The sequence below is a fragment of the Cydia fagiglandana genome, chromosome 12 (assembly GCF_963556715.1).
Source record: "Cydia fagiglandana chromosome 12, ilCydFagi1.1, whole genome shotgun sequence".
NCBI classification, from domain to species: Eukaryota; Metazoa; Arthropoda; class Insecta; order Lepidoptera; family Tortricidae; genus Cydia; species Cydia fagiglandana.
The window spans coordinates 4,100,345-4,172,433 of NC_085943.1; the positions used below are offsets into that span (position 1 = coordinate 4,100,345).

Below are 72,089 nucleotides of genomic sequence, written 5' to 3' on the forward strand. Positions count from 1 at the left end.
AATATTTTAGCTGCCCGGTTAATAATAAGCCAAAAAAATATATGATGTAAGTACATTACTATGCAAACTTCCACCAAAAATTGGTTTGAACGAGATCTAGTAAGTACTTTTTTTTTAATCGTCATAATTCGTGAACCGCAATTTTATTATGTTACTTGCTGCTACGGAACACTTCATGGGCGAGTCCGATTCGCACTTGGCCGCTTTTTGTATTATGGGGCGTTTTCACTCGCAGTAGCCACACGCGCCACATTTAATTTTGCAATTCGTAAGTTGCTGAGGTACAATATTGTATACTAAACTTATCAGGTTTATTTGAAATGACAAGGAAATAAAATATGTCAAAAAATATAATTATATACTTAGGCCACCTGATATCTTTGAAGAACAGAGTGATAAAGACATAAAACGTAGAATTGTCCTGTTTTGGGGAAAGTAGTGGAGTCTACGAGAAATTATGAAAAATAAGGACATATCTATTAATACATAAATAAAATTATATGAAACTGCAATTCTGCCTTGTCTAACATATTAGGCTCTATGACAAGAACATGAAACAAAACTAGCTATGGAACAGAGAAAGATGGAACGTAGTATGTTAGGAATAAGAATATCAGACCGAATAAGAAACGATTATATAAGAAAGAAAACTAAACTAATTGACATCATCTATAAGAATAGAATAAGAATAATTTATTGAGAAAACCTTATTGCTAATGTTACATTATGCGTGAACTTTTACATTTTACGTAGGTACATTGTTACGTGCGCCTGAACTAGGAATATAATCCTGTATCTCAGGCAGAGAGATAATATTCTAGTTTAAAGAACAATAAACAATAAATAAATTAAAATCATGAACATAGAGACATAAATATGTAGGTATTGAATTATCATACACTTAGTAACCAAGTTTTGCTGTGTCAGTGTCTATAATATCTATAAAGTAGGTCGATCGTGTTTATTTCATTAACCGACTTCCAAATCTCAAAGAAGGAGGTTATCAATTCGGTTGTATGTTTTTTTTTATTTTTTTTATTTTTTTTTTATGTTTGTTACTCCATAACTCCGTCATTACTGGACCGATTTTGAAAATTATTTTTTTGATTGAATGTATATGCATACAAATTGGTCCCGTTTTTGTCAAAACCCAGTTCTGATGATTAGATCCATGAGGAATCGAGGGAACTCCTCAAATCTTAAAGGCACACACATAGTGATTTTTGGTTTTTTATCAACGAATCAAGCATATACATCCAAAAAAGTGACATTTGATGAAGTGGAAGTGCTGATGATGATCAGAACGGAACTCTTCAACGACGCATAGTTCACGGTTGGCGATTTGTCCTCTTCGTTATGTTTGTTAAGCAAGTTAAGTTTTTAAGCCACATTTTTGTCAAGCTCGAGTTCTGATGATGGGATCCATGAGGAATCAAGGGAACTCCTCAAATCTTAAAGGCATGCGTATAGAGATTTTTGTATTTACATCAGAAAATCAAGCATTTTCATTAAAAACTGTCGCATTTGATGAAGTGGAACTGCTGATGATGATCAGAACAGAACTCTTCAACGACGCATAGTTCACGTTTGGCGATTTTTCCTCTTCGTTATGTTCGTTAAGCAAGTTAAGTTTTTAAGCCACACTTTTGTCAAGCTCGAGTTCTGATGATGGGATCCATAAGGAATCGAGGGAACTCCTCAAATCTTAAAGGCATACGTATAGAATTTTGTGTATTTTCATCATAAAATCAAGCATTTACATTAAAAACTGTCGCATTTGATGAAGTGGAACTGCTGATGATGACCAAAACAGAACTCTTCAACGACGCATGGTACACGTCTGGTGATTACGAATTTCGATTTTGACTTGGACTGGGACCCGGACTCGGACTCATACCCGGACCCGGACCTGGACTCGGATCCAGATTCGGATCCGGACTCGGACCCGGACTCGGATCCTGACTCGGACCCGGACTCGGACCCGGACTCGGACTCGGACTCGGACTCGGACCCGGACTCGGACCCGGACCTTGGCCCGGAAAACCACTATGATACCTTAACTAAATAAACCACTATGATTACCTACCATAAAATGTAGGTATAAAGTATGATGATGCCAATCTTACTAACCCCTCCCGCTTAAACCCCCGTACACCGCACCGCATGCGCCATTAAGTGGGTTAGGTTAGGTTTGAACTGCGATCCTCACAGAACCGAACAAGGGTTAGGTTAGGTTGAAACTGCGAGCCTTACAGAAACGGAATGCTACTTGAAAAGTGGGTTTAATTAGGTTCGAACTGCGATCCTCACAGAACCGAACTGCTATCTGAGAAGTGGGTTAGGTTAGGCTAGAACTACGACCCTTATGGCTCCTCTACACGATGGGCCAACGCCGGCCACTCCAAGGGACGCATTTATGCGTTAGAGGGAGCAAGTAATATTGCTATCTCTTTCTACCGCATGGCTGCGTCCCTTGGAGTGGCCGGCGTTGGCCCATCCTGTAGAGGAGCCATTACAGAAGCGAAATGCTAGTAGAAAAATGGGTGGTTTTACCTCCTTTTCTACATAGTGTACTATCTACTATAATCTTTCACTGGCCCCCAAAGAAGTCGTTTTTTTTTCTTAAAAATTATTTCATTATAACGTTGTTAACCGACTTCCAAATCTCAAAGAAGGAGGTTATCAATTCGGTTGTATGTTTTTTTAATTTTTTTTTTTATGGTTGTTACTCCATATCTCCGTCATTACTAGATCGATTTTGAAAATTCTTTTTTTGATTGAATGTATATGTATACAGATTGGTCCCGTTTTTGTCAAAACCCAGTTCTGATGATGAGATCCATGAGAAATCGAGGGAACTCCTCAAATCTTAAAGGCATACATGTAGTGATTTTTTGGTTTTTATCAACAAATTAAGCATATACACCCAAAAAAGTGACATTTGATGAAGTGGAACTGCTGATGATGATCAGAACGGAACTCTTTAACGACGCATAGTTCACGGTTGGCGATTTATCCTCTTCGTTATGTTTGTTAAGCAAGTTAAGTTTTTAAGCCACATTTTTATCAAGCTCGAGTTCTGATGATGGGATCCATGAGGAATCAAGGGAACTCCTCAAATCTTAAAGGCATGCGTATAGAGATTTTTGTATTTACATCAGAAAATCAAGCATTTTCATTAAAAACTGTTGCATTTGATGAAGTGGAACTGCTGATGATGATCAGAACAGAACTCTTAAACGACGCATAGTTCATGTTTGGCGATTTTTCCTTTTCGTTATGTTCGTTAAGCAAGTTAAGTTTTTAAGCCACATTTTTGTCAAGCTCGAGTTCTGATGATGGGATCCATAAGGAATCGAGGGAACTCCTCAAGTATTAAAGGCATACGTATAGATTTTTTTGTATTTTCATCATAAAATCAAGTATTTACATTAAAAACTGTCGCATTTGATGAAGTGGAACTGCTGATGATGACCAGAACAGAACTCTTCAATGACGCATGGTACACGTTTGGTGATTACGAATTTCGATTTTGACTTGGACTGGGACCCGGACTCGGACTCATACCCGGATCTGGTTCGGACCCGGATCCGGTTCGAACCCGGACCTGGACTCGGATCCGGACTCGGACCCGGAACCGGACTCGGACCCGGACTCGGATCCGGACTCGGACCCGGTCTCAGATCCGGACTCGGACCTGGACTCGGACCCGGACCCGGACTCGGACCCGGACTCGGACCCGGACTCGGACCCGGACTCGGACCCGGACCTTGACCCAGAAAACCACTATGATACCTTAACTAAATAAACAACTATGATTACCTACCATAAAATTAATGTAGGTATAAAGTACGATGATGCCAATCTTACTAGCCCCTCCCGCTTAAACCCCCGTACACCGCACGGCATGCGCCATTAAGTGGGTTAGGTTAGGTTTGAACTGCGATCCTCACAGAACCGAACAAGGATTAGGTTAGGTTAGAACTGCGAGCCTTACAGAAACGAAATGCTACTTGAAAAGTGGGTTTGATTAGGTTCGAACTGCGATCCGCACAGAACCGAACTGCTATCTGAGGAGTGGGTTAGGTTAGGCTAGAACTACGACCCTCATGGCTCCTCTTCACGATGGGCCAATTCCGGCCACTCCAAGGGACGCATTTATGCGTTAGAGGCAAGTGATATTGCTATCTCATTCTACCGCATGGCTGCATCCCTTGGAGTGGCCGGCGTTGGCCCATCCTGTAGAGGAGCCATTATACAGAAGCAAATCCTAGTAGAAAAGTGGGTGGTTTTACCTCCTTTTCTACATAGTGTACCATCTACAATAATCTTTCATCGGCCCCCATGGAAGTCGGTTTTTTTTTCTTAAAAATTATTATTAGTTCACCTTGAATTGCATTTTGAGAGGATTACGGTCAGTAGGGCAAATTAAACATAAGGTAAATAAAGCACTTATATTGATGACAATTCTATACAAACATTAAATACTTAAGAATGAAAAACCTTATCGATCTAGACGTCGATAAAAAAGATAATAACTACAAACCAACTAGTTAGGTATATTTAACCAAACAATTTTATTAAAATTAACAGATAATCTTTTAAGAGCATGTATTTATTAGCCGTCCCCGTAATCAATCGAGTTTATGTACCGCTGATGCCATTTTCCTGACGGGACAGTCAGGGTCCCCAGTTGTATGACCATTGGGTTTTTTAAAGTGACTGCATGATGCGCATTTGGGATTTTCTGCTTTAAATGGGCAATCCTTGTCCGAGTGCCCTAGATTACTGCAATGTCCACAGGTGGGCTCTGATTGCTTGCATGTTTTGGCAGCATGGCCGTAAAAATGGCACTTGAAACACTTTGTAACACTTGTGAAATCTTTGACAGGACATGATGACCAGTTGATGAAAACTCAGTTCTGAGATATGAGAGCTCGTCGTATATAGGCTGGAATTTCTATCACGTAGTTACAGGACTCTGCATCTTTCTTACCCGACTTATGGCTTAATTTGATAGACTCGGGGATGTGTTTTTAAATGTCAATTTCAATTTTTCTATGTCGTCCTTAGTATCAGTGCTGATGATAACACCGCCATTTTTAACTTTACGCAGCGCTCTTACGTGCAGTTTCATTTCTTCAGGATTAATACATTTTTGTACTAGGTTTTTCGTTTCCTCGCTTGACTTCGACTGATCTTTAGGATACATTGCGACTGAGCTCAAATTATTAGGACGAATTTCGTTTTTGTTACTGGTTTTCACCATATCGGCAAAAGAAAGTGCGTGTGTAGCCGGTCTGTTAGTGTTATCGATACTGTCCTTGAGGGCTCGTAAACTGTCTGATAGGTCTTGTTTTTCTTGAAGCGTCTGGAGAGTGCAGTGGTTAACGAGTGCCTTTGCTTTAAGGCCTTGGTAAAGAACTGCCAAGTTTGCGGAACCGTGGGAAACCTTTCGGCAAAGATTGTGGATCCTGAGTTTTTGGTCGGAGTTCAATTTGCCTTCCGTCGATATGCTGCAGATTTCACTAAGAGATTTATGGTGCTCATCCAGTTCTGAATTTGTGATATTGGTACCGGGTCTAGACTGGTCTGGTCTTTTGCGCTCGTTGGTTGTGCATTTTCATTTCCGGTATTCGGTGGTACTGGTGTTGATGGCGGGGAACGCTGAATCTTGGAACTTCTGCCAAACGGGCTGTTATTAGCACTCATTCATATGTTTACGTTACACGTTACATGTCCGTCTTTGAGCCACAAACTTACATATATGTACCAAATTTCAACTTAATAGCCTGCTAACAGTCAGTGTGCGTACCCGCGACACCGCCGTTGCAGTTTGGACGTGAGGCCTGCTTGTTCACTTCGCCTGCTAACAGTGAGTGCTCGTACCCGCGACGCCGCCGATGCAGTTTGGAAGTGAGGCCTGCTTGTTCACTTCGCCTGCTAACAGTCAGTGTACGTACCCGCGATGCCGCCGAGGCAGTTTGGACGTGATGGAAACCCGCTTGTTCACTTCGCCTGCTAACAGTGAGTGAACGTACCCGCGACGCCGCCGAGGCATTTTGGACGTGAGGCCTGCTTGTTCACTTCGCCTGCTAACAGTCAGTGTACGTACCCGCGACGCCGCCGAGGCAATTCATTTTTTCCATAATACATCTATCCATCTCTTGATAAACATTGTCTTTATCTCGTGTGCATACTAAGCCGACCCTTTAAAAGAAATACACTGTTATTCTAAATATTAATCAGCATATTACATTTCTAACGTAGCTATGTGCCAAAGAGAATTTTCTAAACTGCAAAGTTCCCATGAAAATGTTGTCGATATTTTCTTCTGAATGTTTATTGCCAAACCTTCGTATCTAGACACGTGGCAGCGTGTCAAGCCAAGTTCAAGCAAAGGAACTGGCTAGCCATCGCCGAGTGTAATATTACACGAACCACTTGGTGCCACTTTTGACCCTTCTATAACTCAAAACCTCTTTAACGTTAACACATAAAACTACGTGTGTTTAATTATATCCATAAGGACATTTAGAAGCCCAAATTTCATGAGACTAGATCAAACGGTTATTTATAAAGATATGAAGGTCAAAAAGTCGTAAATTTTAGCACTGACTGACTGACTGACATATACCTAACCTACTTCCAGATGACCTATAAGGATCAAATTTGATATCCAGCTCGGTAATTGTGTGTAAGCATAGTAAAAAATCTAAAAATAAAAAAAGTTAGAAAATAGGGGGGATCTCCATACAATTTTTTTTTAATTGGAGCGTTGGAACCGTTACAAGCAGATATTTGAAACTATCCCAATATAATAATATGTATTATTATATTTGCTAGGTATATAATAGAAATATAAAAATAAAGTTAAGTCACAAAATAAGTGGTGTCCCCACACAAAAAACTTGTAATACGCGCTAAAAAACCGGCCAACGGTGTTACCTGGTTTGTTAGTGCACAACACCTTGCGCTTTGTGACTATGCGCTGAAACTTGGCACAGTTGATTGTTAGCTGGTCTTGAGCAGAAACAGACCGGTAGACATCGAGAACCACGTCTCATTTAGTGGGGGGAGGGGGGGAAGTTCGACGCCGCCGCGCTTTACTTGGAGCAAGCCACCACCTTAATAATATTTTGTATTGAGATCACTCTGACCCACGCTTAATATTATTTTTTATCTCCCATTTATCAATAGTTTTGTATACTACCTATATATTTTCTGAAACGTAATAAGTGTAGCTTTACGAGTGTATTTTTTGTTTTAGATTCCTGTTACACTTAAAAAAAACGGGCAAGTGCGAGTCGGACTCGCGCACGAAGAGTTCCGTACCATAATGCAAAAAAAAAAACGGTCACCCATCCAAGTACTGACCACTCCCGACGTTGCTTAACTTTGGTAAAAAATCACGTTTGTTGTATGGGAGCCCCATTTAAATCTTTATTTTATTCTGTTTTTAGTATTTGTTGTTATAGCGGCAACAGAAACACATCATCTGTGAAATTTGCAACTGTCTAGCTATCACGGTTCGTGAGATACAGCCTGGTGACAGACAGACGGACAGACGGACGGACGGACGGACGGACGGACGGACAGCGAAGTCTTAGTAATAGGGTCCCGTTTTACCCTTTGGGTACGGAACCCTAAAAAATGGTAATTATGAAAAAATCAAAAATACGTTTTTTAGTCTTTTCTACTTTATGCTTTTTTTTGTTAGAAAGTGCATTGTTTTTGTTCCAAAACTAGATTCTTCATCCTTAATTTATCCGAAAATGATATATTACATGCCATAATAGGTATAGTTTTAGAGGAATATTGCTCCAAGTGAAGCGTAGCCGCGTCGAACTTCCCCCTTCCCCCCTCACTAAATGAGAGGTGGCTCTCGACGGCTCCCGGTCTGTTTCTGTTGCTTGGCACAATCAACTGTGCCAAGTTTCAGCGCATAGTCTCAAAGTGCAAGGTCCCCATACAACGGTGTGCATTAACAAACCAGCTATGTGTCGTAACATTAAATCTCAATACCTGCCTAGTTTTCTTTACAAAAAGTAATGATATCCCACCAAAAACATAAATGTAAAAAAGGAGAGCCAAGTTCAATACAAAATTATGCTTGGCTGTGGGCTTCGCCGTAAAAAGAATGGAGATCTAAATGAGTGCCAAGTTCTATGCAAAATCCAAATATGTAATTGTAGGAACAAAATAACATTATGAACAAGTATTGAACTCTATGTCTTTGCTTTATTGGATACCTATAACAATTGCTGTTATTTAAAAAAATGTGAGATCTTAAAGTAAGTTTATTTAGGTAGGTAGATTTGACTTGGCCAGTGATAGATATGAAATGGGAGGGCGCACAAGTGACACACAACGTAGCTGTTAGCGAACTGATTTATTTAACCCGTTACCTGGTTTATATCGCGGTGGGCGCAGCCACCATGCGTACTTACATCTACCTATGCATGCATACACAACAATCCCTTCCCCATAGTTCCTTACTCTAACTTAAAACTAGCACAGTCCAACCAGCTTAGAAGTACTGTTTATAATCAAAACGCGGGCGAGCCCGCTTGAGCCGTGAGGACGCGGCCGGTGGGTCCGTGGACTCGGGAGGCGCGTCGTCCGCTGCGGCGACGGCGGCGGCCGGCAGCGGCGGCGTGCGGCTGGCGGCGGTTGGCGGCGCAGGCGCAGGGGCCGGGCTTGCAGGCGCGGCCACAGACGGCGTGTCGAGGGGCCTCGCATGTTCCTCCTCCCCCATTGTTGGTTCCTCTTCGTTATTCAGGCCTGCAGGCTCGTGTGACGGGGATTGCCTAGTCATTGCCTCCGGTCCACCAGCTAATATGTTAGGCACCCCAGTAGATGGTACGGTGAGCTGTGGCCCGACATCAAAAATGGGCGGTACGTCAGGAGGTGAAGACTCGCTGAAGACTTCCGGTGTTTTGTTTGGCTCGGGGTGACTCACGGTTGTCGGTGTGACTCGGCCCTTATATTTAACAACTTGGTTAACATGTCTTTTCACTATTTTGTTTGTTTTATTGTCCTTTATAAGATAAAGCACACGACCTAAGTTTTTACTATTGTTCCCAGGGTCCAAGTGAAATGATTTTTATTTGTAAAGTTTTTATATAAAACTAACTCGTCCGTAATGAATGGACATCTGTTTACTCCGCCGTAATATTTAATCTGCGAGCACTGTTTATTTTTAACAAAAGAATCGAGTACGGTGAGCGAGGTTGATGACCCTTGTGACGTAACACGCAGTAAATCTAATCGTGATCTTAATTGTCTACCGAATACCAGCTGGGCTGGTGATTTCCCGGTAGTAGTGTGTTTTGAATTTCGATAATGGAATAAATATTTCAGTAATTGGTTATTAACACTTTTACTTTTGGAGTTTGACAAGAGCGCGGCCTTTAGGCCCTTTTTTATAACTTTAACATACGACTCCGCCATACCATTACTGGACGGATGATACACCGGTGATGTTAAATGTTGTATGCCATTTAAAGCGCAAAATTCCTCGAAGTACTGACTAACAAAAGAAGTGCCATTATCGCTGACTATCGCATAAGGAATACCGTACCTAGACATGAAATCGTACAATTTATCAACCACGTTAATTGATGACGAATTTGTTTTCATATCGTAGCATTCTACCTAGGGTTTGCACGACGGATCCGAAATGTATGGGAAGATCCGCGGATCCGGATCCAGATCCGGATAATTTCATACATTTCGGATCCGGATTGCAAACCCTAATTCTACCCATTTACTAAAGGCGTCGACTATGACTAAGTACCAGTGTTCGTTTATAGGCCCGAGAAAATCCAAGTGTATCCTTTGGAATACATGTGTTGGTATTTTCCATGGTGCGAGCGGAACGCGCGGAGGTGTTGGTCGCAACCGAGTACAAATCTCACAGGGAGCTCACAGGCCCCTATCAGGTTCTCAATGGCGGCATCAATGCCCGGGAACCAAACCCGCGAACGCGCCTCAGCTTTACTCTTCACAATGCCTAAATGTGAGTCGTGTAGCTCTGAAAGAACCTGACTTTGTAACGCCAAGGGAATAATGACCTTATGGCCTCTCATTAAAACCCCTTTTTCAACCGATAGCTGTAATCTACATTGATGGTAGGGTTTCATGTCGATATCATTAGTTTTGCGAGGCCAACCATTTTCAACGAAATAAACAACCTTTTTTAGAGTCGCATCATTACGCGTCTCCTGCTGCAACCGATCGATAGTAATTGGTAAACTACTGCCCTCTAAAACAAAATGTACATATGCAGCGGTGTCCTCCGCTCCCGCGCCCCCCTCGCGCGTCACCGGCTCGTCCGGCAACGACGCGCGAGATAAGAAATCGGCGCAGTTATTTGCACTACGTACATCCCATATAACCATTCCAGTCGCAGAATCATCAAAGTGGTAACTAAATGTCAGATGTGTCGTAACAGAGTCCACACAATGTGTCTAGAATTGTTTCGAAACAAAGTGTCGTCGCCGTGTCTACACTTTTCCGTAACAAGGTGTCGACACATTTGTGTGCACTTTGCGTGCGGTTTGCGACTAAATCTGACAGCAAATTTGTGACAGCAAATGTCAATATAAAATACCTCTCGAAAACCAAGGTTTGTCAAACTACTATTAGTGTCTCGTGTGCTCGTAAGTAATTCTAGTAAGTCATCATGGGCGATGCGAATGATAAAAATAGACCAAAACCATATAAACATCCAACACCCGTCAACCTTTTACAGAAAAGTTTTTAAAGAAATGCAATTAGCTACTTAGGTCAGCCAACGAATGCTCAAAAAAGTTGTAGAGGGAAATGCTCGGAACACAATTTTTGACTCTGTAACTTGGTTTGGACAAGTTAGGAGGTGAACATATCAAAAGTCCCCGGCCGTAGCCCTTGAGCGGGGGGAAGAGAGGGGGCTTTGAATGTCCCATTTTCCGGTTTTTCGATTATATCTCGGAAACTATGCATCTTAGCGACATGGCCACTTATACAAAATGAAAGTTAATTTAATTTGTTACAAGTTTATTCAGTCAATTTTTTCGATATGTTGAATAGTTTTTGAGATATCCGCTCTTGAAAGTTTATTTAGGGCTCTCAATTTTATCTTGATATATCTACATCAGTGAAGGTGCTAGGTCGTGTATGGTATCGTTTTCGTATAAATCTGGGTTGCTGAATCCATTTAAGGTATCACATAGAAACCATTCCACAAAATTTAAAAAATCTTTTTAGGGTTCCGTACCTCAAAAGTAAAAAACGGAATCCTTATAGGATCACTCGTGCGTCTGTATGTCTGTCTGTTTGAATACACAAAATAGTTCTTTACCTATAGATGACAGGAAAACCTATTAGAAATGTGCAGTCAAGCGCGAGTCGGACTTAATGTACGGAACCCTTAATACGCGAGTCCGTCTCGCACTTGGTCGGTTTTTTTTAACTCCTCTTGACGCTTAACCGCTGAACCGATTTCGTTGAAATTTGGTATAGAAATAGTTTGCGTCCCGGAACAGGACATAGGATAGATCTTATAACCAAAATCATCTTTTGAAGGTGTGAAAAGTGGCGTGGAAATTTGTACGGGAAATCAATAACCGCTGAACCGATTTATATTAAATTTGGGATGGTCTACATCTTTGATTTAGTTAAAAATGATAAAAAAAACATGACTTCAAACCTAAACTTAACCAGTATTAACTTCAAGAAGTCAATTCTGAATTCCTCCCTACACCTCATTTCACACCTTTGAAGGATGATTTTTGAGATAACTTATTATGTCCTGTCTCGGGACTCAAAATATATGTGTACTAAATTTAAATTAAAACTGTTCAGCAGTTTAAGCGCGAAGAGGAGTTTAAAAGAAAGTAAGTTTATATGTTTTTACTTTGGAATGGTGTCAATGTGATACCATAACTAAATTTGGTACTGCGAATTTATACGAAAACGATACCAAACATGGCCTCGTTTTACTGTTGTAGAAGTCAAAATAAAATTGAGAGCCCTAAATTCTTATTACTTGACCAAACTTGTGTAGAAGGAAAAGGAAAAATAAAAGTCTTCGGCAGGAATATAAGACACAATTTTTTTTTTATTGCGTTACTTTTTCAATCATCAAATATAAACATACCTTGATTATATTATTCTAGTGAGATCCTCACAGATAAACAAAAACATTTACTTAAAAAATTACAAGGTCGAAATGTCATGGAACTTGTGAGAGTAATACGTGAAAAATAAAAACTTTTATGACAAAAAAATCTGGACACAATTTAAGAAGCATCCTATTGCGTCGAGGAATCATCTGTATTTTTGCTTGTTTCATTACCTCCTCGCTTCTTTTTTTGTCCTTTGTATTCTGTAGCAATTTGTTAGATCTGAAAATAAAGATAACTTGCGTCGTCACGGATGTCGATTTATAGGTTTTAGGGAGTGCAGAATTCGAAAACGATGATCATTTTATAATCCAAGATGGCCGCTACGTATTTTGTCATAAAAGTCGTCATGAATATCATTTTATAGGTTTTAGGAAGTGCCAATTTCGAAAATGATGACCAGTTTGGAATCCAAGATGTGTGCCGTGCACTTTATCATAAAAGTCGTCATGGATATCGTTTTATAGGTTTTAGGGAGTGCAGAATTCGAAAATGATGACCATTTTGGATTCCAAGATGTCTGCAGTGCACTTTGTCATATAAGCCGTCATAGATGTTGATTTATAGGTGTTAGGAAGAGCAGATTTCGAAAATGATGACCATGACCAACAAAACGACATCCATGTCGACTTTTAACATAGTGCATGGCCGCCATCTTGGATTCCAAAATAGTTATTATTTTCGAAATCTGCGCTGCCTAAAACCTATAAAACGGCAGCCATGACGACTTTAATGACATACTGCATGGCCGCCATTTTGGATTCCAAAATGGTCATCATTTTCGAAATCAGGGCCCCCTAAAACCTATAAAACGACACCCATGACAACTTTTATGACATAGTGCGTGGCCGCCATTTTGGATTCCAAAATGGCCATCATTTTCGAAATCTGCGTCCCCTAAAACCTATAAAACGACATCCATGACGACTTTTATGACATAGTGCATGGCCGCCATCTTGGAATCCAAAATGGTCATCGTTTTTGAAATCTGCGCCCCCTAAAACCTATAAAACGACACCCATGACGACTTTTATGACATAGTGCATGGCCGCCATTTTGGAATCGAAAATGGTTATCGTTTTCGAAATCTGCGCCCCCCAAAACCTATAAAACGACACCCATGACGACTTTTATGACATAGTGCATGGCCGCCATTCTGGATTCCAAAATGGTCATCATTTTCGAAAGCGGGGCCCCCTAAAACCTATAAAACGACATCCATGACGACTTTTATGACATAGTGCATGGCCGCCATCTTGGAATCCAAATTGGTCATCGTTTTCGAAATCTGCGCCCCTTAAAACCTATAAAACGACACCCATGACGACTTTTATGACATAGTGCGTGGCCACCATTTTGGAATCCAAAATGGTCATCATTTTCTAAATCTGCGCCCCCCAAAACCTATAAAACGACACCCATGACGACTTTTATTACATAGTGCATGGCCGCCATTTTGGATTTCAAAATGGTCATCATTTTCTAAATCGGGGCCCCCTAAAACCTATAAAACGACACCCATGACGACTTTTATGACATAGTGCATGGCCGCCATCTTGGAATCCAAAATGGTAATCATTTTTGAAATCTGCGCCTCCTAAAACCTATAAAACGACACCCCTGACGACTTTTATGGCATAGTGCATGGCCGCCATTTTGGATTCCAAAATGGTCATCATTTTCAAAATTGGGGCCCCCTAATACGTATAAAACGACATCCATGACGACTTTTATGACACAGTGCATGGCCGCCATTTTGGATTCCAAAATGGTCATCATTTTCGAAATCGGCACTCCCTAAAACCTATAAATCGACACCCATCTCGACTTTTATGACAAAGTGTTTGGCTACCATCTGCATGCAAGACATTTCTATTATTTTTACGTACAAAAATGGCCCCCTGTCAACTTCCAACCGAGATTTAATCGATAATTTATTCGATTAATGTTCAGATTAATTCAATTTCAATATATGTTAGGTCGACTAATCGTGATTAAAATTTGAGGATTAACTTTTTTTATTCCATTAATTAGTCGAATAAACAGTTAATCTATTAAATCCCATCTCTGACCACGTCATTTTTACACTTTGAGAATATCTGAAAACAAATGAACACAAGGAGCCATTTTGCAAATCCAGTAACTTTGTTATTACTTTTGACAGCGCGTGTCATGTGTCTACACAGAGTCGACACAAAGTCGAAACATTTGCGACTACTTTGTGACTGCAATATTTCTCAGCCTTAAACCATATTTATACATCATAATTAACAAGTTTCGTAGTATGTAAAGCGTTATTTCTGTTATTTAAGTATAGTATACGCATCGAAGTACTAAAAATGCATCAAATAATATATTTATGAACACAAGCACTGAGAAGTAAACAATTTCATTTCCGGCTAAACTAAAACAATGTGGTGGCGCGTTGATTATATTACACTTAGTTTATCAAATCACTCGAGCAGTTTAATTCCCCATAATAATTTAAGTCCTATTGTAATATAAATGCAAACAATATATAATTACGTCTTGTAATCCGTTTTAGAGATGGCGTATTAATGTCACTTACTTTTATTTAACTATTTTTCCATCTGACAGTTTCCATTTGACAGGAACAAAATGAACGAATGAACGAATGATTTTGGCATAAAGTAGTCGCAAACCCGAAACAATGTGTGCACACGGCGACCACACTTTATGTCACTTTGTGTCATGTGTCGACCCTTCCCCATTTCTGGTAACTGTGTCGACACGGCGACGACTCTGCGACTGGAATTGTGACCGAAACAGACGGTGTCGACACAAGATGTGTCTACACCGCGTCGTAACGGCGACTGGAAATGGTTGTATGGGATATTCTATAATGTAATTGTATGCAGATAAAAATATCGCATACCGTTGCAGCCTATTTGCTGTTATCTCCGGTATTCCTCGGTGCGGACCGAAGATAGATAACAGCGGTTGGTGATCTGTGCGCAAAATAAAAGGTTCCGCACGTGCATATAAATATTGATGATATTTTTTTATGCCGAAAATTAAACTTGTTGCTTCCTTTTGTATTTGTGCATATTTCTTTTCTGCGGCATTTAGAGTCCGAGAAGCAAAAGAAATGGGACGTTCGGACCCGTCTGGCTGAATTTGCGATAAAATCGCACCGAGACCTTGGGGTGACGCATCACAAGTCAAAATTAATTTAGCATCTGGATTATAATGCGCAAGGACTTGGTCTGATGCTAACCTGGTCTTAATCTCTGTGAATGCCTTTTCGTGCTCTGTTTTCCACTCCCACTTTACGTCCTTTTTTAAGAGGTCGTACAGTGGACTTAAGATGGCAGAAGCCCTTGGCACAAAGTTCCTATAATAATTGATCAACCCCAGGAATGACTGTAGTTGATTTATATTTTTAGGAACTGGTGCCTCGACTATTGCTTTGACTTTAGATTTAGATTTGCTTATACCATCTTTATTAATAACGTGGCCTAGGTACGTTATTTCATTCTGGAAAAAAGAGCACTTTTCCTTCTGAAGCGTCAGCCCCGCGTCTCTAAAACGCTGTAATACCTGGTGCAGGCGCGCGACGTGCTCCTCCCTACTCCGGCCCGTGATGAGTACGTCATCCAGGAAGCACAATACTCCCTCTAAATCGGCAAGAATATTATTTAGAGCACGTTGGAAGACCGCTGGGGCACTTGACAACCCGAAAATTAACCGCCTATATTTGAACAACCCCCGATTGGTATTAATACAGGTAATATTATCAGTGTTAAGGGTGTATATGTAAATAGGTTTTGATACGTTTACACTATTATCTATGTCTAGTCTTAAGTTCTTTTTTAATTCCATATTTAAATTCTAATGTTATTTTGACTGTTTATATTTTTGTACGTCAGTTCGCAAAATAAATCCATCACAACTAGTCGACTTGCTTGGTTATTGATTATTTTCCACTTTAGCTATCGAAATTCCCTCTTCTTTACTTGTCTGTCTTCTTTATTTTGGTCCTTCTTCCTCACTCATGATCTTGCGATCTAAAACCAAGCAGTCGGCTAAAAGCGCAAAAATGACGCGCTCGGAAACGGGTACCCCTGCCACGGGTAGGCTCGGCCAGTCCAAAAATTTGGATCACGGTGCGGCCGACGCCACCGTACCACCCGCGGCTTCCGACCCGCAAATCCCCGGGACGTCTCGCGAGTGCCTCACAACCGGCACCAGCGCCGAACAAGTTAATGTTCCCCTCAGTTGCAGGTCTCGCGCTTCGGGCTCTACGCGATCATCGGCCACGATCAGGGCACGACGATTGACCGCGGAGGCCCACTTGGCCCGCAAAAGCATAGAAAGGGAACAGGAGCTCTTTCAACGCGAGCTCGACAACCAACGGAAACTCCTTGAGCAGGTTAAACAGGTAGAACAGCTTGAACTTGAAGCGAAAATAGCCGCCTTAGAAGCCGAGGAGCGATCCAATCATACGGTTAGTAATGCATATTCTCGTACAGCATCTTGGGTTCGTGACGTAAATCAGGAAAGGCAACCCGTAGACACACGGGCCGAAGTGGGTGTAACTATTCCGCCCCATATAGCGGTAGTTACCTCCATGACTGCCGATCCCCCTATAAATTTACGGCCAGAACCTACTGTAGAGTGTAATGTAGTAAATAACCGTATTAATTCACCTTTATTGCGTGAAAACGTCAAACGTCAAAACGGCCACGATAATGCAGTGATTGATTTTAATAATGATCATGTGAATGAAGAGTGCCGCCGTCAAGACCAAACCGAGCCAATAACCGGCTCTGTTACGCTTTTACAAGCTATTGCCGATACGGCTGCCGCAGCTAAAGCGCTCGCCGCACGAGATGTGCCAAGAAAAGCTAAAATTGAGCTTCCAACTTTCTATGGCAACTCGTCACAATGGCTTCAATTTAAATACTTATTTGATAGTACTAAAACTTCTTATTCCACCGCAGAAAATACGGCGCGTCTACATAACGCACTCCGCGGGCCCGCCCGGGAGGCCGTCGCCTCTTTACTCAACACCGCGGCAGCTTCCGAAGATATAATGGCAGCGGTCGAACGTACATTTGCTTGCCCCGAAATGATTGTCTTCGGCGAAGTACAGATTTTGAAAACGCTGCCTCGGCTCGGGCCTGACCTAAAGGAGATAGGTATTTTCGCTAATAAGGTACGCAATTCTTTGTCTACTATGAAATTACTCGGCCTACGAGAATATTTACAATCGCCGGAGCTGTTTCATAATATTCTAGGAAAATTTAACCCTTTAATGAAAATGAGATGGTCTGATTATGCGTCAGATTTGTCAGAAACGTCAAACCATCTCAAGTCAAAGTTAGAACTTTTATCTGACTTTCTAACACGCGAACACGAACGCTATATTAAATTCGCTTTATCGCCAGAAGTAGGGCTTTCTATGTCAATACCGCAAACGCAACAATCACGAGTACATTTTCCAATGAATAAACCATTTAAACGTGAAACTATACATTCCGTCACTCATGACAAAAATAAAGCGATTGGTAAGATAGTGTGTTTATTGTAAAAAATCCCATAATATAAAAAAATGTACTGAATTTACGTCGTTATCTGTTGACGATAGGTGGCGTTGGTTGCGTGAACACAAAGTTTGTTATAGATGTCTAAAAGACAACTCACACCTATGGAAATTATGCAAAAGCAACCCTTGCGGGGTCGATGGTTGTACTTTTCGACACAACCCTCTTTTGCACGGCAGGCAGGAAACGTTTACATCACCGCCTCCACCCGATACACGGATTAATAACATCATTTGCGTTCCTGCGGCTGAAAGTGGTACCCAGCATTCGTCGAGTTCCTCGCCAGCCGATAATAAGGTGTCAGACAATAATGTGACTGTGTCTAATATAGGTATATCGTGTAACCAACATAAAACGTCTAATGAAATATGTTCAAATATTACAATGTTGAAGGTTTTACCAGTGACACTGTCAGGGCCAAATGGCAGCTATGAAACCTTCGCGTTTCTCGATGATGGTAGTACTGCGACTATGATTGATTGTAAAGTGGCTGCTCGCCTAGGTTTGATAGGACCTGAAGAGTTCATAACTGTCAATGGTATCATGGGTTTACAAAAAACTACAAAGGTAAGATACGTTGACTTTTACATAAGAGGTAAATATGAATCTGACATCCATTTGGTAAATCGTGCTAAGGCTGTACAATCGTTAGGCTTGAACGAACAAACTCTATCTAGAGAGACTATTGAATCTTATGCTCACTTAAAAGACCTAGCCGAATACTTGACATAATATGCTGACGCTACACCAACCGTACTTATTGGTGCTGAGCATTGGCATCTGTCAATATGTCGCGAGGTTTGTGAAGGCAGACGTAACGAGCCCGCCGCTTGTCGCACTTTGCTTGGGTGGACTTTGTATGGACCAACGAGTAGCAAAACCAAGCCAGTCGAGTTCGTCAACCATTGTCAGTTAGACCGCACTGAACCTTCTGAAAATGAACGCCTGGAGTCACTGATAAAGGAGCAATACAAACTCGACTCGCTCGGTATCTCTAAGCGCGAGACTCTATTTAGCAAGCTAGACTCCCGTGCCGTCGAGATTCTTGATGCTACCACCACACGCTTACCGACCGGTAGATATGAAGTAGGTCTTCCGTGGCGTGACAACATACAGTGTGTTCCCGATAGCTACCCACAAGCTTTATCAAGATTTCTAAGCCTGGAAAGGCGAATGATTCGTGAGCCCGCCTTCGCTGACGCGTATAAAAAGTTTATTGATAACATGATTGCTAAAAATTATGCTGAGGAGTGCGATTCCGGCACTTATTATAATCATCTTATCACTAAAAGCGTCAACACCAGCATTGATCTCAAACACGATACCAATTTAGGCGATTATCCTAATAAAATTCACACCTTATCTGATAACTTACAACCTAGTACAGTCAGTCCGAATAAAGCAGAAACAAATTTTGACATTGAGCTGTCAAGTGTGAATAACAATAAAAATAAATTAAAAACCGAATCTGAACCTAATAAAAGTGACATTAACGCAAGAATAAGGTGGTATTTGCCTCATTTTGGCGTGTACCATCCACAAAAACGTAAACTTCGTGTTGTCCACGACGCAGCCGCGACTAATCAGGGTGTTTCATTAAACTCGTTGCTGCTTCAAGGACCTGATATTTTAGAAAATTTATTAGGTATTTTATTTCGGTTCAGAGAGGGCGCTGTTGCCATAACAGCTGATATTAAGGAAATGTTTCCTCAAATAAAAATCCGTGAACAAGATCGTGACGCACTACGTTTTTTATGGCGCGACGTTCAGTCAAGGGAAACAACGCCTCTAAAAGAATATCGGATGACAGCTGTCATTTTTGGAGCATCGTCCAGTCCTTTTACTGCGTTGTACATTAAACATAAAAACGCTATGTCTCACCAAGATTCGTATCCAGCGGCAGCCAACGCAAGTATCCATAGTTCCTACATGGACGATTTCCTGGATAGCCTGGACGATGTGGACGAAGCTGCACAGATGGCATCCGATGTTGTGACTATTCATCGTAACGCATGTTTCGAAATGTGTGGCTGGATTTCTAACGATTAAGGAGCATTGCGTCTTGTACCGACTGAACTGCGCGCCGCCCAGCCTAGTGAGATGTCACTTGGTAGTGAGTCAAGTAGCGTCAGAGCCTTAGGTGTTTCATGGGATCCTATATCAGACACTATCGGATTTAGGACCGGTTTAGAAGGTCTCATACTACAGGGCAGTTTTAATAAACGCAAAGTGTTGTCCCACCTCATGAAAGTATACGACCCACTAGGTTTGTTGGGCCCAATAGTGGTCAAAGGGCGTATACTGCTTCAGGAGGCGTGGAGATCCAATATTGACTGGGACACACCATTTCCACCATCACAGATTTTAAAGTGGAACGAGTGGTTTAAGGAACTGTCTGACGTATCTACAATTAGGATCCCACGATGGTACGCCAAGCTCAATGGAGAACCTCTACACAGGGAGCTACACATTTTCGCGGACGCGAGCGAGCTTGCCTTTGCCACCGTCGCTTATTGGCGCTTATTGTATACAGATGGTACAGTCAAGCTCGCACTCATCACCAGTAAGACGAGAGTCTCACCTTTGAAGCCCACTTCAATTCCTCGTCTAGAATTGCAGGGCGCTTTGATAGCTTCTCGCCTTGCTGTCACTATTAAAGAGTTTCATAAGAAAAAACCTTTACGAACTTTCTTGTGGACAGATTCAAGAACTGTCCTCGGTTGGCTCAGAAGTGACGCACGAACGTACAAACCCTTTGTGGCCCATCGCGTAGGAGAAATTACAGAAAATACGCGCGTGCAAGATTGGAAATGGGTCCCAACTGATTTGAACGTTGCGGACGATGCCACTAGGATTAAGCCGCTTCATCTTAATCCAAACCACCGATGGTTTACAGGTCCCTCGTTCCTCCTCGATCCTCCGGAGAATTGGCCTGTTGAACCAGCTGGTCAGCCTATAGTCCAGGAAGAGCGGAAGCAGACTTCTGGACTTGTGGTTGGTCATCTGACAATTACCGCGGATTTCAGTCGTTTTAGTGACTGGCTACGATTACTTCGTGCTACTGCTCGCGTTTTGCAAGCTGCGTCCAAATTTCGCTCGGCTTTAGATCGCGTAGGTCGCGTTGCTCCTAGCACCGATGTTAGGCTTCGTCAACGTACGAATACACCTACGTCCACCACTCTAATCCCCCTGACAGCGGAACTTATGGAAGCCGCAGAAAGGCACGTCCTGAAGAAAGTACAGTCTGAATCATTTAGTGACGAAATCCCAATAATAGAACGTGGAGAATTGATACCAAAGAGTAGTCGCCTGGCGAAGCTTTCTCCCAGAATGGGGCCAGACAACTTGTTGCACCTAGCTGGCAGAATCGTTGCCGTACAAGACGTCGGTTCTGAGATCAAGTTTCCAATCATTCTAGATGGACGACACCCAGTAGTGCGCTTATTGGTCAATTTCTACCATCGCAAGGCTGGACATGCAAACAATGAAATGGTGGTCAATGAGGTTCGACAAAAATATTGGCTTCTTCATCTGCGCAGTACTGTTCGAAGCGTCACCAGCAAATGTTTGTTCTGTCGCATCAAAAGAGCAAAGCCAATGAATCCGATGACCGGTAACCTTCCTCCTCAGCGGCTTGCCCACCACCGCCGCCCATTCACGTACACTGGCTTGGATTATTTCGGCCCAATAAATACCAAGATCGGTCGAAGACAAGAGAAACGTTATGTGGCCCTGTACACCTGCATGACATCCAGAGCCGTTCACCTGGAGCTTGTACATTCCCTTTCTGCTGACTCCGCAATAATGAGCCTGCGACGGTTTATTGCTAGAAGAGGAACTCCCAATACTGTATATTCTGACAACGGTACATGTTTTATTGGTGCAGACCGAATTTTACGAGAATTTTATCAGCACGAGGTCTACGATTTTGCTGCCAATAGAGGAATAAAATGGAGCTTTATTCCTGCCGCTGCTCCTTTTTTCGGCGGATGCTGGGAGAGACTGATTCGCACCATCAAAGTCGCGCTGAACGCCACATTACGTGAAAGAGAACCTAATCCCGAAGTCCTAGTAACTCTCCTTCTAGAAGCGGAGGCAATTGTAAATTCTCGACCTCTGACCCATGTCCCTATTGGCCCTGAAGACCAGGAAACCCTAACGCCCTTCCACTTTCTAATTGGCTCATCTTCTAACCAGGTTCTGCCTGCAACCCTTGACGACCGAGACCTTTTAAGACGTGCTGACTGGAGGAAGGCGTTGAGATTGGCCGACCACTTTTGGAACCGATGGGTAAAAGAAATTCTGCCAACCATGCAACCTCGCCAGATAGCGGAGAACAGAGAGCACGACTTGACTGTTGGCGACTTAGTCATCATTGTAGACCAAAACCTACCCCGAGGAACCTGGCCACGCGGCCGCGTCGTTGCTACATTCCCTGGCAGAGACGGAGTGGTCAGGGTGGTGGACGTAGCCACATCAGGTGGAATTCTTCGTCGACCTTCTAAAAAATTGGTCAGATTAGAGGCATAAAGTCTCAGTTGATATCTAGTCTGGCTAGTTTTGTGTGCTTTCGCACACAAGGGGGTGGGATGTTAAGGGTGTATATGTAAATAGGTTTTGATACGTTTACACTATTATCTATGTCTAGTCTTAAGTTCTTTTTTAATTCCATATTTAAATTCTAATGTTATTTTGACTGTTTATATTTTTGTACGTCAGTTCGCAAAATAAATCCATCACAACTAGTCGACTTGCTTGGTTATTGATTATTTTCCACTTTAGCTATCGAAATTCCCTCTTCTTTACTTGTCTGTCTTCTTTAATCAGGGTCGTCAATTTCAAATTGATTATACGCCATGGACATATCCAGTTTTGTAAACTCAACCCCTCCGTGTAATTTAGAGAAAAGTTCTTCGATAGTCGGCAGGGGATATTTCTCAATCAATAATTGTTTATTTATTGTTTGAGAGTAATCGGCACAGATCCTAACTGACCCGTCGCGTTTAAGCACTGGCACAATGGGCGACGCGTAGTCAGAATATTCGATCTGCTCGAGAATACCTAACCGTACTAAACGTTTAATTTCACTATCGACCTTATCCTTCAGAGAAAATGCCACGGGCCGGGCTTTGTAAAAAACTGGTTTGGCGTCGGGCTTAAGCGTTAATTTTATTTTATATTTTTTGAACCGACCTAGTTTATCCGAAAATAATTCTGGATAACGAGTCATTAAATCGCTGACATCGTCGGTTTCGGATTCCGTTTTCGAGCAATAGAGGATAGGCGCGAGCTCCAATTTGAATTTGGACACGAAGTTCCTCCCTAGGATAATCGGGCCCCCTTCAGGAATGACGTGTACATCGAGAATAATAGTCTTGCCCAAATACGCGACCGGCAATTTGACGAAACCCGTACTTATAATCGGAATACTATTATAACCGGTAAACCTCTTGTTACTAGGGAGTAACGGCACTTCTTTAAACAGAGACTCGTAAGTTTTTTGTGAAATGGCGGTAATGGCGGACCCCGTATCTATCTCACATTGTAACGATAACCCGTTAATAATTACTGTTTCGATCATGGGTTCACCCTTTACCGAACGGATATTAAAAAACTTACCATCATCATCCTCGCTCACCTCCTCTGACTCAACGTACTTCAGGTTACACAATACATCTTACGTAAGTGACCCTTCTTTTTGCACTTTTTGCACTTGTAATTTACGTAACGACAGTTCTCCGTTTTATGACTACTTAGACCGCACACAGAACACTTATTCCCGCGACCCGCTGTAGTCTCGCCGATCTTTAACACGCTCTCAGCGCCGGGCACCGCCGCCGTCACGGTGGAAGCCAAGGTCGCGCTGGCTGCGGCGCGAGCGCACCGCACACTTTCAGCTATGTCAATTGCTTTCGCTAGGGTGAGTTCGCCAAGCTCCTTCGAAAACAATTTTTCGCGCTCTTTACCAGACTGCATGCCCATGATAAATCTGTCCAGAAGCGCCTCCTCAATGTTCTTGAACTGGCAATGCGCCGCAAGCCCGCGCAGTCGCGCGGCCCATTGCGCCGATGTTTCGCCTACCTTCTGCACCGCAGAATGGAAGTGATAACGCTCCGCAAATACGCAGCGCTTTGGAGTAAAATGCGCATCCAATAACAGTACCACTTCACTGTAACTTTTGTTTTCAAGAACACCGGGCAGTGCAAGGTTACTTGCTAATTGATAGGTGCTTTCGGTAAGTGCACTTAACAAGATGGCGCGCCTTCTTACACCCGCTTTGTCGCTTGCATCGTCGATGTTGTTTGCGATGAACCACTGTTCAAGCCTATTTTTGTAAGTAAGCCACTCTTGTTGTTGATGGTTAAAACTTGAAAATAAGCCGACCGAGTTCGAAGTTGCCATGATACACGGCAGTTAACACGCGAGGTAATTAACGAATCGTCGCCACTGATAGATATGAAATGGGAGGGCGCACAAGTGACACACAACGTAGCTGTTAGCGAACTGATTTATTTAACCCGTTACCTGGTTTATATCGCGGTGGGCGCAGCCACCATGCGTACTTACATCTACCTATGCATGCATACACAACAGCCAGTTTTTATCAGAATTAAAAAAAAATATGATATCTTTATGTTGATTAACTTTATAAAATGACTGATGTAATGAAAACTGGCTAAGTCAAATCTAACCTACTTTAAGATCTCACATTTTTTTTAAATAACAGCAATTGTTATATGTAGAACTCCGATTAGTATAATAATTTTTATTTTCTTGTTTTTGGTACACTTTCTGATTAAAATAAAAACGTTTAACTTAAAACTTTTTTACATTAATTTTATTTTATTTGTATTGAACTTGGCTCTCCTTTTTTGCATTTATGTTTTTGGTGGGATATTTAGTTACGATTTGCAAGCATGACTGAATATTGAGTATAATAAACATACCTCGCAATCGAGGTAGCAAAACCGTAGCAGTTGCACATTAAGGTTGACGCATATATACGTATTTACTAAGTCAAATACAAAAACTATGTTTTAAATTAATTATTTAAGATCTGTTTGCGTGTGATTACGCTAAATAAGGTATTTACATCCTTGTGCTATACACACATCATTACGTTATAAGTAGGTAGAATTTATTTTGTATTTCAAATTAAGAGTAAACAAATTGTGATCAAATAAACAAAAAATTTAAGAAGTAATTTAATAATTTACTTTCCTGAAACACAAATTTAACTTTGAAATTTTAAAAAATAGTGGCTATGTTATCATGAGTCATGATGATGATTCATGACATATGAACGCTAACCTTTACATTCAACTGTCATTTCCTACGGTTTTGCTAACTCGATTGCGAGGTATGATAATAAATAATCCCTAATCTGAACGGGAACTTTCTATGTCGAAATTTTGGAAATTTTGAGAATATACTGCAAATCGCACATTGCTAATCTCGGCGTTAGAGTACAAATGTAGATCGAAAGGATTGCCTTTCGAGATAAGTAGGTGTAGGTGTAGGTGATTAGCAGGAACTCACTGTCTGTTTGTCGAGTTGCATGTTTCGCAGTTTTTCGTTTTTTCTATGAGCTCCCACAGTAAGTGCCCTGGGATGACGGAGGCGGCCAGGCCCAGTTGGCACCTGGGGCCCAAGTTGACGTAGCAGCTTCGATTCGTCCAGGGCTGCTCGTGGCTCCAAACCTGTTTTATTGTTGTAGTAGTAAAACATTTTATTGTACAAAAATCAAAACAAAACAGGAAAAATAACATTCGTCATTAGTACAAAGGCGAACTTATCCCTTTAAGGGATCTCTCCCAGTTAACCTTTGAGCAATTGAGGGAGAATTGAAACGGTAGACATCCGTACTGTACCAACAACGGCGTAAATAAAAGAAAATATGTGTTTATATGTATTTTTTATTGTTTTGTAAGTGTTTTTATATTTTACTTTTATATTCATATTATAAAAATAACTACTTACTAACTTAAGACCAAAAATAAATAAAGAGAATAATAATTAACAACTGGTGTCACCTGCCTGCTCTATAAGTCCGGTAGTACCACGGAAGCGAAGAATTACAGACCCATTACATGCTTGCCTACACTCTACAAGCTCCTTACATCCATTTTGAGAGCAAAAATCAACGCGCACATTGTCGCAAACAATATTCTGGCTTCCGCTCAAAATGGATGTAGGGTTGGGTCCCGTGGTACTATAGAGCTCCTCCTCATAGACATGATCATCTGCCAACAAATCCGGCGGAACAGGGGTGTCCTCTCGGCCGCTTGGATTGACTACAAGAAGGCCTATGATTCGGTGCCTCATTCATGGTCGGGGAGGGTCTTAGAGTTGTATAAAGTTGATGCAGCTTTGAGAGCCTTCCTAAGCGCGTGTATGGGACAGTGGACCACAGTCCTTCGTCAACCAGGAGGCAGGGATGACCGTCCTGGCCCGCAGGATTTTATAAGGATTGAGCGAGGAATTTCAGGGCGACAGTCTGAGTCCCCTGTGGTTCTGCCTAGCTTTAAATCCCCTCAGCACCCTGCTGAAGGATTTGGGACTAGGTTGCCGGCTTCGGAGAGAGGGTGAAGTCATTTTTCACCTTCTGTACATGGATGACCTCAAATTATTTGCACCAAACAACCAAGACCTGTCGGAGCTACTGAAAACCACGGAAGTCTTCAGTAGTGCCATCAACATGGAGTTTGGTGTCGATAAATGTGCAGTTATACATGTACAGCGGGGGAGGGTTGTTAATTCAACAAATTTACAACTGTCTGAGACAATGTCTTTCAGATCTATCTCTGAATCAGAAACCTATAAATACCTTGGTATGTCACAGTCGTTGGGTATTGAGGACGAGGGTATTAGACGGTCGGTGAAGGAGCGCTTTTTCAGTCGGCTCTCAAAAGTCCTTAACAGTCTTTTGTTAGGTGGCAACAAAGTGCGCGCCTTCAACGCCTGGGTAATGCCTCAACTCACATACTCCTTTGGCATACTAAGGTGGACTCAGACCGAGCTGGACGCCCTGGATCGGAGGGTCCGATCACTGCTCACCACACATCGCATGCTACACCCACGCTCGTCAGTTATGAGATTGTACATCCCACGGAAGTGTGGAGGCCGAGGCTTCCTAAACGCCAAGGATCGCCACAACCGCGAGGTGTACAGTCTCAGGAACTATTTCCTTAACAACGAGTGTGGGATGCATCGTGATGTGGTGGCAGTAGATAGGAACCTCACGCCGCTCTCCTTAGCAAACGAGAATGTAGTATTATCCAGCAATGTGCCCACAGTTGTGGATGGTAGTGTCTGTAACCACAGACCCGACTCCCATTCCGCAGTGGCAAGAAGACGAGCGCGATCTGTCGGACTAAGTGCCGAATCTAGGAGACGGTTCCTAGTTAGACGGCAGAGATACTTGTCCCACTGCCTCTGCGAACATGGGTTGACAGGCGAGTCTGCGTTAAGACATGTTAAATGCCATACGTTCTTGGCCTCGGTACAGTGCGAAGCCTCCAGGGCCCCAAGGGAAGGGGCTAAAATTTTCCTAATGAGGTTTTGAGCACCGTGTACCGAAGCCAAGAAAGCGAATATATTTCAGGAATTTTAGTAAATCGCCCCCCAATCATACAATCAGTTATTTGTCACACAAAAGGGCAGAGCGGCAATTCTGTTGCTATACATAATTGTAGATTTAGTTTTTTTAATACTAATATTTTTATGTTATTTCTACTTATAGTGTAGTAAACGAAGCAAGTTGTTGTATGGAGACCCATGCATTAATTTCTCAGTCGATGAAATTTTGCTTGGTTGTTGTATAGTATGAACCGAAACTAACATTATAAATATCAAAAAAAAACCGGCCAAGTGCGAGTCTGACTCGCGTTTCTAGGGTTCCGTACATAATTCCGACTCACGCTTGATTGCACATTTCTAATAGGTTTTTCTGTCATCTATAGGTAAAGAACTATTTTGTGTATTTTTTTCAAAATTTTAGACCCAGTAGTTTCGGAGATACAGGGGGAATAATATTTTTTTGGCTATTTGTATTTTCTTAAATAACTTCGAACCTATGTATTATAAAACTATAAAAAAAATATGTCCATCTTTGGGTTACTAATTTACATATGTGTACCAAATTTCAACTTAATTGGTTCAGTAGTTTCCGAGAAAATAGGCTGGGACAAACAGGCAGACAGACGCACGAGTGATTCTATAAGGGTTCCGTATTTTCGTTTTGAGGTACGGAACCCTAAAAACACTTCTAAGTTAGGTATTTATACGTAAAAATACGAATCTGTTTATATATTTAACCGAGTAATTCCTCCGTCCAAATTTTTTTTACCAAATATGTTATTGGTATTTCTGCTGGGATATTTTTTTTAATATTTCATATATTGTTGCAATACGTTACATGAATATTTCCGGTGAAGACGAAAGTTTGAAAGGAGCATTATTTTGTAAAAAGATATTAACGACTTAAGACTTTAGGTATTTATTTTAATTCTATTATTATTATTCTTTGGATATTTATACAATACATATTATTTATTGATACTTTATCATACTGTAAAGTTTTTTCTGGCTGAGGAATTACTGCGGGGTCCACTACCTTTATTTACTACACTATTAGAATCAAGAGCTCGTTTGATCTTCATAGATGAAAATATTTTAAGATGTTTATTTCAAATCCGTTACCTGGGTATCCTGTTCCTTGTCTTCGCGTTTATCCACATGTAATATCTAATAACAAAAAACATATTTACGCGTGATATTTACAAAATATAAATAACTGGATGTTAAGACGAAAAGGGACGAGTGCCTCGAAACTAGTTTTCCAAACTAAATATTTCCCATTTTCCTCTCTGAATATTAACATTATTAAAAAAAAAACAACGGGTTGCACTCCGGGAGTGCCGACAGAAGTGAAAACTTAATGACTAGTCCAAAATGTCTGTAGTAGCACTATGTATAATTGACCCATCCACCTTTCTATTGAAAAACTTTAGTTCCGAAATTGCTGGCCAGTGAGCTAAAATTGTGGCGTTAATTGTTTAAAACTCAAATTGAAATTGTAAAGTTACCTTGCAGACCTCGCATTTAAATATATTTGGTCATGATATTTTGAGTTTTATTTACCAGTACTAGAATTAACTTTTATTAGTCCATGGGCCAGCTGGTAAAATTTTTGAAAATGGTATAAATTGGGGGTACCAAGTTTCCTTTTCACAGTAGTTAGATAGGCTTATTATGATGTTAAAAAACCATGATTGCCATCTCAAAATGGTAGCTAACAAAAATGGCCGCCAATCCAAGATGGCGGATATTGAGTTTAAAAAATCAACCGTAACTCGAGAAGTATTCGTCCGATTTCATTGCATTTTTTTTTAAACAAAAGCTCTAAATGTGAGCTTAAAATCATGTTCATATATTATATCGATAAAGTCAACCGTTAATTAGTAATTAAAGAAATATTGTAAATTTTCTTATTTTTTTGTGATACTTTTTTTTTAAATTGAGTTTTTACAAAATATCTTGTACATTACAAAAAAGTTTTAAATGAGGCAAAATAGTGTATTAAATTAACTTTAATTTGACGCACAATTTGTATGGGACTGATGACTGAAACACATGGAAACATGAATTTAATTTTACTTCTGTTTAAATTCACCGTTGACTAAATAACTGCGTACAGAACAACAAGCGTCAGATGAAGTTGTAGAGTACAAAAATGATATTTTTAGTATAATTTAATAATTTATAATAATAGTAGCAGGGCTCGGAAACCGTTTTATTTTTCAAACCGGTTTCGTTCATAAACCCGGGAACGAAAAGGATTTCGTTTCGGTTACCAGTTAAAAAACTGTTCTATTGAGATACCGTTGATATGCGTTCGCCTTTCGTTTTTGTGGAACTAAATTAACCGATTAAATTGAAAATGTCGAAGTAAGATAGGTAGAAAATCTCTTTCACAACATGACAACGAGGTTAACTGAGAGTCTCCGAAAGCCGACAGTAACCGTAACCGGTGTTATATCGTTCCCCGCGAACCATAAAATTCCGTTCCCCTTCTTACCAGTTAGAAGTAATTTTGTAGTTTGCGTTCCCTGATGAATGATATAATGAGGTTTTAAAACGATATTAACAGGTATTTTGATACCGCCTACGGAACCTGAATAGTAGTATGATAGTAATATTGGTTTTGATTTGTTCCAAGTAAAAACTGGTATTCGGTATAAATAGAAATGTCTTCAGTGAAAATGTGTTCGGCTATAAATAAAGTGAACTAGATATGTGTAAAATATGTGGCGAGATAGGCCCTAAATGACGGACAATCTTGGGCATTGTTATTTAATGCAGCATTAATAAGGAGTTTTGAGGATATTACTAACCGACGTGATATACCGGATGAATTGTTAGGTATACACTGTGAAATATCACTGCCAATATAGAGTCCATTTCACCAATATCATGTCTTTAATAAAATTACAGACAAAAAGACTCCCTACGCTCGTGGTTCGAAAAATGGAATCTTGAGCATAGCGAGGTTTTCACCACACCAACACGAGGAAAATACTAACTGTAAAATATCAAACAAAATCAAAGCGATTCGATTCAAAATGAATGTTATAAAATCTTTATCATTCAAAATCATCATTTAAAAGTCAATTTTACCAGCAAACATAAGAAAACAACTCAAAATTTGCATTTGATTATTTTGTCTCACATGTGAATAAAATGCAACTATCTTATCAGCTTTGGAACAATCAAGAGAGTCTTTATCAGCTAGTGTGGTGATGATATTGTAACTGAAGAAACATGTTATCATAAACCCAAGAGTCTTCTTCTTCCTCGCGTTATCCCGGCATTTTGCCACGGCTCATAGGGGCCTGGGGTCCGCTTGACAACTAATAAACCCAAGAGTAAAATCTCAAAATTCTGTATTTACTTGCGAAACGTATTTCTTACTTAATAGAGGATGTCGTTAGCGTAACAGATTCTTCAAAGATATTTTCTTAAATATAACTTAAGTAAAGAGTTTTCATCCGGTACCTACCTATATCACGTCGATTAGTAATAGACTCTAGTGGACTCTAGACTGGTATACAATGGTGTCCAAGCTCTGAACCAGTTTGGAAGGCAAAACAGAGTGCAACTGGTATGGATGCCAGGGCACGAGGGATTCATAGGCAATGAAAATGCAGATGAACTTGCCAGAGCTGGATCTGTAAGTAACCTTATAGGTCCGGAACGATTTGTGGGGCTCTCACAGGGAACCATCATAACGCTAAAGACCATCTAAGATCAAACATCGGGAAGAATGGGACAGTCTGACGGGTCTAAAGCACGCAAAGCTCTTTATGCAAGGAGTAGACTCCGGTTGGAGCAAAAAGCTTTGGAAGCTTAGCAAAAGACAACTCCAAATCATAACAAGGGTGTTTACAGGCCATTACGGGGTCAAAGGAATTCTGGCCAAGATGGGACACTCTGACAACACCGATTGGCGTATGTGTGGCGAAGAGAGACAGTAAAACACCTAATTTGTGAATGTTACGCCCTCGCCAGACAAAGAATGAAGGACTTTGGAGCAGGATATCTTGAACCAAAGGACTTTAAAACGCTAACCAGGAGCTCCATCGTCCGGCACATGGATATGGTGGGAAAAGCTCTTGAATAGTTGACGGATCTTTTCTAGGGGGTAATTACGCAAAAGATCCCTATGGATCGAAGTGTATCCAAACAAGGGCCCCCGAAAACAATAAGATAAGAATAGACTCAAAATTCCTTATTAATGCTGCATTAAAATTGAATAATGCCTACTGTCCACCTTTTTGGGGGTGTACTTTACAAAATCGTCCTATTTCGCTACATATTATACAAATATCTAGTTAACTTAATAATAGCCGAAAAGATTTTCACTGAATAACTAGTTTTTAGCTAATTAATGTTACTAACGGTTAAACGCGATTAAATTTTTATTTTTTATCTTTTTCCGACGTTTCAATGAATAATGAAATTTAATCGCGTTAGATCTGTTAGTAACATTAATTATGTGTACAAAACGCAAGATTTTAACATAATTTTTACTTGTAACAAATAAAACTAATAATACTATCATTCTAATATTATTATAATCAATTGCTAAAGTTATTAAAATATACTAAAAACATGATTTCTGTACAATACAACATCTATCCGAAGCTTTTTGTTTTGTACGTAGTGATTTAGTCAACGGTGAATTTCAACGGAAGTAAAACCAAATTCATTTTTCCATGTGTTTTCAGTCATCAGTCCCATACAAATTGTACGTCAAATTAAAGTTAATTTAATACACTATTTTGCCTCATTTAAAACTTTTTTGTAATGTACGAGATGTTTTGTAAAAACTTAATTCAAAAAAAAGTATCACAAAAAAATGAGTTTTTTTCAATATTTCTTTAATTACTACTTAATGGTTGACTTTATCGATATAATATATAAACATAATTTTAAGCTCACTTATAGAGCTTTGATAAAAAAAAACAGCAACGAAATCGGACGTATATTTCTCGAATTATGGTTGATTTCTTAAAACTCAATATCCGCCATCTTGGATTGGCGGCCATTTTTGTTAGCTACCATTTTGAGATGGCAATCATGGTTTTTTAACATCATAATAAGCCTATCTAACTGCTGTGTAAAGGAAACTTAGTACCCCCAAATTATACCGAAATCTTGCCTGGCCCATGGACTATATTTGCGATTTCATCAAGATGTAGCTTTATTGAATTATATTTGAGTGATGTAAAGAATGTAACTGTGAGATCCTCGTCTTTCAGCCCGTACAAGATTAGAACATTGAGGTTTATTGCTTAATATAAAAGTCCAGTTTTAAATAATTGACCTGATTACGATACGTTATGAGTGTTATGACTAAAGTTCTTTGGTGAATAACATTGTCCGGGGCACATGACGTCAGCGTTACGTTACGCGTTACGCTGAATCAAGCTTATAATTTTACCCCCACCTTAAAAAGTGCTCAGCGCCGCTAAAGAAGTTTTCACTTCAAAAATTACACAATTTGATGTATTTTAGACTTTAGTCATAGCAAAGGCTGACTTTTAATTTTTTTTAATTATTATGAATTAGGAGCGAAAACAGGTTTTTCTCAAACATGCAATGAAATATTGAAGTTATGTTCCTTATAATAGGCTGCGAAGTATGACGTTTCAGGTGCGGCTAGGACAAGAGGTCGTTAATGGAATTTCATACAAATCTTGCAGGCCTAGGCCGGCGAAGTCCTCTTTTTTAATTTTCATTTCACAGATATTTGTGACACAGCATCGTGGCATTCATCCATTTAAAAAAAAACTAGAGGCAGTATTTGCTTTATGGTTCGTAATGACACTCTGCCACTACGCCGATAAAAAAAAACAAAAAACAATGTTTGCTATGATTTGTAGTTTTATTTGTATAAAATCAACATTAACTTAATAAATAATACATTATTAACCAAATTTTATAATTTCAAATTATAAATTTAACTACACAAATAAAAATATTTAAAATATTTCATATAAACGTTAACGGTAAAAAGGTTTACTCAAACACGCGTAGTTATTTTTTTTAAATTGTTATGGAAGCAAAGTTGAAAAAATTTCATTCTGTTTTAGTGGATTTATGGTGCGTTGTTGATTTTTTTACTTTAATTTGAGTTCTGACGAAATAATGAAATTAATATTAATTGTAATCGTAGGTGTTGGAATTGGCAGCGTAAGCAGAATTAATTTTAAATAACTTGCTGCCTCTGCCGCCAAGTCAAAGACGAAGTATGTATATATTATGGTTGTTCATTCATATTGTTATTCAATATTCGACCATACTTGTATGCTTTATCTACGCACATATCATTATCGCTCTAAAATGCATTCAGAAACTGTACGAGGTCCAAAAATAACACCACACTGTATAAACCACCACTTTATTTACAACTTACTACTACTACACACTGTATATAACACTCACTGCTTGATTTGAATTTTGAATTGACGACCTATTGTTCTTCGAAGCTTATATATGAATCCCGGAAAAATCTTAATACCGCGTTGTAGGATGGACACGTTGGGAACAAAGTGCCATCTTTTGATTTATTTGGTAATTAATTTCCTATAATAACCAATTGCTAAAATGTGAATTTTAATGCAAAATATTACAAACATGTTATTCCAAATAATTTTACAAATATTTTAGAATCAATTGCCAACAAAAATAACCATAATAAATTTCCAAAATCGCTACTACTAACGCCATCTATGAATGCATTATGTGAAACTGTGAAGTATTAAAGAAATTCATACACATTAAAATATACGGCTTCAACATTCCGCCCACCAAGAACAAAGGGCAGTTTGTTCTTAATTCCGCCCACCATGGCATGGTATAACAAATAAAAGCAAAGGTAAGTGATAACGTGAACACAAAATTAACATGCCCTTTGCATTTACCTAAAACAAGAAGATTGAGATTAAATAATAAAGAGAACAGTTTCAATAACAATACTTAATAAGAAGGAAACAGTTTATTTACAGCCCATTTTTATGTGTTTACTCAAACTGACTTCTCGTGTGATATTGTTCGCACCTGAATGTTTTATGCTTGAATGCCGTATAACCATCCAAATGCAGGAACAGTCTAAATTGGCCAGAACAATGACATCAACAACTGGCTCAGGAGTGACGAGACTTGGAACGACGATAAAACTGCCACTCGACAAATGATATTAAAATCTTGCGCATTTTCTGAGTCAACCGCTTTCTTCTGAGATTATTGACGTTTCTAATAAAAGTTAGGTTCCAGCATTAGAGGTCCTGTCAACAGAAAGAGTCTTCTATTCCAATTCAGGCAGCTAAAATGCTTGATATCACATAAGAGTTTATTTTTATTTTATGAAATATCTTCGGCCAGAGAATAACCGGCACCAGCCAACCAAGCGGGTTAACAACCCAGTATATGTCAGTCATCCTTGTCCTCATTGAACAAAATTTGAGATGTGATAGTTGAACTGCAAAAGAGTATTCGAATATGTCTTCTTTTTGATACCAAGTCCTACCCAAATTTTTCACCGCTGTGTCCAGCTTGATCTTCATATTATCTTCGTTTCTAGAATCTTGATTCTTTGTTTTCAATAAGTTGTGGCTATAAGTTTTCCACGTTGCTGCTTCGAAACCTGCTTTACTTATTGATCCGTTGAGTTCTTTGTATAATCGTTTTTCTTCTCCCACAGTCTTACAATCTGACAGGAGGTCATTTACACGCAACACTCCGTCTGCTGCTGCCCATTGATAGGCTTCTTCGCGCTCAGGTGCAACTTGCTGCAGTGTTTTGTTAGCCAGAGCAGGTGCCACGGTTGTTCCGAGTTCGTTTTGACCATCTCGACATAAACTTTGTCGGAACTCAGCATCTTCGACGTAGACCTGCCGTTTTATTCCCGTGCATGAGACATCAAAGACTATCGCTACCTTGTTGTCTTCTGGAGTAACAGCATTTTGGGGAAGGCACACAACTTCTGGTTTGGGTTGTACTTCATTCGAAACCATTTTCACGTTGCTAAGCTCTTCGTACTCCTTGATGTAATTCATGTACCTCTCCTTCAACTGGGGTTCTTGCTCGATTTTTGTCTCGAATAAACTAGATCGTTTACTTGCTGCTAGATAAAGTTTCCCCTCAGTGCACCTGCAGTGCCGTGTATTTTCTTCGCAGAAGGGTAACTTGAATGAATACCTACCACTACAATCCCGGTTAGTAGTGGTAGCAAAAGATTCTTCTTGCTTCTCTTCTTCCTTAGTGTGTTTGTGCTTGGGATCTGGCGCAATAGGATCAGCCTCAAGCTCTGAAAACTTCTTCAGAAGCTCGTTGTCATTGACATGAATATAGTTATTTCTGATCTTATTGTGTAACTCCGACTCACCTGAGCGAACCGGCCCGGAAATGATCCAACCTAAGGAAGTTTGCTGAGCGATGGGTCCTCCCTGTGGAGTTTTGAGAACACCGCCCATGAGTATTTGACTATAGACTTCTCCACCAAGTAGCAAGTCGATTTGTCCCGGTTCATTGAATGTTGCATCCGCTAAATCTAAACTAGACAGCTCGGACCAAGACTCAACATTGACTCGTTTCTCAGGAAGATTCAATGTGAGTTTGCTTAACACAAAAGCATTTACGTTTACATTAAAATCAGAGTCGACGCGAGATGTGATTGTTATATTCACCGACGAGTTAGAGCTCAGGGAACTCTCCTCTTCATCTTCGCATAGTCTCGTGATTGTGCTTTTGTGGGGAATCCTGGAAAGTCCGAGCAGATGAACCACAGATTCTTTGATAAACGACTCTTCTGATCCTTGGTCGATAAAGCACCTGAGTGTTATGAGCTGACCAGATTTCGACATGGCATTAACCAATGCTGTTGGTAATAAAACCAACCTATGAGCTGTCGAAAAGTGGTTTTTAATGTTGGTAGTGGTGCGCTCATCATCAGATGACGAGTGAGATGCAGTTGCAGGTGCAACCACATTTGGTACAACTGAGTGATTTGTTTCTTCAGACTCCTGAGACTCAGTTGCTGGTGTGTTATTCTTGGAATGCAATAAAGAATGATGTTTCCTTTGGCAAATTCGGCATCTAGAGGATTGACGGCATGCATAAACTGAATGGTGAGGTCCTAGACAATTAAAACAAAGGCTATGTGACTGGACAAAACCACGACGAGCATCAGTATCAAGTTTGGAAAACTCCTTACAATTACTAATCTTATGGGCTTCAGAACAGAATGTACAAGTTGGTGTTGACACAACTGACACATGATGGACTTTCACAGATGTACTGGAGCTCTGGTGAGCGTTGGTGCTGGGTCTAGAAAGCTTTGGGTCAATGAACTCCAATGCGCGAAACCGTGTCTCTAAAAATATTTGAAATTGTTCATAAGTTGGCAATTCATTGTTGTGTTCAATTGACTTCAGTTCCCATTGCTTTCGCGACTCAGCATCTAACTTTAAACACATTAGATGCACAATAATAACATCCCAACTCTTAACATCTATGCCTAAGTTCTTCAGCGCTTGTAGACACTCGTTGGTTGTATCTAATAACTCCTTGAGGGCACTAGCAGATTCAGTAGCCAAATTACGCTGACTCAACAATCGTTTCAGGATGCAGTTTGATAAATATTTCTTATTGTTATACCTCTTCTCGAGTTGCTCCCAACTGGTACTGTAGTTATCTTTGGTGATTGGAATGTGTCTCAACAACTGTTCAGCTTCGCCAGTTAAATGCCCCTTTAAATAATGCAGCTTCTGGACATCATCTAGATCTTTGTTGCTGTGTATCAACGAAACAAACATGTCACGGAAACTCACCCATTCAGCATACTGACCGGAGAACGTTGGTATTGAAATCTTGGGCAGTTTGACGCGTTCTTCAGCCTTGTTGGTTGACTTACTGGGCTCGGTGACATTCATGCTTGACGTCGCAGATGTAGAAGCTGGCTGGAGACTGCTCAGCATAGATTTAACAAGGCATTTATAAGTTATGTATGCTTCTTCAGTGTCATCATACACATTGTTTACGACGTACGTGCTTTGAGTCAAAGCTTCTGACTCGCTGTGCTGAATAATATGCGTATGCGTGCGTGAAAATTGAGTCCATAACTCCTCCAACAATTCCAATCTAGTGTTAAGATAATCAATAGAATTACGGCGTTCTTTGGGAGACTTTTTGAAGTTTTCGAAACCGCGAACAATTCTAGACTGCAAGTCATCCTGTATATTCAGAAGTTTCTCCATCGTGATTTATTTCTAAGTGTTTGACAGCTAACTTAAATCGGGCATAGGTTCCCCGTGAAAATATTCTGAGTCCTGGCTACTGATCTGAAATTTCTAAGTCCCAACTCAATCGGATTGAAAATTTTCTAAGTCCCAGATTATCCGATTGAATTTTTCTAAGTCCAGTTACACGTGAAATTTTCTAAGTCCTCACTCAGTAATGAATAATAAAGTACTCACAATTCACCACCGGCACTCACACTTGACCACAACTAACGTCACACTGCACTCGCCGCTGATGACGTCACCCGATGTCGCCGCTGCCGTGACGTCACGCGATGACGCTGCTGCCGATGACGTCAGGCCGCAGTTGATGTCGGCACTGCACTCGGCAGCCCCGCACTGTGCCGGACGGCGCCCTCTGCCGTCGACTCCTGGAACCGAATAGCCAAACTATCCGGCTCGAAGGACCATGTACGAGGTTCAAAAATAACACCACACTGTATAAACCACCACTTTATTTACAACTTACTACTACTACACACTGTATATAACACTCACTGCTTGATTTGAATTTTGAATTGACGACCTATTGTTCTTCGATGCTTATATATGAATCCCGGAAAAATCTTAATACCGCGTTGTAGGATGGACACGTTGGGAACAAAGTGCCATCTTTTGATTTATTTGGTAATTAATTTCCTATAATAACAAATTGCTAAAATGTGAATTTTAATGCAAAATATTACAAACATGTTATTCCAAATAATTTTACAAATATTTTAGAATGAATTGCCAACAAAAATAACCATAATAAATTTCCAAAATCGCTACTACTAACGCCATCTATGAATGCATTATGTGAAACTGTGAAGTATTAAAGAAATTCATACACATTAAAATATACGGCTTCAACATAAACCATAGGAAATAGCGATGGGCGAGTCGAGTTATCTGATTCGAATAATCCGAATCAACCTACAGATGAGTTGATTCGAATCAAGACTATTGGCAATCCGAATCAACTCGCCTACTAAACTGACTGGTAACTTGGTATCCGATCCGCTGACTCGGCGAATGAATCGCCAATTCACCAACTCTCCGAGCCGAGTCAACGCTACGCTAAGGCCATTCAAAAATAAACCTTAATTCGATAGCCCGAAGGTTCTTTTTACAACAACTGCCGCTTGATTCGCCGTTTCAATCAGAGTTGACTGGTACTATGACCATTCAAAAATAAACCTTAATTCCGTAGCCCGAAGGTTCTTTTTACAACAACTGCTGCTTGATTCGCAATCCCGAGTCGAGTTCACTGGTAGTATGGCCATTGAAAAATAAACCTTAATTCGGTGTCCTGAAGGTTCTGTTTACAACAACTGCCGCTCGACTCGTTTGCGGCTCCGCGGCCCGTGACCTTGTCGCGAACCACGCAAACCGTCGAGTCGAGTCAGTTCGAATTTCAACTCGGATCAGTGGCCGAATCGATTCGAATGATTCGAATCGAAAAAAAGTGGACTCGTCACATCGCTAATAGGAATTGACCAGCATTATGACAACCAATTTTACTATGAGTACTTTCTTATCTGTGGTAGTAGGTAAAATCTGTACTTTAAAGTTATAACTTTATAGATTTTTGTAAGGTTATGAGTGTTGCAGAATGGAGTTTTTATCCCAACATTAAAAAGTTTATGTCAATATTGTCAACTGTCTTCTTGGAAAATATATCTTTCGTTTCCTACGTACATTTTGTATTTTAATTCTTTTAATTTACTTATTTGGACCCCAAGGCCCAGGTTTAACCTTTAACATGGTCCTATTGAGTCGGGAACCGTAAGTAAATAAAATTAAATGCGTAGAAGCGGATTCTAAGAAGCACGAAAATATTTTCATTGGACTCGTCTGGAGTTGCCGATTTGAAGGTGCCGCCATTGTGCGGAGCCATTGCAGCGTTCAACGAGCCGCGAGCAAGCGTTCTATAAACGAACCAGCACCACTCACTGCGCAGCGATCTCGCGCGTGTGGAACGGAATAAACAAGTAACGTTTTGTTTCAAATCTGTTTGACATTTGTTCTTTTCCAGATATTTTAGTGTTTGTGGTGGAAAAGTGTTTCTATCTTCTAATATAAGTTTAAAAGCTTGTAAAGTTAATTGGTTTTTGCCGGTTTTTATGTGCGTCTACGAAGTCGTTTTTGTGTTTTCCACATGCAAAGCATTGTGCGCAATTTAACATGGAAAAGATAGAAGAAGAACGACGTCAATTAGTTGCGCGCAGAGGCACGAAAAAAGGTACTCTAACAAGATTGAAAAACAAAATGGAAGAATCGTATATAAACGATATAGAAATGCTAAAACTGATGGTAGAGAGGGCCCAGACGGCATTCCACGATTATGAAGATCTGTGCGAGAAAATAGGTGATGAGGAGGATCCCATTGCTGTCGAAACGACTTTTTATGAATGCGTAGCAGCAATGCGGCAGCGAATTGCGGATTTATCGGCACCTGTACCCACCCCTGCCTTTTTGCCGGCAGTGACGCCTAAAGTGTCGTCGAAAATAAAGTTACCGAACATACAAATACCATCATTCAATGGCAAGTATACAGAATACAGACCTTTCATAGAAATGTTTACTGCCCTTGTGCATAACAATGAAGGGTTCGACAATATACAAAAGTTTTTTTACCTGAGAAGCTTCCTAAAAGCTGAGGCATTTGATTTAATCAAAAACTTACCTGTCATCGGTCAAAGTTATTCCGAAGCTCTCAAAATTTTAGCTGATAGGTACGATAATAAATATAAAATCATCAATGAGCACATAAATGCTTTGTTTGAGTTGCCAATGCTAACTAAGTCAAGTCCTAGTGCTTTACGCTCATTGATTTCAATAACAAAACAGCATTTAGCTGCATTAAAAAACCTTGATGAGGCCATTGAAAAATGGGACAGCGTTCTCATTTGCCTATTAAATAAAAAACTAGACCCAGTTACTAACCGAGAGTATCATTTGCATAGGGATTCCTCAAAACAGCCAACCTTTAATGATTTTTTGAAATTTGTAGAAGGTCGGGCCCTTGCCCTAGAGAACAGTGAGGGACGGGGTGATACAGCAAGCTGTGCTGCTGGCAAGGTAGCTCCAGTGAAGATGGCATCATCATCATTTGTCACTACCAAAGCATCCCAAGGCTGTCTGTACTGTGGTAAGGAACACAAATTATATGCATGCCCTAAATTTGCTCTAGCTTCCATATCGGAACGACTAGATTTTGTTAAGGAAACAAAGCTTTGCAAGATTTGTCTTAACATTCACCCAGGAAAGTGCAAGTTTCATTTTAAATGTAAGGAGTGCAAAGAATCCCACAACTCGCTACTTCATGTGAATGAAGAGAAATCCTCATCGGTGTCATTGACTAACATTAATAATCAGACACTGGTGTTGTTGCCAACGGTTAAAGTTAAGGTAGTTTCTAAATGTGGCAAGGAGATCATAGTTAAAGCAATGCTTGACTGTGCATCTCAGAATTCCTTTATTACAACGAAGCTTGCAAAGCAACTAGGTTACCCACTCTTGCCATGTTCTACTACAATAACTGGTGTAACTCTAGAAGATAAATCGGTCAAACATAGTTTGCGCCTGGATATTTGCTCATGTGTTTATCCATATAAAACACAAGTAAATCTGTTAGTGGTAGATAAATTTAGTAACGAAATGTTGCCACAAACAGAAATAGATATTTCAAAAATTGAGATCCCTGAAAATATAACATTAGCCGATGACTCCTTCCATATCCCAAGTGAGATAGATATTTTATTGGCTGCAAATATCTTTTTTCAGTGCCTGTTGTCGCAGCCTGAGGAGCTGCGCGATCCTGATGCCGCACCCAGCTTGGTTCACACACAGTTTGGTTACATAGTAGGAGGTGATGTTCCATCTTCTATTCTTAAACGACCTGCTGTTTCTCTTTTCTGTCAAGAATGTCAAACCGATGTACGCGATACTATGTCTAATTTTTGGCAAACAGAAAAAGTACCTGAAATATATGCGGAACATACATCTGAACAACAACAGTGCGAAAAATTGTTCACTGAAACTGTCAAACTTGAAGGCAATCAATTTACAGTTTCATTGCCATTAAAAATACCTATCTATGATGTGAACAATACATTGGGGGATTCATTTGGGTTAGCGCTCAAGAGATTTTATAATCTCGAGAAGAGATTTCAGAAGGATCAGAATTTGTATGAAGGTTATAAGGATTTCATACATGAATATCTCGACTTAGGTCATGGATCATATGTTGACATTTCCTCATATGATCTTACTAAAGATCCTATGTACTTTATGGGACATTCAGCTGTTTTAAGGCCGGATGCAGTAAGTACCAAGCTCCGGGTAGTCTTTGATGGATCTATGTTAACGAGTAATAAGATTTCATTGAATAATATTTTAATGAATGGACCAACTGTTCAACAGGAACTGTTCGACATACTGTTGTCATTTAGAGTGCACAAATATTTCATTGCTTGTGATATCAGGCGTATGTTCCGAAATATTTTAGTACAGAAAGATCAGCGATCTTTGCAAAATATTCTCTGGCGAGACACTCCTAATGAGTCACTAAAATGTATTCAGCTAAACACAGTTTGCTATGGAATGAAGTCATCAAGTTATCTTTCAACAAGATGCTTGAACGAGCTGGCTACGAAATTCGAGAGGCAATATCCTCTAGCTAGTTCTGCAATACTAAACTCTACCTATGTAGATGACATCATTCATACAGAGGATAGTTTGGCAAAGATTGTTGACACTCAAACTCAATTGATAGAATTACTTGCTAAAGGTAGTTTTAAACTACATAAATGGGCAGCTAATGACTCTTCAATTTTGACAAATATTCCAGCAGAGCAGCAGGTTGTTGGAGAACTGGAACTGAATAAGGACATCAAAACTTTAGGTTTAAAGTTAGATATTGACTCTGATTCTTTTAAACTTTCATGTCCAGTGTCAAAAAATGTCCCTAAAACAAAAAGACAAATTTTAAGTTACATAAGCCAATTCTATGACCCTTTAGGTCTAGCGGGACCCGTTTTTGTCCAAGCTAAAATCATTATGCAAAAATTGGCTCAGGCTTGTGCCGACTGGGACTCAGTGCCCTCGCCTATTTTACTAAAAGAATGGCTTGAATTTTACAATGATTTGCAGACAATGAAAGAAATTAAAATAAAACGAAATGTTACTGTTGATAACATTCAGTCTGCTCAATTAGTAGCATTTGGTGATGCCTCAATTTCTGCATATGGAGCAGCCATTTATTTAAGAGTCACTGACAAGCATGGCAAAGTATCGATGTCGCTTCTTTGTTCTAAGAGTCGCATTGCATCTAAAGACAAGAAGTTGACTGTGCCACGATTAGAATTAAATGCATCTCTTTTGATGGCAAAATTATGCTTTAGAGCATACAATACTTTAAGTAAAAAGATATCTATTGAAAGTGTGCATCTTTTCAGTGATTCTCAGGTTGTTTTGGCATGGCAAAAAACGAATCCAACAAATCTAAATGCTTATGTTGCTAATAGAGTCAAATTAATCAACGAATATACAAAGGGTTTTCAATGGTTGTATATAAAAACAGACCTCAATCCTTCTGATTGTTTGAGTCGAGGTGTAAAACCTAGTGAACTACAAAGTAACCAACTGTGGTGGTGTGGACCGACTAGCATGTCTGATCCAGAGTATAAATTTACCGATGATAGTAATAATGTACCTGACAACTTACCGGAGATCAAGCATGCTGATGGTTCCAAGCCGGTGTGTATGGCATCATATCAATCGGTTTCTCTTGCAAATGATTTGTTAGATAAGTTTTCTAACATTAATAAGGCAGTTAACGTGCTTGCCTACATACAAAGATTCTGTAAAAATGTAAGGCCGGGTTCACAAAAGATAAAGCTTAATTTTATTACTTTTAGCGAGGCAACCCAGGCATTGCATATGTTTATAAAGAATGAGCAGGAAAGGTTCTTTGATAAAGAGCTGGCCTCTTTGCGGGCAGGTAGGCAAGTTTCGTCGTATTTACTATCTGTCAACCCCTTCATTGATGCTAACGGTATTCTCAGAGTAGGTGGACGTTTGCAACACTCCTCCTTACCTTATAGCCATAAGCATCAGATAATCTTACCAAAAGAATCTAAGGTCACTTACCTTATTATTGAAAATGAACATTTAAAGCTTTTACACGCCAGTCAGAAAGAAGTACTTAGCAATTTAAGTCAACGCTATTATATAGTTAACGGTTTGAGATTGGTAAAAAAGTTTGTGAATAAATGTCTCACATGTTTTAGACTGAAAGGTGAAACAGCAAAACAGCTGATGGGTTCATTGCCCGCTGGTAGAGTCAGCATAGATCGAGTGTTTGCTAAGGTTGGTATAGACTTTGCGGGACCAATCCTGATAAAGCAGTCAAGAGTGAGAAGTGTTGTCACTACTAAAGGTTATATTGCTGTGTATGTGTGCTTTGTCACCAAAGCCATACATTTAGAGTTAGTGTCAGATCTCACCACTGATACATTCTTGGCTAGCTTCAAACGATTTATTGCTAGACGTAATGTTCCAACAGAGGTCTATTGTGATAATGCCGCTACTTTTAAGTCGGCTAGTACTCAGTTGTCTGAGTTATATAAATTGAATAATAATAAATGTCATCAAATTCAAGTTCAAAATGTGACTGCAAAATTGGGAACAACATTCCATTTCATACCGAGTTATTCTCCGGTGTTTGGTGGTCTATGGGAGGCCGCAGTAAAAAGTGTTAAATATCATTTGAAAAGAATGTTGGGCTCACATGTTTTAACATATGAATTGTTGTACACGGCACTTGTTCAAATTGAAAGCATTTTGAACTCGAGGCCTATAACGCCAATGTCATCAGACATTGAGGACCTCTCCTATTTAACGCCAGGGCACTTCTTAACTGGTGCGCCCTTAACTTGCTATCCTGAGCAGGATATCACAAACTTACCTGATAATAGATTGAAGTTTTGGAGGAAATGTACTGCTCTGCAGCAGCATTTTTGGCGATATTGGTCTAAACAATACCTTAATGTCTTACAGAACCGTCCTAAATGGAAGGCCGCCTTGCCTAATATTAAAGTAGGTGCTCTAGTTATCTTGCGTGAAATAGATACTCCGCCTATGACTTGGCCTATGGCTAGAGTTACCAAGGTTTTTCCAGGTCAGGATGGAAAGATAAGAGCCTTAGAAGTAAAAAAGGCTAATGGTAAAGTTCATACAACTTCTATTACTAAAGTGTGTATACTACCTTTAGATGAATAGGTAGTGTTTCAAAATGTTATTATATGGTATTTTAATATTTTAGTTAAGTATTATGGCTAATATCCTACTGAATTGTACTGATACTTAATTTATAACTGTAAGTAGGTAGTCATGTACTATGTGTTGATGCTGGGTGCATCTGATGTATAAGATGTTTATCTAGTTATATAAAATGTGTCTTATCTTATGTTTGTTACATACTGTTTCATAACTACTTTCATAGCAATCTTGTAAACTTATTAAGTTATTAGTAAGAGTTATATTAATTTCAATTTCACAAACCTTAAAAGATTACAGTCCGCTCTAGATATTGAAGTATACAAGGGAGCTAATGTGAAATGTAGTTTAATATTTAATAAGGTATTAATTTGTACCTAGTTATGTTATTTTATGTTGGCGGAATATGTTGCAGAATGGAGTTTTTATCCCAACATTAAAAAGTTTATGTCAATATTGTCAACTGTCTTCTTGGAAAATATATCTTTCGTTTCCTACGTACATTTTCTATTTAATTCTTTTAATTTACTTATTTGGACCCCAAGGCCCAGGTTTAACCTTTAACAATGAGTTTAAATTTGGAACAGCTGTCAAAACTCAAGTGGGTGTCTATTCTAGTATCCATAGATATTAAAACAATTATCGATACGAAACGTCAATTCAGTATATTTTTTTAATATAAACCGTACGACATTTTATCTCGAGTGACATGAGAATAGGGATTTGAAAATGAGTGATAAAAAGATATTTAAGGAGACGGCACCTCTCAAATCTGCGAGTTCCGCCAGAGAGCAACGATTGATGTCGACTGAAATATGAGGTTAGTGAATATATAAAAGAAGGTAATTATATGTGTGTAGATAAAGTAGTGTATGTAACTGTACATAATAGGCATTAAAACACTCGTGTGATCCTTTTAAGAAACTCACTTCGTTCGTTTCTTAAACCCACACTCGTGTTTTAATGCCTTTCATTATGTAGCAGTCACATAAACTACTATTAAACGTCTATTTTTTCATACTGTTCAGATATATTTGACACGTTGACCGCTTAGATACCAGTGGTTTTTTGACAGCTAAGGTATCAATGACTTGTTGTAAGTGTAGAAATTAATGAATAGCGACTGTTAAGATATTTGTGACACGTTGAGCGCTAACAAGTAAATACTACCATGATAGTCAACAACTTTTTGACGGTTTAAACGTTTACCTCTCTTTGAGCACCTGGAGTGTATAGCGACTTCTGCTGCTGACTGTAGCTATACGTAAACTTTTAATTTAAAAAATCAATAAATCGTTTCCTAAATGACGGAGTTCTTAGGTTACCAAACATAAAAAAACACACCCGACTTGAGAAACTCATCCAAAGAATATAATACTCACTAGGAGAAGAACGATAACTCCATACAAAAAAATGTCCCCTTCAAAAGTTCGTTTATACTACTAGCGCTCGGTAGGATACCATTGTAATTAGAATTGACAACCCGTTTAGCCTAGCGCCCCTAGCGGCTATTGGCAGTAATCCAGTTCAGGAAGCTAACGGTCCTGGGTTCGAATCCCGGAGAGGGAATTTATTTTTGTATTATTTTATTTTTTGTTGGGGTCAGGTTTTTAAGAGCCCATCAACGTGCACACTAGCGCCACTGCTGAATACATTAAACTAATTTTTATGTTACTGGATTCGTCAACCTACCCGTTCAAAACTAAAGCGGCCGTTTTTGTTTTGAGCTCATAGATTGACGAATCCAGCAACATAAAAATTAGTTTGATGTATTCAAAAGGTACTTAAATACACAATACAGTCAGTAGCGGCCACTTTTTTAAATACCTGTAAAATTTAAATTTAACTTAAATAATCACGATTATTTATTTTAGCAGTGGTGCTAGTGTGCACGTTGTTGGGCTCTTAAATTAGCATATCACAAATAAATAAAGAAATACGTTATAAGATAATGATTAGGTACTATATTTAAACATTCGTCAAATATAAAAGGTTACAAAAAGTTACGTATTATTAAGATATAAATATTTTCATTCCTATTAGGATTAGTGTATATATGTTAGGAGCAATACATTTGAATACATACATTGATATGGCAAATGGTTACAAGTTGTTATTACATCTATCCGGTTATCGGACATTTCTGCTCCACAGCTCCACGCAGCGTTCTTGGTCACCGGAAAACTACTCTGTATATGCAGCAGATACGTGCCCTTTGAGCTTTCTCCAAGAAATCATATGACGGGCCAGGATTATATTATTATCTCACGCTCAAGCCATGATTCACTTTCTAAAACAAAATAGTCACAAATTAAACAATATAATCTAACTTCCTAATTACTAACGTCGCTAATTCCTAAGGTCTAAATTACCAGCTTACTCGTAAACAATGACAGGTGATGAATTTAGTTTATAATTTCGGACGCAATATAGCGTCCGCGGGACTTTCGGGGATAGTAAGATTTTTTAAATTATTATATTTGAATTTGGTAATTAGTACGCTCATTTTTATTTAAAGATTGATATATTTCTTACCTTGAAATTATCGCTGTTTCTGGTTTACTACAACGGTTTCCACACACACATTAGGGCTTTTCATAATCCGGATAAGAATTGTTGATGAAGTCGCCATTGCCGGATACATAATACAGCAAGGAAGGAAGAGCGACAACGGTTTAAATTTAACTAAGTCTGTGCGAAGACGCATTTAGATATGTTGCTCGTACATATGAATAGTTTTTATTTTTAAATTAATAGGTAAATAAATATATTTCAAGTGAATAAATCGTTAAATATGAAAATTTATATTTTTGGCGTTAAATGACTTAAATGACAGCATTGACATTACAGACTTTTGTCTTGTCTATGTTCTTACCGGCCAGACTCAAATCAAAGCCTATCAAAGAGGCCTATTGACAAAGATTTTTTTTTAAATTTTATCAAGGAGGGTAGAGGCACGTCTACCCTTCATAGATTTTATGAACATAGACAAAGACAAACTGAAATATATAATAATTTACATATTTCAAAAAATAAATAATAATTTACATATGACTTTGACTACTTCATAAAATACAAATCAAAATATATTTGATAAAATAATTGGATTTGTTCCTAGAAATCGTATAGACAAAGCCAGTTCTAGCAATGTTGCTGTAGTAAAATATTTTTATGGTAATTACTGGCAATACAGCTCTAGAAACGGAGCACACATGTACAATTATGAAGGGTCACGTCATTCCAAGGAAGTCAATAGGCCTTGAACTCATCCCTTTAAAATTTTGTAGTTGTTTAAATGGTGAGGTAAAAAACCGTTGAAACAATTATGTACCATCAAACAAAGAAAGTTTGTTTCGCTGTTGACGTTTTGTTACTTTTTTCAAGTTTGGATCAATTTTATGAAGGTAATGTATCCTGACCTCACAATATTTGTCAACTATTGCTTTACCTTAACCAAGGCCTATTGACTTCCTTGGAATGACGTGACCCTTCATAATTGTACATGTGTGCTCCGTTTCTAGAGCTGTATTGCCAGTAATTACCATAAAAATATTTTACTACAGCAACATTGCTAGAACTGGCTTTGTCTATACGATTTCTAGGAACAAATCCAATTATTTTATCAAATATATTTTGATTTGTATTTTATGAAGTAGTCAAAGTCATATGTAAATTATTATTTATTTTTTGAAATATGTAAATTATTATATATTTCAGTTTGTCTTTGTCTATGTTCATAAAATCTATGAAGGGTAGACGTGCCTCTACCCTCCTTGATAAAATTTAAAAAAAAATCTTTGTCAATAGGCCTCTTTGATAGGCTTTGATTTGAGTCTGGCCGGTAAGAACATAGACAAGACAAAAGTCTGTAATGTCAATGCTGTCATTTAAGTCATTTAACGCCAAAAATATAAATTTTCATATTTAACGATTTATTCACTTGAAATATATTTATTTACCTATTAATTTAAAAATAAAAACTATTCATATGTACGAGCAACATATCTAAATGCGTCTTCGCACAGACTTAGTTAAATTTAAACCGTTGTCGCTCTTCCTTCCTTGCTGTATTATGTATCCGGCAATGGCGACTTCATCAACAATTCTTATCCGGATTATGAAAAGCCCTAATGTGTGTGTGGAAACCGTTGTAGTAAACCAGAAACAGCGATAATTTCAAGGTAAGAAATATATCAATCTTTAAATAAAAATGAGCGTACTAATTACCAAATTCAAATATAATAATTTAAAAAATCTTACTATCCCCGAAAGTCCCGCGGACGCTATATTGCGTCCGAAATTATAAACTAAATTCATCACCTGTCATTGTTTACGAGTAAGCTGGTAATTTAGACCTTAGGAATTAGCGACGTTAGTAATTAGGAAGTTAGATTATATTGTTTAATTTGTGACTATTTTGTTTTAGAAAGTGAATCATGGCTTGAGCGTGAGATAATAATATAATCCTGGCCCGGCATATGATTTCTTGGAGAAAGCTCAAAGGGCACGTATCTGCTGCATATACAGAGTAGTTTTCCGGTGACCAAGAACGCTGCGTGGAGCTGTGGAGCAGAAATGTCCGATAACCGGATAGATGTAATAACAACTTGTAACCATTTGCCATATCAATGTATGTATTCAAATGTATTGCTCCTAACATATATACACTAATCCTAATAGGAATGAAAATATTTATATCTTAATAATACGTAACTTTTTGTAACCTTTTATATTTGACGAATGTTTAAATATAGTACCTAATCATTATCTTATAACGTATTTCTTTATTTATTTGTGATATGCTAATTTAAGAGCCCAACAACGTGCACACTAGCACCACTGCTAAAATAAATAATCGTGATTATTTAAGTTAAATTTAAATTTTACAGGTATTTAAAAAAGTGGCCGCTACTGACTGTATTGTGTATTTAAGTACCTTTTGAATACATCAAACTAATTTTTATGTTGCTGGATTCGTCAATCTATGAGCTCAAAACAAAAACGGCCGCTTTAGTTTTGAACGGGTAGGTTGACGAATCCAGTAACATAAAAATTAGTTTAATGTATTCAGCAGTGGCGCTAGTGTGCACGTTGATGGGCTCTTAAAAACCTGACCCCAACAAAAAATAAAATAATACAAAAATAAATTCCCTCTCCGGGATTCGAACCCAGGACCGTTAGCTTCCTGAACTGGATTACTGCCAATAGCCGCTAGGGGCGCTAGGCTAAACGGGTTGTCAATTCTAATTACAATGGTATCCTACCGAGCGCTAGTAGTATAAACGAACTTTTGAAGGGGACATTTTTTTGTATGGAGTTATCGTTCTTCTCCTAGTGAGTATTATATTCTTTGACCTTAACCCCTTTGCCGAAATCTTTCACAATTGTGCAATCTTTTGTATGGACTGACATGGCTATTTGTACGTTACGTACAAATCATGTAGAAATAGCAATACATTTGACGTCCCCTCTCCCGCAAATATCGGCAGACTGCTTCGTAAAGAAAATGACAGCGATGACATCTCCGTTACTAAATGCTCTAAAATTCTATAGTTTCAAGGACTAGGAGCACATGATTTAAAAAAATTGCATATTTATAATTTTTTTGCTGACTCTACAATGCATAAAGCACACAGTCATGCATACTTGACAGCGACGCTCGGATAAACGTGTTTCTCACATGGGTAATGCATTATTTAGCTATCCCTCTCACTCAATCACTCTTTAACAACAAAAATAATATTAAAAATTACTTGCAAATAATATTGTTTTCCAATGTTATAACAGTACTTACGAATGGAAAGTGATTCCGTGAGCTTTGTTTTTACGTTTCGAGCTGTTAAAACATTTAAAAAAGGCGCAACACGGCATTGTTTCGCAATATTTAATAGATGCTTATGACAATGTTGACACGTTGGCGTCACCCGTACGACTAACTCAAGATAGGTTCCGGAACCTATATTTAAGGGCTCACGATCGTGCGCCTGGTACCATATCTACCTAGTATCTACTAGTTTTTCGAACGCACGTCAAGCGAACAACATGAACAAAATTGTGCTCGTTAATATTATTGATAATTAGTGAAAGGAATTCCAAGAAACATTAAAATTCAAAACCAAAGTGAACTTTAAAGTGGATATTAATCGAAAGTGACGATATGTAGGCCTAAAGTGTTCAAATAGTTTTGTTTTTGTGCACATAAACTAAGTGAAGATTACCCTAACTGCTAACGGCATTAGCGCGATCATACGTCTCTGTCACACACACTGCATGACGTATCTAGCACGCCGCTCTAGACACCCATCTTCGACGTACCGACCCACCTGTATTCAAAATAACCACCTCGCCCAGCAAAACATTAATTAAAACTATAATACACTACAACATACAAAGAAATTAAATATGAAGTGCCTGGCTTGTCCAAATCCGATCCAACATAACACGGATCTTTTGGTCTGTGTAGCCTGCAAAGGATTCTATCATTACTTGTGTACAAATATGACACAAGCGTATTATAGAGAACACTCACACGAATTAAAAATATCCTGGCGATGCCCAAATTGTGAAAATATTACACGAAGGCGAAAAAATGACGACACACCAGTACGCAATCGAAAAGTTTTACCAACCTTAGATGACACTACCATGTCTATAGACGACCTATTAGACCTAAACGGCGATGAAAGCACACACGGATCCTCTGACAACCCTTCAGCAAAAATATCACCTGCCATCGCCCAGCCTACACAACACAATCAAGATAATCAACAGTCCATCACACTAGAACAGTTCAGAACTCTTCTGGAAACAAACAACAAAGCCATAATAGCCGAGATGAAAGGAACAATACAAAAAGAAATAAGTGATGCTGTACATCAACTCAAACAAGAAATTACACAAAACTACAGCACACTGTCAACACACCAAACAACCTTAAAACGGGAATTGCAAAAAACAAACACAAAAATAGATCAATTAGAAAAGGAAAACCGTAAGCTACAATCGGAACTTCTTGAGCTCCAAACCAAATTAAAGACACAACACGATTGCAATTATCACAGTGAACCAACAAAAACAATAATTCTTTACGGACTGGACGAACTACAATCAGAAACGGAATCAGAATTATGCCACAGAGTAGATAACATGTTTTACGGCTTTCTAAATATACATATAAATGGATATATCGAAGGAGCCAGCCGAGTAGGTAAAAAAGGTTACCGTCGCCCGCTAAAAATAGATTTATTAAGTAAACGAATGTCAAATTACATACTACAAAATGCCTACTGCTTTAAAAATACAGGTTACGCTGTATCTGCATGGTTAGATACAAAATCTCTTGAAAAACGAAAATTACTACGAGGAATTATGATACAAGCACGTCAAGAAGGCAAATACGCAACCATAAGGAATAACAAGCTATTTATTGAAGGAAAGGAACACATCATTCACGAAGAAAAAACTCAGGAATTAAACAAATCGCAAGAGACAACACCAAGCCCAAGTACTTCACTGTCGCACTCGCACACCCTACCAAAACAAACTCCACCGAGTGATAACAAACCACGTAATGAGGAAAATAGTAACAACACCGACTCCTTTCGTGAATAAAATGACAGTTCTGGTGCAAAACGTACAAAGTTTAAAAAACAAAAGCCATATTATAGAATCATTTCTGGTGTACTTTCGTTTCGGCCAAATACATTTCGCCAAATTTCACTTCCCAACAAACTTATCGCAATAGTTTCATTTCCCAAAGGAACCTTTAGCAAAGTTACACTTCGCATATAATTTATTTGGTCAAATTATCATTTGGCATGATTTTACTTTGTCAAATGTTATTAGGACAAAAACTTATTTAGCAAACGTTTTTTATTGTCTAATATTATATTCCAAAAAGATGTTTGGTCAAAATTGTCACTTCGCAAATTTGACAAATAGGCATCTCTATTTAAAGTACTTTTTGTTATGTTATAATAGGTACGTTAAATTCTACGTAATTTGGGTGGGTTGGGTTAGGTTTGAACTGCGATCCTCACAAAACGGAACCGCTATCAGAAAAGTGGGTTAGGTTAGGTTAGAACTGTCACCCTCACAGAATCGAAATGCTATTAGAAAAGTGGGTTAGGTTAGGTTAGAACTGCGGTCCTTACAGAAACGAAATTCTATGTACTAAAAAAAGGTCATCGAAGTGGATTAATTAATTTAATAGAATAACGAGATGTAAAAGAATTGCATGACATTTTAAACTAAAATGTGGTTTGAATATTGGTGGTTATTTACTATTTTTGGGTTACAATGATTACTTTGGTGTTATTTGTTTTAATAGAATAGCAAGATGTAACAAATTTGGTTGTCATTTTACATTAAAATGGAGTTTTAATTTTAGTGATCATTTACTACATATTTTTGGCAGTAAGAATGTTTTTTTTTGACGTTACATTTTACTATGTATATGTAATGATCAGTTAAATACTAGACAAATAAAATTCTGCAGCATCCACTTTATTGGTATGTAAATTGTATGCCATGCAATATTTTGGGACATGAAAGTTATGCTTAATGATACATTTGACTAAATAATATTTGGTAAAATGAAACTTGTCCAAGTAATTATTTGCTAAACAAGAACTTGCCAAAAAAGACTATTGCTAACTGAAAATTTGCGATAAGTTGTTTTGCCAAACATTTTTTTGGGAAATGATAATTTGGGAAACATAGTTTGGGATGTGATACTTTGGGAAACGATTTTGGCCCATTCTTTAGTAAACCATCATTTCTACTTAGCAAAAATATACCAATAGCTTGTATATCAGAAACATGGATTGCCCAATATCAAAATAAATTAGTCACATTTGACACATACGATTTTGCAGCGGAATTCAATCGTTGTTTACGCCAGGGAGGCGGTGTGGCGATTCTACTAAAACAAGGCATCGAGTTCGTGGAAAAAATAGATATCGCTGAACTATCGAAAGAGTCTGTCTTCGAATGCTGCGCCATAGAAATCCCAAAAGAAAACATCTTATTAGTAAATATATATCGGCCCGGCCCGCAAATTGAAACGTTTTTTGAACAATTAGATAAATTACTATGTATCATACATCAAAGACATAAAAACAAAAAAATTGTTATAGTAGGGGATTTTAATATTAATATGTTGTCTAATAACTCTACTAGCAGAAGACTTTTAGACACCATGTTATGTTACAATCTAACACAAATTATCAAAACACCCACAAGAGACTCGAATAGCTCATCTTCTTGTATAGATCTCGTTTTCACAAACGAGATGAAACATAGCGTAGAAGTTCAAGATAATGGTATATCAGATCACAAAAGCATCCTGTTAACACTAGAAACACAAACAACACAGATAAAACCGAAACCATGGTTCGCACAAAGCAGAATATTTAGTGAAAAAAACAAGCAGCTATTTAAACAAGGGTTAAAGTCAATAAATTGGAATGATGTATTATCGGTAACAAACGACATAAACGCAAATTATCAGGCATTCCACAACATACTACAAAACAATTTAAATAAATATATACCAAGGCGAAGAATTAAATTATTGACATCGACACAAAACAAAACGTGGTTAACAAAAGGCTTACGATTGTCATGCAAGCATAAACGCCAACTGAGAACCTTTCTAAATATATCAAAAAATGAAATTATAGGCAATTACTACAAAAAGTACGAAAAATTGTTAAAAAAATGTGTTAAGATCTCAAAAAAACTAAACTACTCATTCCAAATAAACAGATCTAACAATAAAACAAAAACTATGTGGACGGTAATAAACACTATTACACGCAAACATAAAGTTAGACAACACAAGAATATGTCACTAAAAATAGGCGACTTAGTTGTAGAATCACCCCAACAAATCGTAAACATATTCAATGAGCACTTCGCATCTGTAGGTGAGTCATCGGCGCCCGCGCCCGCGCCCGCGCCGGGCACCGCTGCAGCGCGGTCACAAGCGCTCGGACGTCCCGCTATCTCTCCCACCAGTAATTCTATTTACATTAGCCCAGTCAACGAAGATGAAGTAATTAAGTTAATGAAAAAATTAAAAAATAAAAATAGTTGCGGCTACGACGAAATCCCATCAAGTTTGCTAAAAATATGCGCACCTGAGTTAGTAAAACCTTTAACGTGGCTAATTAATCAATCCTTTGAAGAAGGTATGGTTCCAGATCTATTAAAAATATCTAAAATTAAACCGATTCTTAAACCAGGGGGCGCCGCAAAAAACCCTAACCAATATCGTCCAATTGCGCTTTTGCCGACTGTGTCGAAAGTTTTCGAAATGGCCATGTCAAATCGCATTTACAACTTCTTTGAAAAATATAATATATTTGATAAAAACCAATACGGGTTTAGAAAAAATCACTCGACAACCTTAGCAGTTTATAACTACATAAAAGAAATTTTAGAGAAAATAAACACAAAACAATATGGTATCGGATTACTATTGGACATGACGAAGGCCTACGATAAAGTGTCCCATGAAATCCTGTTATCTAAATTGCACGACATGGGAATACGGGGTACAGCACATAAATGGTTCAAATCGTACCTGCAAAATCGGAAACAGGTTGTGCAAATAGATAACTACGATGACAAGGCTCGGGAGGTTACGGCGATCACCTCACAATTGCGGTCGACCACCTGCTCAATTCCACAGGGCAGTGTGCTCGGATGTACCCTATTCTTGTCTTACATAAACGACCTGCCTAAAATATTGGACGCAAATGTCAAGTGTGTTATGTTCGCGGACGACATTTCCCTGCTACTTAATGGTACGGATTCTATTGAATGTAACAAAGAGCTTTGCCACACGCTCCTTACCGTCCAGAAGTGGCTCGAGGACCACAATTTAGAAATAAACATTAAAAAAACCAAATTTATGCAATTTAAACCCATCCAAAAGAAACCCTTAGAGTTACAATTAAAAGTAAATAATAATGAAATTGAAGAGGTTAACGAATTTAAATTGTTAGGAATCACAATAGACTCCAGTTTAAACTGGAAAACCCACATTCAAAGTACCAAAACAAAAATAGCTAGATATACTTACGCGCTAAGCTTACTAAAATCTAACACTAACCTTGAATCTGCGTTGTCTGTGTATTTTGCGTATATCTACTCGAGTCTCCGTTATGGTGTGGTTCTGTGGGGAGCTAGCGTAGACTCTTACCAACTTTTCATCATGCAAAAGAAATGTATCCGCATATTAGCTAATATCCACATTCCTAATAGTTGCCACCCCCATTTTATTAAACTTAATTTGTTAACGCTACCCTCAATATTTATAATGGAAGCAGCCCTCTTTGTTCGACAACACCCAGACCTATTCCCGATAAAACCGGAAACGTCAAAAACTAGAAGCCAATATAAAAACAAACTACTCCTACCAAAAGCTAACTTAGCTATCTTCAAAAATGGGCCACAATATAATTGTATTTCAATTTTCAATAAAATTCCGGACAGTATCAAACTTGAACCAAGTGACATATTATTTAAAAATAAATTAAAAGATATGCTAATTCACAAATGCTACTACTCACTTGAGGAGTTCTTAAATGATGAAAGGCTGGCGGAGTAAAATAGCACCAATACTTAATTATACATTTTAACCTTATTTATTTATTGTGACATTGAATTTTAAATTATTGCATGAAATGTTTTTTATTTTCTTTTAAAAACTTAATGTATGGAATGTTTTATTTTTTTTTAATTTTAATTTTTAATTTTATTTTTTAGTTTTTAATTTTATTTAATTTTTTAATTTTATTCTTTATTGACTTTTACAATGTTATAGATTTTTTTACACACTCTTAATTATACGATAGATTATGATGAAATGTTTTAATTATGTATTTAATTGTGTTTTATGTATTAGCTAGTAAGTGAAATATTGTGTGCCCTAACAGGGTGTCATGAATTGGCCAACTTAACTGTAAGATCCTATTATGTAATTTATGTTCATGACTGCAATAAATGAAATATGAAATATGAAATACCCCTTTTACTTACATCCATGTTGTCTATTTCTGAAATCAGGCATTTTTTCAGTTCTTCGCCTTTAGCGCACGAAATATCAGGTGTTTCTTGGGATGGTTCTAGCTTCTTCTCGTTCACTGTAAATAAACAAAATAATGTTTTTTTACTTGCACCATGTACCTACATTTCATCAACATTTCCACTTTATTTTTACATAGCCATTAACATTTAGAATAGAATAGAATAGAAAGTCATTTATTCGATAAAGCACACATACACAGGACAAAAAGATGAAAAACAATGAAAAAGAATAGGATAACAACTTACAATGCAAAGACAACAGACAGAAATTATTTACACACAGACAGAAAAATGAATTACACTTGAGTCCAGCAATGTGTGCAGTAAGGAAAAGGCTTTGACTCAGCATATTGTCGCATTTTGCAAGCGAGGCAAAATTGCTTCGCTGTTTATTCTGCCAAGGCCTGAGGGAGTGACTTATTATAAAATAAACGATAAGTAAAGTGCAATAAATAAATAGTAAATATTCGTCCTACCCACATATAACATTTTTTTTTATTGGACGTTAACAACTCTGTGGATAAAATATTGCGTGTTTTTTTTTTGGTGTGTTGTGTTACAGCGTTTAAGTCGGCATAAAAAATAGTATTGGTTGATACAATACTATACACTTACAAAAAGAAAAAAAGAGAAAGAAAAATTACTTAAGTGGAGCGGATTCAATTTGGGTGTCCAAAAGTATTTGACGCAGTTGCCGTTTAAAACTAAATTTGGAACCGCAGTTTCTAATCGGAGGCGGCAAATCGTTCCAGCACTTGGTAGCCTGGAACCGGAAGCCGCCACGAAATGCAGCACATTTATATTTTGGGGCAATGAGCGGCTACAAGTTAGCTATAGTCCGTTCTGACCGCCTTTGTTGTCGCCAAATAAGTTTTTCCAGAAGATAAGACGGCTTGCCGTATTTAATTACACCGAACAATAGAGAAGCTAAGTGGAGGTGCTGCCTATGTTCCATTTTACGTACATAGCCTTGCATTGCATTCGTAAGGTGAAACCGATGCCCGCGGGGGAATATTAAAACAATAACGGGCACAAGCGTTTTGAACTCTTTGGATCAGCTTTTGAGTTTTTTTGTACAAACACGGGCCGATAACTGTGTCACAGTAGTTAAATTTAGACAGTACGAGAGCTTCGTAGAGTTTTATTCTCATGTCTACCGAAATTAAATGACGTATCCCGTAACGCACTTTCAGTCTATAAAAACATTTACGGACCGTGTTAATGACATGTGCCTCGAAACGTAGATGACAATCCATTACAATGCCAAGATTTCGCGCTTCGTATACTCGCTCAATAGGAAAACCAGCAATTTGTACTTTATCGTCGCACTGCGTAAACCCAGAAATCTGGTTTTTACTCCCAAGCACGAGGAATTTAGACTTAGCAGGATTTAAGACGAGGGAGTTTTTCGCAGACCACTGAGCTATGTTAGAGAGATCCTCATTCATACGGTGTATTGCTCCCTCGACGTCGTGTTTATGAAAAGGGACCATCAACTGCAAGTCGTCAGCATATAGATGGAATTTGCTATTTTTGATGGTGTGTGTAATACATTTAATCTTACAAATTTTATAAGGTTAGTAAGTTTAATAAAACTAAAACAAGAAAAGAAAAATTCATATATGAGGAGGACTGGTTAATGGTGGAGTTCAGCTTGGGTAGGGCTACCCCGTCGTCGAAGATTAGGTTTTTTATTGTCCCGCGGATGCGCATGCTTGTGACTCTGATTATCGCAATTGCGATTTTTGATATAAGGAGTGGTTCGGAAAAAAAATAGCAGCACATTACCTATGTGGATTTTTCATTTTATTTTGTAATAATTTGTAAGCAGTTCATTTCTATGGTGATCTGTAGATACTATTCTTTACAATTAAATACACTCGTATTTAATACAAAAGGGTGAATTAGAGTCTTCGCGTTTTATATTACATCTCTCATGATACTTTTTGAACAGTGCAGCGTCGTTTGAAGGGAATTATAAGGTATTTCTCATACGCATCGTTTTTTCTAAAAGTCTGATAAACGAATTAATACATCATCAAATTATTTTTCGTTCTATATAAAACTTTTTTTAGGGTAGACCGAGGCGATTCGGATCACTGGCGAAATCGGAACAAAATAATCATTTCTGTAAAATATTAAAGATCGCGGTTAGTTACAGCTAGTCAATCAGCGTCCCGCGTTCGCTCTGTTCCTAACGCATGTCGCCATAGTTACTGCCATTGGAAAATACTCACGCGTCGGTCACGGCGACACTTCCCGATGAGTCGCTCGTACAGGTGTGTATTGTGATTTTACCGCCGATGTAAAAAATGTGCAAATACAGTCAGTGATAAAAGTAAACGCAAAAGGCTAAAGGTTTGTAATTGTTGACATTGTTGTTACTTATAGTTAATGGCGCATAGCGTTTCCTGAATTGATTTTGTTTTTATTGTATTTAAAGGTATATTTCCGTTACGCGAAAATAATTCAAACATATGATATGGGGTTATTCGGATCATCTGATTGGGGGCGATTAAGATCACATTATTATAAAACAAGGTTTTTGGACGTTTTTTAGGCTTATTTTAATGTCGCATGTTTTAGTTGGTGCGTACGTATAAAAAGAAGAGGTTAGACGTGTGCGCCGCGCCGGCGCGCCGCCGCCGCCGGGCTTTTTGACCACGCCGCCGCCGCCGATAAATGATCGGCGTAAAATCGGCGTGACCTTGAGTGTTGTTAATTAGCTATTCTAAGTTGGTTTTTGGATTACAACATAGATTTTTTGTATTATTTATGTTACAGTTGTCAAATATACATCAATCATTAATTAAATGGACCTGCATAGCCAATTGCAGAAACTATTAGACACACCAATCAAATTAACTGAGTAGCCCTAAGTATTCACCGTCAACTTTTAACGAACGAAAGAAGACTGCTGCTAGTGCTGCTTATACCTTGGACAGCTAGAAGAACAAACTTCTCCATTCTGAAAGAGCTCTATATTGCCAGTCGCCACTCATCTATTCCAAACATGCCATGGGTGAGCCCTTAGCTTCTTCGGATATATTATCCAACGCATGATGTGGAGAAACACATTAATTTAAGCCGAATGAATGGCAAACGTGCTCGAGTTGGAGCATGTGTGAGATGGTCGAACGCTATGAAGAGGTCGGCTTGCAGCAGTCGGCACCGTGTAGTCCATACGGCTTATGACTGCACGAAATGGAGACAAATTACTGTGGTCGCGAGCCTCAGCAATGAGAAAACGAGAAAGGAGATACGTCTCAGTGATCCTGGTGCTTGTACGACAAGAAAACCAATAAAAGAAGCCATAGCAGTATACTATGTCTAGCAAATGTCAAGGATATATGAAGTTCTGTTTTGTTAAAGTAAAAAGTACGTCATTTTTAGTAGGATAAGCCATGGAAAGCTTGAGAAAACGGAGAGATACAGATTGGATCGAAGGTCATTGGGAGCAGGAAACCTCTTAATGACAGCCAGTTACTAGGGAAATCAAGTTATTATACCTAACCTATATTCATTTACAAACCCTATTTTACTCACAGCATATTCAAACGATGTATACGTAGTTCATTGACCAGCAACCTGGATTGATCAAATTTTCAAGAAAAACAACAATATAGTAATGATTTTTCTTAAGAAACTTGAAAGTCAAGGTCACGCCGATTTCACGCCGAAAACACGCCGCCGCCGCCGATTTTTGGGCAAACGCCGCCGCCGATCATTTTTTAATCGGCGCACACGTCTAGAAGAGGTATCAGGGGGAATGGTCGGGAGAAAATATGACTACAGCTGCTAATAAGGTTTTAACGAAACCGCTGTCCCTAAGTAGAGTTTTTTGTCACCAACAACTAATTTTCTCATATAGGGTGAATCGGATATGTATGATTTTTCATGTTTTGTTTTGCAGAAGTTGACAGTTATTGTTTATTTTCATTGAAGTTATTCGATTTTGTTGCTAAATGGCCTTTAGCATGTTTTGGATTTATTGTTAAAATATATAGTAGCATATATGAGTGATATTATGTTGCGCTTTCTGTAGGTGGCGTGATAAAAAATTTAACTAGAAATGAGGAATAAAAATAGTGCTCAAATGCAACATTAAAGATACCAATGATAGTTGATCTCAATTATTTGACCTTTGTGATTCTTAATCATATGATTAACATTGTTAACCATTATTAATTAAGATTTTATGACAGAGTTTTTTTGATCCGTTTCACCTCTTAAAATGGGGCGAACCGGATTTTTTAAGAGGTTTTGTATTTTGTTTTTCATAAATCATATTTAATTTTATGTCTGAACCTTGGATTCTTATCATTAATAAATAATTTATCCAACTGAATATTAATAAAAACAGTATCACCTTAAAAATTGTATTTATTGACCTTCAAACAAAAAATGACCCGATTCGCCTCGGTCTACCCTATTTGACTTCACTTTGTGGTAGTTTCATGGAATTTCTACTTTTTTATATTTGCCATTTTTACAGAGATTTGTCTTCCATAAACCTCTGTCAGAGGTTAGATTGGAGAGACTTCCTAACTACCTTCCTAACTGACTTCCTAACTGCGTTATTGTTAATGCCGAAAATCTTATAACATTGAAACATAACGTCAACAAAGCAATGTAATGTAATGCTAATGTAATGCTCGAAATAACCAAATGGCCGGTTCACAGCCAACGGCATGCTTTTGAACATCGAAATTATATATATAAATTATATATATAAACAAGAATTGATCATTTAACCCTTATCTTGGCATCGTAACACCCGTGATACATGGAAAAATCTAGCAGGTTCACTTCATTACCTAACAAAATAATTTTGCCATCAATATGTCGAGCTACCCTCCTTACTTATAGAAAAAAATAATGGACACGAGTGTCATTGTAAATTAAATAGTAATAATCAAGATAGCGCTGCGGAAACCATAGATTTCAGTTCCTACTGGAAGTTTTGCATTTATTTCTTAGATTAGTATATATTTTTCCATAATCTACATTTCGATGTACCTATTTACTATCTCTTAGTGCGTACATATTTACAATGCGTTCGAATTTAAAAACATTTAATACACAGAACCTTACATGAAACTGCTATGTATTATATTTGATACATTGCCAAGAACTCAGAAATGTACATATCGAAAGGATTGTATTACATTATTGTTATTATCAATCGCTGTCTGACATGTACAAAATCTACATATTTGAGTTCGTCTTTGACGTCTCGAAAAACGTGTCCAGGGTTTTAATTTTAAACTAATTAACACAAAAGTTATGGCCAGAAAACCAGTTTTTAGCCTAAAATTGTTCAACTTTGATGCCAAATATCTCGATGACAATGAATTATAAAGTAAATCTGGGAATCTAGGATCTATATGCTGTATTGCTAAAAGCCGTTGCTGTTAATATAATAAGCTACAAAAACATTAAAAAACTAAGGGGTTTAGATCGAAGGTCATTGGCGTGGTGTAGCCCCTTAAATCTTTTATAGCGGTCGTGGTTCCGGAAAAACATATTTGTCTACTACTTAATATTAAAATATGCAAAATACCCACATACAAAATAGCACATTGTGCAACATGGGGCGTAAGTTGAATATTGCAAACGAGAGTAAGTTAAATCGCGACGGCTAGTCGGAGCGATTTATAGACTCGAGTTTGCAATATTATTACGCCCCGAGTTACACACAATGTTTTTCATCACACTTGCGATACAAAAATTAAGTATAAAGCCAAAAAACTGTTAATAATTATGGCACTAGAAACTTCATAACTCCCTAGGGAGAACGCTTTTTCTATAACTCCCGCTAAACCTGCGTGCAATTCTACATTTACTGAGCGAGTGTGATGAAAATAATTAAGCAATATATAATCCGTTTATAGACTTTTACTTCATGTTTAAATAAGTATGTTTTGACGTGACGTGACAAAGTGTGTACATTTTCATATAAATATGACGCTTATGGTGACATGCTAAGTATGTGCAGACTAGTGCAGGGTTAGCTTGGTGAGATACGGGGGAGGGTGGTCATTTTTTTGCCTATTTTTTGAATATATAACTTCTAAACTATTCTAAAAATATAAAACAAAATGTATTTGAGATTCCCAGAATGGGTAATTTCGTTTGATATGCGAGACTTTGTTTTTTTTATTTTCTAACCCTCAAAAGTAGTCCCTATGTTTAAAATTTATTTGTTGCCGTTACATTTCCGTCTTTGGGACCAAAAATAAGCTGTGACAGACGGACAGAAGACTGACGGACGAGTGATCCGTATAAGGGTTCCGTTTTTTTCCTTTCGAGCTACCTACGGAACCCTAAAAATGTTTGCCAACATTTGCCGTTTAGTCCATAAAGGAAAAATAAGCATAATAAAACTATGTGACAAAGACCAAATGGGGAATCAGTAGGACAACATATTAAATTAATATACTAAGTTATAAATTAATGTTCTAAGTATATTTATTATTAACAAACAAAATGAAGACAAAAAACTAAACGTTAAAATTAAAACTCAAATATAACACATCTTAAACTAAACTTATAAGTAAAACTAAATTAATTAATGGGTTTATTAGAAAACACAATTCCCTTAATGAGGGCGTCACTGGACTTTCGATGCAGTCCACAGAGTAGGGGCTTAAGCTCAAGCAAAGAGAATAGATATAGTGTAGAGGGTTGTTGTCATTAGCATAGAGAAATATAGTAAGACAAGAGTGCTCACTCCATACATCAGTATTGGTACCAAAAAGACTAAGTAGTATTTTCATAGTCAACATCTAGCATCGATAACGGAATTATCAGTACTTTAAGTAGTAGCAAAAAGAATAGATAGTATAGAGGGGTCCTGTCATTGTCAATTTTGTAGTCACGGTACATTTACTGCCATCTATCGACACACGATTAAAACTTAAAATAAAATTGAAAATGTATAAAATAATCAAAATATGTTTACGGATAAATGATTCTTAATTTTTATTGTTCCATACTAACCCATGTTCTTTCACTGATATGTGTTAAAATTGTTAAATACCAAACGGTGTCGTTAACGCCATCTAGCCGAGAATAGGCCAAAGGTAATGGCGCCATCTATTCGAGAATGACTTTTCCTTGGCCGTCCGAGGCACGTTTTTTTCTTAGACTTTATTTATCTTATACGGAGTTATATACATACATATATCTCTGGTAGTAGTGTAAGTAGTGGGTCTAAGAAGGAGTAGTAGTAGTAATACTGTCAGGTGACAATTATAGATATAGCACCGACCGGAAAGTCTTATGTTGTTAGCATTTCCGGTCGGTGCTACATGTACAGTCAAAGAATTTTATTTCCGACCCATTTCGTACTTTGTCACAGTGACAATCAATATGAAAGCCGCTAGAGACTTCATACGGTTGTCACTGTGACAAAGTACAAAATGGGTAGTAAATTAAATTCTTTGACCGTACATGTATTTGTTTGCTTGATTTGTGTGATTATAAGTTTACCTATTGTACCTATACATTCAGTTTTTCTTTAATGCAATAATGTTTAAATAAATATATTTACCACGCATGCATGCAGTAGTGATATTTTCGGCTTGTATTTCAGTAAGTATACCTAAATCAATAGGATACTTCATCCATTCTTGCATTTTTGACTTCGAGTACCAAACGCCCATTTGTAACTGCAAAGTACATACAATAAGCTATAACAAGTTAGAATAATAATTATGCTAATTTATGACTATATGTACTGTACCTAACTAGTGCGAGTGAGACATAATCCTCTATAGTATTGGGAATTGATATATTGCTACCCGTAGAAACGTTAACCACTTTTAACCGTGTATGTTGGTGGGCTGGTCGGTGGGGGGCTGGCGGCAGCAAACAACAAACATTCAATTCTAGTGTCATATTGTAGCAAATTTAGTCTAAAAATCTACTTAAAAAACGCCCTGAGGAGGTACCATCAAAAATTATAATAGTCTTTTCCTTTTGGGGTTATAATCGCCCAAATCGAAAACAAAACCGAAATTTTTGCGGTTTTTTAGATTTTTGACAAAGCTTGGTTCGGCGCTCGAGGTCTCAAAATTGAATTATTAACTGGGCCAACATCATAAATAGGTCTGCAAAAAATTAGAACTACGACCGGATTGTCAGCGGTTTTGGGATTATGCTGAGCAACTTTTATTATGGGACCAACCCTGATATCGCGAAAAAAATATCTGGCCTTTTCATTTATTTTGGCTGGCCCATTTTCTATGGGAGGGTAAATTTTTTTCGCGGTTTCGAGGTTGTTCCCATAGGAAATGTTGCTTATCTCACCCCCCTTTTTATTCATTTGCGGGCGCCATTTTCAAAATGTATGTAGCCTATGTCACTACCACAATTCTGGCGAATTTAACAACACCTCATATCATATGTCAAAAAAGCGTTCAACCGTTTGGGCTGAAGGGCGGGCGTGCCAAATAAATTGACATCGACCCACGCTCAAAAAACATTACCCTCCTTAATCTGATTCAGTCGGGTAATAGTACATTACTACAGAGGCCGGGACGAAAGGGGTTGCCGGCCGAAGACATATAGACGGCCGAGCGAAGCGAGGCCGTATAGGTCTGAGCGCGGGCAACCCCATTTCCCGCCGAGGTATGTATAGTGCTTTTCTCAAACATGCAATGAAATAAATAAAATAAAAAATCCACGAAACCCAAGTTTATTTATAGAAAAAACTAAAAGTAAACTACACCCAAAATATAACCAACACGTACCTATATCATTATCACGCGTATGTTTTACACGAGTCGTGTATTTTTACCACCCGTATATTTTCATGTATTTTTGATTTTTTCGCCTTGTATCCGTCTGATTGTCGTTTTCGTCACATAAGTTTACATAGTCTTTCATGTTGATATCATGTTTCACATCACATCGTTGCTTTATGCATGGAGTAAATAAGTATAATTTCCACAGTGTTGACGAATTTGTAGTTACATTCATTTAAAATATGCCACAAAACTGTTTCTAATAAACTGTAAGCCATTTTTCTTAGTTTCTCAAATAATAAAATTGCCATAAGCAACCATATACATACTTCGTCTTTGACTTGGCGGCAGAGGCAGCAAGTTATTTAAAATCAATTCTGCTTACGCTGCCAATTCCAACACCTATGATTACAATTAATATTAATTTCATTATTTCGTCGGAACTCATATTAAAGTCAAACAAGACCGAAGTGATCCCATAAGTGTTCCGTAAACAAAGTTTTGTACGGAACACTAAAAATCAACAACGCACCATAAATCCAATAAAACAGAATGAATATTTTTCAACTTTACCTCCATAACAATTTAAAAAATATAACTACGCGTGTTTGAGTAAGCCTTTTTACCGCTAACGTTTAGATGAAATATTTTAAATGTTTTTATTTGTGTAGTTAAATTTATAATTTAAAATTATAAAATTATAGAATGTATTATTTATTAAGTTCATGTTGATTTTATACAAATAAAACTGCAAATTATAGCAAACATTGTTTTTTGTTTTTTTTTATAGGCGTTGTGGCAGAGTGTCATTACGAACCATAAAGCAAATACTGCCTCTAGTTTTTTTTAATGGATGAATGCCACGATGCTGTGTCACAAATATCTGTGAAATGAAAATTAAAAAAGAGGACTTTGCCGGCCTAGGCCTGCAAGATGTGTATGAAATTCCATTAACGACCTTTGTTCCTAGCCGCACCTGAAACGTCATACTTCGCAGCTATAAGGAACATAACATCAATATTTCATTGCATGTTTGAGAAAAAATATTTTTTTTACTGGACTTATCTCATACCTACATGTATATTTGTATTCAGGTTATCATACTGAATGTACTGATACCAAATAATAATATACCCATAGCGGAGATGACATGAGCAAAAATCGATTTCTAGAAGACTTTACGAGAAAATGCCAATTCACCACTACTAGTCTTCTGTGATTAACTGCCTTTCTCAATGATTAAGACCAATTTTGGTTAGTACCTACATCGAGCTGCACAAGTATGTACCTTAAGTATATACCCTCATGAATAGATTTTTTTTTACAATTGACACATAAATGTTTCTTTATTACGGGTCGTCGTGTTACTTCGGCCGCCCTCGGCAAACTTCGGCTTCGCCTTCCCGCGCGCCGCACGAGCGAGCGTGTCAGCCCTAAGCGACTTACTCACACAATGACGCGTGTACAGACGTGCCGTTCACGCAAACGATTTTTGATGTACATGGCGTGTCCGGCCTGTGATTCAATTGATAATAAAGTGGCCATGCATTTTTGTAGCTGGATGTACATCCATGATAAAATACCATAATACTATAAACACTTACGATTTCCATTTTGTCAAAAATACACCACATTAAACACTCAGGATGAGATTTTCGACAACCAATAGTTATCGAGTATATTAAACTTTCCGGTTCCTGTTGAGAATGTACCTTGAAATAAATGGAAAATAATTAATAACGGGGCATGGGCAACATTCGTAAACGGGAGTTAATAGAAACTTATATACCTATATAGAAACCTGAGGGACGAAGCCCAGAGGGTTTTTAGGTCTCGACTCTCGAGTTTACAAGTACGTATGACCCCAATGGCAATGGGCAGGCCATATAGCGAGAATGAGCGACCAAAAATGGACCAAACGTGTGACACTTTGGAAAGGGCCACAAGGAAAAAGAAAACCTGGCAGACCAACCACAAGAGTTAGCGCAGGACCGCTCAGAGTGGCGGAGGCTGGGGGAGGCCTTTACTCGCGAAGAGGACCACTAATCATAGTAATTAAGTTTTTCATTTATATCAATAATTTTAATTAGGTATGTTAGCTATATTGTTATTTTTTAAGTTGTTTGTTCATATTGTGTGGAATTAAAGGCTTTTTTATTATTATTTTATTTTTTTTATTTTTTTTATGACCCCATGAGAGGTCCACGAATGTTTAATGCGAAATATGTTATAAATACGCTAAATATCACAATATATGTCGCCCGCCATTTTGTTTCTTGTTTGCCACACGGCCACCATTTAAATATTTAAAAAAAAATTATTTCTGTAATGTAGGCACATTTTTTTTTAAGTATCTATTTATCACAAGGTCACAACAAAACGCTTAGTTCCTGAAGTTCGCATCTAAAGTGCTTATTTCTGAAATTGTATAGCAATTTAAATATTTATTTAGGTAGGTACCTAGATAGATAAAGAAACGTATATGGGTTATTTAGGTGTAAGATAAATGTTACAGAAATAAAAACGCACATTTTTATGTGGTCTGTTTTGTTTTGAACATTAGGATACATACCGATAATTTGGTGCTTAATATGATCAGAGATCGACATAGATTATTTTGTTTTAAAAAACTAAAATCCAAATTTAATGGTAACTAAAATTAGGTTCATGACCACGACAAAAACATTTTCTTTATTTTAAAATCTCATAAATGTACAATTTGAATAGAAATCAGTTCTTAAAGAGAAAACAATGTCCATTATTTAATTAATAATGTATCAACGGAAATTAACAATTGATGTATTATTTGATATTGATATTTATTGAAATAAAATTTTACAGCATTACAGCTAAGGCGTATATTAATCTAATGAACGTTTTTGCTGACTGGACTGATATAAGCTTATAAAAATAAATAATAATTTAAAAAAATACAATCTTGCCTTTTTTCAAATAACATTATTTATTGAGAAATATGCGGATTAAGTTATGTATCCAAATAATGGTTACAAATAAGAAGTCCCTATCACAGAGTTATGAACCCTTTCAGGGTTGAATACATTATATTTAGTGTCGATATTTAACTAAACATAAGACAAACTCTTTATTTCATTTACGCGAGCGGAGCCGCGGGCCCGCCTAGTATATATATATAAGACACGTAAGGATGAATCCACTTTAGCTTAACTGCTTTTATCAAACAGAGACGTATACGACATGCGTTGGCAAGGGCATGTGCACAGGATGGAATCCTCTCGAATACCTAGTCGTGTTCTTTTTGGTAAGGTTGCGAATGCAAAAAGTAACGTTGGGAGGCCATTGCTTTGCTTTAAAACTTGCGCAAAGACCGATAATGATCGCCCACCAAGAAGTGGGTCGCAAAACAACGGACGGAGGGGCGCAAACGTGTTGTGGAGGGTCACAAGGTTTGCGATGAGTTCTGGGTGCCCACGTGCCCAGCCAAGATGCCAATGGTTTACGGCCGCAAACGATAGGCACAAGATAGGTAAGTGTGGCGTTCAAAATGTTAAGCGGGATTTCATGTACAACCAAGAAGAGTCGAAAAGTGGTACACCACTTTCTTGGCTGACTGTACCTTAGCTACGTACCTTATTTGTTTCTGTATGTATGCAATTTGCTACTTCTATAGCCCTCTCACATCCCACTGTAGAGATGTTATGGTTCACTGTAACAAATAAGCACAATATCGTCTTCGGTTACCGTGATATTTACATACCTATGAAATAAAACTCTGTAAACGTAGTATCCCACCAATAACATAAATGTGTAACAATACTAATTCTCACGGCTCGCGCCCCGCCCCGGCTAGCTCAGTCGGTAGAGCATGAGACTCTTAATCTCAGGGTCGTGGGTTCGGGCCCCACGTTGGGCGCCAATTGTAGGGTAAATGGGAGTCTTTACTGAAAACGCCAATGTCAACGATACTTTTATTGACTATGAAAACTTATACATATAGGTTCATACAAAACTGGTTACTTCGTATCTAACTTAATATCGAATAACAGACGGCAAGGTTGAGCACGCCTGCTACCGATGCAAATTGCCAAGGGACAGTCGGGAACCTATCGCAAAGGCACTAGCTAAACCTAGGGAGGTCAGGGAGAAGACTGCAAGTGGCTATCGAACTCCCGACCCATTGAGACTAGCCAAAGGACAGAGGTGTACCTATCGCTAAGGCAGTCGCTAGCTGAATGCGTCTCGATGCGGCGCGGACTGCGGCTTTTATAACGTCCGGTCGGCGATCGTCGTGCGCGCTCGGTGCTCCTCGGTGGCTGGCCGGTGTGACGCAGTACTGTGCGAGCGAGAAAGTATTCGAGCCCGCGAGCCGTGAGAATTAGTATTGTTACAAATGTAAAAAAGGAGAGCCAAGTTCAATACAAAAATTATGCTTGGCTGTGGGCTTCGCCGCAAAAAGAATGATGATCTAAATGAGTGCCAAGTTCTAAGCCAAATCCAAATACGTATTTATAGGAACAAAATAACATTATAAATAAGTATTAAACTCTATTTCTTTGTTTTATTTGATACCTAACAATTGCTGTTATTTAAAAAAATGTGAGATTTGACTTGGCCAGTTTTCATTACATCAGTCATTTTATAAAGTTATTCAACTTTATTTTGTTACTCAAAGGTTGTTTGGAAGAGATCGCTTTTTAGAGAATAACCCAATTGTTTCCTTGTCCTAATTTTCTTCAAAAAATTACATGTGTATTATATTTTTATTGGAGCAATAACAAATAAGTATTTTAATCACACTTGCTCGAAAAATCCCTTATTTCATGAAGGTTTACTGAAGGACAAAGGCCTATTGTTCCCGCGGGAGTTATGTATTGTGAAATAAAATCAGTAACTCCCTTACAGCTTTTTAGGGTTCCGTACCTCAAAAGGAAAAAAGCGGCCAAGTGCGAGTCGGACTCGCCGCAGCAAGTAACATAATAAAATTGCGGTTTAAATCGATTTATGACGTATGAAAAAAAAACATCTCTTTCAAACCAATTTCCGGTGGAAGTTTGCATAGTAATGTACATCATATATATTTTTTAGTTTTATCATTCTCTTATTTTAGAAGTTACAGGTGGGGGGGACACCGTTTACCATTTTGGAAGTGTCTCTCGCGCAAACTATTCTGTTTAGAAAAAAATGATATTAGAAAGAAACCTCAATATCATTTTTGAAGACCTATCCATAGATACCCCAAACATATGGGTTTAATGAAAAAAAATCTTAATGTCGTTCACAGAATACATCTACTTACCAAGTTTCAACAGTATAGTTCCTATAGTTTCGGAAAAAAGTGGCTGTGACATACGGACGGGCAGACAGACAGACAGACATGACGAATCCATAAGGGTTCCGTTTTTTGCCATTTGGCTACAGAACCCTAAAAACGGAACCCTTATAGGATCTCTCGCGCGTCTGTCTGTCTGTACGTCTGTCACAACCTATATTCTCGGAAACTACTGAACCGATTAAGTTGAAATTTGGTACACATATTATGTAAATAAGTGACCGAAAGATGAACATGTAACGTAAACAAATGATATTTAAACATAGGGGGCGATTTTGGGGGGTAAACGAGAAAGTTAAAAAATAAAGTTTCTCAAACTATATCGTGTTACATATCAAATGAAAGAACTCATCTTGAGAATTTCAAATATATTTTTAGTTATTTAAGAAAATAGTCATAAAATGACCATTCCCCCTCCCCTTTATCTCCGAAACTACTGGGTCTAAAATTTTGAAAAAAATACACCAAATCGTTCTTTACCTTTATTATTTGTGCCTCCAGTGTAAAAGGGTTAAACTCAAAAAATGTAATTTTTCAGTATGGCCGAAAAACGTTTCAAACCGTGTTTTCTCTGCATTGTTTCTAAAAAAAATAGGTTTTTGTTTTTAGTTTAGATAGTTTAAGTCATGAATTATAACTTGTCATTTAAATTAACCTGACTTATGTGAAAGTAACGGAAATATTGGCTTTCAAAAACAACTTATATCCCTTTTCACAAAAATAATGAATGTGTGAAAAGGTTAAACTGCACTTTCTCTAGTGTTGCTAAAATCTTTTTGAACTTTTGTGTTGTGTAAAGAAACCAATTTGGGAACTAAATATTGCATTTTTTTTAGATTGATGGTACAAAAAACAAACCAAAGAGAATAATATTAATGTAATTAAAGAGTGACTTAATATATTTAATTACTCTGTTGAAATTGTGAATGGTTACTGAACAGAGTAATGTTGTACTGTTGTACTGTAGTAGTGTTGTACTGACAACAGGGCAGTTGTACTTGTTTGTCTTACTTCCCCATCTTTGTTTTTTTATTTTTTGTTTTTGTTGCACAATTATTTCATAATCAGCCTTTTAG

General features: G+C 38.2%; 3 protein-coding genes, 1 non-coding gene and 1 pseudogene across 4 annotated transcripts; 3 read left to right on the plus strand and 2 right to left on the minus strand.

Moving 5' to 3' along the window:
• Window positions 1-8,530: 8,530 nt before the first annotated feature.
• Window positions 8,531-11,194, minus strand: LOC134669323 (uncharacterized protein K02A2.6-like; annotated as a pseudogene).
• Window positions 11,195-19,978: 8,784 nt separating this feature from the next.
• LOC134669326 (uncharacterized) lies at window positions 19,979-22,264 on the plus strand. The gene has a single exon (XM_063526836.1). It carries the CDS (start codon window positions 19,979-19,981, stop codon window positions 22,262-22,264), a length of 2,286 nt encoding a protein of 761 aa, XP_063382906.1.
• Window positions 22,265-23,292: 1,028 nt separating this feature from the next.
• Window positions 23,293-24,322, minus strand: LOC134669404 (uncharacterized). Its single transcript, XM_063526931.1, has one exon. The coding sequence runs from the start codon at window positions 24,134-24,136 to the stop codon at window positions 23,393-23,395; it is 744 nt and encodes a 247-aa protein (XP_063383001.1). The 5' UTR covers window positions 24,137-24,322; the 3' UTR covers window positions 23,293-23,392.
• Window positions 24,323-40,085: 15,763 nt separating this feature from the next.
• On the plus strand, window positions 40,086-45,360 carry LOC134669405 (uncharacterized). Its single transcript, XM_063526932.1, has 2 exons — window positions 40,086-40,729; window positions 41,365-45,360. Exon 2 carries the CDS (start codon window positions 41,530-41,532, stop codon window positions 44,860-44,862), a length of 3,333 nt encoding a protein of 1,110 aa, XP_063383002.1. The 5' UTR covers window positions 40,086-40,729; window positions 41,365-41,529; the 3' UTR covers window positions 44,863-45,360.
• Window positions 45,361-69,523: 24,163 nt separating this feature from the next.
• Trnak-cuu (transfer RNA lysine (anticodon CUU)) lies at window positions 69,524-69,597 on the plus strand. The gene has a single exon. It is a non-coding gene; the product is annotated as a tRNA-Lys (tRNA).
• Window positions 69,598-72,089: the final 2,492 nt, after the last annotated feature.

Bases quoted from the DNA above. Each gene is read 5' to 3' on its own strand.
- LOC134669326 (XM_063526836.1), top strand. From the start codon at position 19,979: ATGAAAGTATACGACCCACTAGGTTTGTTGGGCCCAATAGTGGTCAAA.
- LOC134669404 (XM_063526931.1), bottom strand. From the start codon at position 24,136: ATGGCAACTTCGAACTCGGTCGGCTTATTTTCAAGTTTTAACCATCAA.
- LOC134669405 (XM_063526932.1), top strand. From the start codon at position 41,530: ATGTCTAATTTTTGGCAAACAGAAAAAGTACCTGAAATATATGCGGAA.